General features: G+C 36.9%; 9 protein-coding genes across 9 annotated transcripts in view; 3 read left to right on the plus strand and 6 right to left on the minus strand.

Moving 5' to 3' along the window:
* The window catches only part of LOC126804940 (uncharacterized), a 7,029-nt gene extending 6,619 nt beyond the window's left edge, over positions 1 to 410 (minus strand). Inside the window, 1 exon segment of the mRNA XM_050532020.1 lies at positions 1 to 410. This exon segment is cut by the window's left edge and continues 186 nt beyond it. Coding sequence (XP_050387977.1) covers positions 1 to 315 — 315 coding nt within the window. The 5' untranslated portion in view covers positions 316 to 410.
* Positions 411 to 7,313: 6,903 nt separating this feature from the next.
* LOC126794344 (pectinesterase inhibitor 3) lies at positions 7,314 to 8,155 on the minus strand. Its single transcript, XM_050521036.1, has one exon. It carries the CDS (start codon positions 8,038 to 8,040, stop codon positions 7,432 to 7,434), a length of 609 nt encoding a protein of 202 aa, XP_050376993.1. The 5' UTR covers positions 8,041 to 8,155; the 3' UTR covers positions 7,314 to 7,431.
* Positions 8,156 to 15,520: 7,365 nt separating this feature from the next.
* On the minus strand, positions 15,521 to 16,581 carry LOC126795798 (uncharacterized). Its single transcript, XM_050522554.1, has one exon. It carries the CDS (start codon positions 16,251 to 16,253, stop codon positions 15,669 to 15,671), a length of 585 nt encoding a protein of 194 aa, XP_050378511.1. The 5' UTR covers positions 16,254 to 16,581; the 3' UTR covers positions 15,521 to 15,668.
* Positions 16,582 to 22,826: 6,245 nt separating this feature from the next.
* On the plus strand, positions 22,827 to 25,724 carry LOC126795765 (probable flavin-containing monooxygenase 1). The gene is made up of 5 exons (XM_050522532.1): positions 22,827 to 23,264; positions 23,661 to 23,901; positions 24,399 to 24,580; positions 24,695 to 25,047; positions 25,222 to 25,724. Exons 1-5 carry the CDS (start codon positions 22,842 to 22,844, stop codon positions 25,562 to 25,564), a joined length of 1,542 nt encoding a protein of 513 aa, XP_050378489.1. The 5' UTR covers positions 22,827 to 22,841; the 3' UTR covers positions 25,565 to 25,724.
* Positions 25,725 to 26,094: 370 nt separating this feature from the next.
* LOC126795671 (peroxiredoxin Q, chloroplastic) lies at positions 26,095 to 28,654 on the minus strand. The gene is made up of 4 exons (XM_050522463.1): positions 28,446 to 28,654; positions 28,215 to 28,352; positions 26,450 to 26,539; positions 26,095 to 26,355 (listed from the first exon to the last, which is right to left on the minus strand). The coding sequence occupies exons 1-4, from the start codon at positions 28,635 to 28,637 to the stop codon at positions 26,137 to 26,139; spliced, it is 639 nt and encodes a 212-aa protein (XP_050378420.1). The 5' UTR covers positions 28,638 to 28,654; the 3' UTR covers positions 26,095 to 26,136.
* Positions 28,655 to 36,479: 7,825 nt separating this feature from the next.
* LOC126796684 (uncharacterized) lies at positions 36,480 to 37,459 on the plus strand. Its single transcript, XM_050523425.1, has 2 exons — positions 36,480 to 36,742; positions 37,119 to 37,459. The coding sequence occupies exons 1-2, from the start codon at positions 36,570 to 36,572 to the stop codon at positions 37,252 to 37,254; spliced, it is 309 nt and encodes a 102-aa protein (XP_050379382.1). The 5' UTR covers positions 36,480 to 36,569; the 3' UTR covers positions 37,255 to 37,459.
* Positions 37,460 to 37,767: 308 nt separating this feature from the next.
* LOC126782143 (respiratory burst oxidase homolog protein E) lies at positions 37,768 to 42,434 on the minus strand. The gene is made up of 13 exons (XM_050507355.1): positions 41,645 to 42,434; positions 41,350 to 41,509; positions 40,865 to 40,913; positions 40,592 to 40,705; positions 40,085 to 40,507; positions 39,617 to 40,000; positions 39,430 to 39,525; positions 39,228 to 39,343; positions 38,808 to 39,147; positions 38,535 to 38,720; positions 38,308 to 38,436; positions 38,140 to 38,218; positions 37,768 to 38,058 (listed from the first exon to the last, which is right to left on the minus strand). Exons 1-13 carry the CDS (start codon positions 42,228 to 42,230, stop codon positions 37,949 to 37,951), a joined length of 2,772 nt encoding a protein of 923 aa, XP_050363312.1. The 5' UTR covers positions 42,231 to 42,434; the 3' UTR covers positions 37,768 to 37,948.
* Positions 42,435 to 52,460: 10,026 nt separating this feature from the next.
* On the plus strand, positions 52,461 to 54,521 carry LOC126791214 (uncharacterized). The gene is made up of 3 exons (XM_050517638.1): positions 52,461 to 52,952; positions 53,459 to 54,106; positions 54,205 to 54,521. The coding sequence occupies exons 2-3, from the start codon at positions 53,521 to 53,523 to the stop codon at positions 54,228 to 54,230; spliced, it is 612 nt and encodes a 203-aa protein (XP_050373595.1). The 5' UTR covers positions 52,461 to 52,952; positions 53,459 to 53,520; the 3' UTR covers positions 54,231 to 54,521.
* A 2,004-nt stretch (positions 54,522 to 56,525) lies between these two features.
* On the minus strand, positions 56,526 to 58,665 carry LOC126797252 (putative pectinesterase 63). The gene is made up of 4 exons (XM_050523912.1): positions 58,138 to 58,665; positions 57,289 to 57,495; positions 56,788 to 57,023; positions 56,526 to 56,685 (listed from the first exon to the last, which is right to left on the minus strand). The coding sequence occupies exons 1-4, from the start codon at positions 58,663 to 58,665 to the stop codon at positions 56,526 to 56,528; spliced, it is 1,131 nt and encodes a 376-aa protein (XP_050379869.1).
* Positions 58,666 to 60,948: the final 2,283 nt, after the last annotated feature.

The raw sequence follows: 60,948 nt of genomic DNA on the forward strand, positions 1-60,948 counted from the left end.
ACCGCTCTTCTTCACGAGAATCTCCGGCGAGACTTTCCGGACGGCAAGGGAGAGAATTGTGAGGAGAGCGTCGATCATGTAACCGGAGGGCTCCGGCTCCGAAAGGATTCGGTCCAGAGACGAGCACGCGGCGCCGAAGTAGGCGACGGGAGAGGAAGGGAGGCTCTGGTCCTTGAAGCCCTGGGCCATGCCGCCGATGACGGCGCAGAGGTGCTGGTGGTCCTCGCGCGTGAGGATTGAGGTGCAGATGTCGTCGTCGAAGGCGGAGGGGCTGGAGGGGGTTAGCAGCGGCTCTTCCATTTCAATGGCTTCCATGTTTGGAGGAATTGGAAGTTGCAGAAAAACCCTAGCTGCTTAACGGCAAGGGTTTATTGCCAAAAGAGACTGAAAGAGTGGAGCCAGGTGTGGTTTTGTACCCGGTAGGGGTGGAATTCGGTTCGGTAATATAAGCTTCTAAGTTCCAAGTTAAATTACATTCGAAGTTAAAAATGGTAGCACAATCAGGAATTCGGGAATACTAATAGGCCATTAGGGGCTGCTTTTCTCTTCAATTTCTTCATTATAAAAGTTGTTTTCCTCTTCAAAGTAGTGTCGGAATGCTATGTTAGAACGCTCTGATTTTTTTCATGTAAAAATCACAGTAGCATTTTAATTACTCAGCGATTAGCACTCTAATCATAGTAGCAAAAACCAATTCAGCAAACTAACAACTTGTCATGTACATATACGTGTTAATCACATAATTATTTTATTACAGTAGCATTACCAGAATAGCAAACTCGATAATACAAGAAAGCAAACTGGGGTATATAGTTAGTCTAACAGATGTAAAAATATGAGGCTCTCCACTATAATCTACAATAAGTAGCACACTATCGACCTGGGGTATGCATGGCACTAATGTTATATAAATTAAGCTAGCGAAGTAGCGATTATACCTAGCACAATTGATAATGGGTTACAGATGATACCCTATTTATATTTCATTTTCTATATCAGTAAACGTATAGCAAGCTACATAGCATTACCTAATACCTACAGCTTAATAGTGAGATAGTATCAATACAATAGCAAAGGGTCTTTCTTTGTTTAATTTTTGAAGGGGAAGCAGAGGGTATTTCTAAAACCATTAATTTTTACTCCTTGTTTTGCAAACCACACTCCCCTTATACGGCTTTTACCAAATAACCCCTCTATTATCACCGAACCCCACAGTGGCAGTCTCCCCAAAGCCTCCACAAACAGAAACTTTGTTTCCCTGCTCTAGGCTCAATCCTAAGGTATAGTACCGACCCAATGACAAAAAATCCTTCTTGAATCCTGCAAGCAATGGTCCAAGGTCTAAAATCATCACTCTGTCTTCTCTGACTCAAATCTTCTTCAATGTGTTCTACCATAGATGCCGAAAATTTGATTACTTCCAGAGCCAGCTGCCCCTCTCTGACGCCAACCTCGAATTCTTAGCCCGTATATATATCCCAGACTTGAAGTCATTAACCTGCGAGAGCTTTCACTCTGATACTTCACCGAAAATGCAGGCGAGATTAATTTAAAGCCAACCTTTGCTTGGACCATAGCATGAATCCCCCTGTTCCCATTTATTTTTTTACCATCTCTTTGTATTAAAGAACTTCATTATTCTCTCCATCAAACACACTCACAAATTCTAACTAATCGTATCTGAATTTCTGGCATTTGTGACTGATTCAAAATTTCTAATTCCAATCTCCAGATAGGGATTCTCTGAGACCATTTTCTCCTCTCAGTATAAAATCAAATTGGTATTTCATACAAATCAGTTTGTCAGAGAAAACCTTTTTACAGAGTTGGAGTCAAAAGATTCTTTGTAATTTGATTCAGCCCATCTTATTTCCTCATTCTATTCAAGTCTGGAATTTTATTTGTCTCGAGAAAAAAAAGTATGGGAATCATGTGAGAGAAAGAACACATTTTGGTTAGTCTGAGGGAAACCTAAGTGAGGGTAATTGTGGAAGACAAATAAGAGTGTAAAAAATCATAATAATAATAATAATAATAACAATTAAAATGGAGTGCAAATTTCACCTCCCTTAATATATAGTTCCCAGAAAAACGAAAGCCTCCCAATTACAGTTAAAGGAATAAGGAAAGAGTCTGAGAATCAAATCAGAGAAGCCAAAACTGAAAGCAATGAAATGAGGGAAAACAAGACATACCATGACATGAAATATCTCACAATAATTATCCTCTTTGAGAGAGATTTAAAAAAAAAGTAAATCGTACAAGGGAAGTTTTTCAGAACAACTAATAACTCCAAACAGATTAAACAAAATAGTGAGAATAGTGGAGTTTAAAACAACTGCAGTGGACATAACCAGTCTAAATAACATGATATCTAACAAATGGAAAGACAAAAAGGTTCAAAACTAAAGTAGTTAAGTTGATATCAAGTTATCAGCAGTAGCTCATATATATGACTTATAACAGGTACGTTTTACACCAATCATTATATCAACATTTCATATCATAAATTATAATCAGAACCGTGGCTTTCATAAAAAGAATGGACAGATAAATAACAAGAACAATCTATGAAACAAAATTGATATATAATGTAAAAGAGCAAGATTGATATAGAATCAATCTATGAAACAAATCAAACCGAACATCTCATCCAAAACAAAAGGCCAAAAATATACCCTTCATGTTTGTTCCCTATCGGCCTTCCAAGAATGACTTGCCGAATCACCCAATTGGGTCTTTTCAAAGTTTGAAATTCAAACAAGCTTCTTTCAAATTGGCTCATGAAAAAACAAGATCAAGACATCTTAATTCCATTCTATGCAAACACATCGAAATTGAAATCACATTAAAACAAATCAATGAAGGGAAATTGATGGGTTACAAACCCGAGATTGAGTGAGAGAGACTGAGAGAGCACCCAAACCACACTTCGGGGTTGAAACTAAGGCCTAGTTTGGTACATCTTCACATATAACAAAAACAGTTTATATGTCGACTTTTAAAATTCATAGTGTTTGGTAATTTCATAAAAAATCAGTTTTTTTTTATAGAATTTATAGGTCACTCACAGTAACTATTAAAAGCAACCCGAATGTTATTTTTACAAAATCATGTCTTTTTTTGTTGTTGACTATATCTACAACAGTTCTTTAAAAATTTACTAAACAATTTATTTATCGACAACACTTATAAAAATAATATCTACCAAATACAAACTTTTTTTAGTTCAAAATTGATTTTTTATGCAGTATAGTAGAAGTAAATTTTTTTTTAAGTCACAGTAATATCAAACTAGTCCAGATGAAGAGAGTGTTCTGGAGGGAGTGATCAGTGATGGCAGCGAGGACGCCGACGAGAGGTTGACTGGATGAGGTGAGGTGAGGTGAGCTCTCAAGTATGGAATGACGGAAGAGAGATGGACTGAATTAGGGTTCTTTGTGTTGTATATTTATACTTCCTATATACTAAAGTTGGTGCATTTGAGGGTATAGACGTAAGATAGGTACAAGCGTACAATTAATGACAATTTACTGACATTGGGACTGACCTGAACTAAGCTTCATAATTTAGCAACAGAAAGTTAACAATGATGTATGATTTATCTAGCTCAGGTTCTACATGTGTTGAACTGAAAGCCAAAAACTTCCCCATGTTGCTAAGCTGTAGTCACACTAGGACTAGACTGTATCTAATTTTGATAATTATATATTTATATGATTATACAAAATCATATAATTACACTGGGACAAGACTTTCAATAATGTTAATGATCGTGACAGTCTTAAGCCGCAGTCAGCTTTTGTTCACAAGACTTTTTTATCAAGGTATAATTTCTTGAGAGGTTGAACCTTTTGCCTTGATACATTTTTATTTGTCAGATGTTACCTTTGAATCTGTAGTATTGCATTAGTGATTAGAAACAGTAGTTAAATTTACAGAAAATTGGATACATGTGATTTGATTTTCAATTTTCTTTCTACTTGGTTTGTTCTGTACTACCACTATATTTTTAGTTGCGAGCAAGTAGCAATTATTTCTGCAGATTGATCAGTCCTTCCAAAAAAATTGTAGTTGTGGAGGCATGCCCAAGGATGAGAAGGTATCGTTTGATTCTTTTACTTGGGGAACAACACTGAATTCACCAACTGTTTCCACTTAGTGCATGGGGTCTTTATTATCACTATCTACATCAAGTGTGTGACCAAATATTGAAATGATTATTCATTAGCTGTTCTCATATGCAACATATATTATTTTGAACATATGTCTGTTTATGAGACAAGTTCCTGTCAATTCCCAATTCATCTTGAAAACATGTAACCTATGTATTCACCTATTGTCTCGAATTTTATGCAGAAAAACTACCTCCCTTGAAGTCTGAATCGATCAAGTCAGAGAGAGGCACTAGCAGTACAAGACTGATATTAGAATGGAGCGTGAAGACGAAAATGTAACGAGGGGTATAATCAAAATTTAGCAAGTGGAAACAGTTACGTTAGATAGTACATTTGGTAATGGTAATGATTTAATTAGATGTGCAATTCTATATGTAATTTTGACATCTGGCTATAGCGCTAGATATTGGATTCCTATACGGATGTAGAAAATTAATCATTGTTTGTATTTATACAAATTATACTCATTATAGCATGTCAATTCATTTATGTGTGTATTTAAATGTGTCCCTATGGTAACAACCTCTTCTATTGTTGATATATATGCAGACCATGTTGCTAATAGTGTGAGGGAAGAAAGCAGCGACGCCAGCGAGGCTTGGAGTTTTACCAACTATTAAACTTAATTGGCAATATTTTGTACTTGAATCATGTATATATATTGATGCATACGCAATGCAGCTTTCACAACCAATTTGAGATAAGCACTAATGTCACAATGTAGCCGCTATTGTTCGGCAATTCGGATAATGTTGGTTCACTTTCTTATGCGTATGCTCAATTTATTTTCAGCATAGTAATTTCTGAGGAGCAGGTCGTACTCATCACAGTTTTTAAGCGAAATAACAAAAAAAAAATTTGTTGCACCGCAGCAACACGCGGGCTATATTTTCCTCGTTTATACCTAGTAGAAATGACGTTGTTAAGGTTTAAAGTTCAGTTCGGTTCGGCCTATACGGTTCAGTTTGAGCCTACAACCGAAACTGAACTGCAGACATTTTAGTTTTCTTGATTTTATTTTTTTGGTTCGGTTTTTTTGTCAGTTCAATTTTTTTTTCATTTTCGGCTCGATTTTTGCAGTCGGTTCTCGGTTTTTTCTTGTTCGGAAGTGCCACCCCTAGTACCCTGGTCGATATTTTGAACCGGCTCGGAGCCACACCCATCTTTTATTGGGTTTGGTCATTGTCGTTTTGAATTTTCACCCCAATTTTTTGGCCCAAAAGATCATTTTACCCTCTCTTTTTTGGGCAGAGGGTAGTATACGGTGGGACTAACGGACGAGAGCCTATTCTATACACGGGCCGTGTATGTACGTGGCTAATCCTAGCTGTTGATTTCAATAGGTGGAGTGAAATTTTGATCATTTGAGATCAAACTCCATTTCAGCATAAGGGTGGCGAGTGAGGTTGTCATTCAGATTCAAAGATTCATTCCTCAGCCACAGCAAGTTCTCATCAAACCTCAAACTGAGATTAATCATATTTCTGGTAGCCCATTTATCCTTAAAAAAAACAATTCAATCATATACGGTATTGATAGGGGTGGCGGCAGCTAACAGGATAGTATGGAACTTTGGACTGCGTCGGTATCAAATTTTTCAAACAGCCACCGACCATAGTTGTCGGTATGACCGATTTTTTGGCTTGGTACACTTCGGTTTAGATTAGCAGCCGAACGATTTTGATCCAGAAATTTGATGACTTTTTTAGCCTAATCTTCTTCCTCTCCGATCGAAGATTCAGATCTGAATCATCAAATTTTGAAGATGGGGTGCTCTAATGATATTGACTTACTAATTGAATATCTGATAATTAGATGAGGATGATTTGTTATGCATCTGATGATAATAATTTGAATTGAAGAAATTTGAAAGATAGGATAAAGGATGAGATGATGTTGATTTGGACTGAATCTCAGAAAGAGTATAATGAAAACGGATGAGAAGAAACAAAATTTTTTTTTTCTGAACAGATGAAGAAGTTGCTAACTGCAGATTGCAGAAAAGAAACGAAGAAGAAGACGAAAGAGTGAACGAAACAAAAGGAAAGACATATTGACGCATGGTTGCAATACACAAATAATTTGAAACAACCTTAGTTGCAATACTGGTGCGTGGTTGAAAAAATAAGCCGTTTATATACATGGCCCGTGTATAGAATAAGTTTCGCTACCGGACTAATGACACTAATCAATCAGTGAACTTTCACCAACTCAACATCGTATATCAGCCATGAGTTTGGTGGTACGTCTTTGCCACCTTTACTCCCATAACTGCAAAAAATGTTAGAACAGGAAGAAAGCAATGACAAGTTAAATGCTCATGTGAAGATGTTAAATGATCATGAGTTTTGGTGGTATTTTTGAAGAAGTTAAATGCTCATGTGATGTGTATTTTTTCCTTTAAAAAATTCCATAATTCTCATGAACCTTCTATAGGATTTAGTATCAGAGATGTCATCTACGAGCCAATCATACTTACCGTCTCAACCTCTGACCAAACATGCACTCCTCTAACTTAGCTACTCTAGTCGCAAATTCTGACTTGCATGAACAACACCACTAGCACAACTTGGGAGTGAGTATTATCGTGAACTCCAAGAGGGCAAGAGATCCCAACAACGGACGTACGTACTTTTCCAAATGACACCTTCCCAGGCAAACGCATGACACTCCTCACTCCCATTCACTAGCCCTTACTACCTTTCAATGACGGAAAGCTCACATAAGTACAACAAAATAAAAGTAGCAAAAATGCAGGTAAGGAAAATCAACAAGGGTGAGAAGATTATACTCATTATAGTATTTCAAGATTAAAATTAAGTTAAGACGAGTGTTCGTCTGCATTTTGCCGCTAAATGACACAGTAGAATTTCCACTTTATTGCATTGTACATGGTATTCTGATTTTGCACCGTAAAGCAAAATTCGAAGTCTTCCTTCTTATAGAATAGTAACTCAAAAGTTTCGTCGCACCGTAAAGCATAATTTCCACTTATAGCTGAAAATTGGTTTTGTACTCTGATATACCCCTGCGATGATATAAGTACAAAATGACTATCTTCAAATGAAGAAAAATATATCATTTATATGTCTTGATGATAAGATCCCGTCTCATAATAGTATTGCTTAGATAATATACAACTTGAAGAAACACTAACAGTAAATAGTAAATACTACAGTTACTTGAACAAGCACATTACAGACACCAACGGCTATAGGTATCAAAGTAAATCAACCACCAACGTCGACATGCATCAAGGCTTAGATCTAGGCCGTCCACGGCTCTCGTCGAGCCGGTTAATCATGTAGAGCGCGTTACTGGTAACTCTAGCAGCATCGGTGATCTTCCTCTTGACGTCAGCCTTTACTTTCCCGTCGACATCCTGGAACCCGTCGAGACACGTGTCCTCATTAGTAAGGGCGGCGCTGACCCACGTCTGGGCGTCGCTCATCTGCCACCGGAACGTCTCCTCGTGGAGGTGGTGGAGCTCCTCTAGAGTGCGGCTGAGCTCGTCGACGGAGTCCGAGACTTGCTCCACGCAGTCGCTGATGGACACGCGCTGCCTCTTGGGGGAGGAGGAAGAGGTGGAGCGGGAGAGCTGGGAGAGAAAAGCGGAGACTTTACGGGTGCGTGAGAGGGAGACGCTGACGGCGGCCTGGGCGAGGTCGCGGGGGGTCTGGGCAGGGGAGGTGGAGAGGGTGTGGAGGCAGAGGCTGGGGTAGCTGGCGTGCTGGCATGATGTGCGGACGAGGTGGGAAGAGGAGGTGGTGGCGTTGTGGGACGTTTTACGTGCGGCGGTGGAGTGTGAGAAGGTGAGGAGGAGGAAGGGGAGGCGGAGGAGGAGGAGGAGAGTGGAAGGCATAGTTTTGGGGTGGTGGAGATCTGAAGTGAGTGAGTGAGTGAAGAGATCGAGTGAGTGAGTTAGATACTTCTGGGAATTAGATATAGAAGTAAACGAGGGAGGTGAGGGAGAGGTGGTGGGTTTTGGTTTTATAGGGGAGTGTGATGTGGGGAGGAGGCAAACGACTGGCTGCGTAGGTGTAAAAATGTGGAGTCGATATTGATGATAAAAAATTATTATATACAACCGTCACATATTTCAAATAACGTAATTTTTAATATTATGTTTTTATTTTTTATTGTGATTGTTTTTTATTAATTCTTATATATAAATAAATTTTTATCATTTTCACCGCGTGTATGTTAATTATATCATGATGTAATATGATTGGTTATGTATCACATGATAATGTCACGTGGTGTGTCGAATACACGGAATAATTACTCGTTGATTGATACGGCAAAAATTTCCTCATAATACTTCGTTTAACCAAAAATATATATATTCAATCAATTAAATTTTTAATTTCTAAATTATAAATTTCATAGCAATTTAAATTCGTAACTCCTTTAAAAAAAAATCGTAACTAATGTCTTACGGTTTACAAGTGCAAAACTAACAAATAGCTTCAGGCAAAGCTAACAAATAATCGTTTACTGCATCAAACTAATGGATTGTTGACCATTAGTTGTTAACTCTTGTTATGATGTCTTAATTATTGTTTGATGCAATCGAATGAGTAGTGGTTATGTTTCACGTGAATTGATTTTTGTGTGTAAGTGATTAGATTGTTGAACGTATACGACTATAAGAGCGCTCTGAGTCCAAATTGATATTGATCATGTGATGCAAGTTTTTTCCACTAGTATTGAACCAACAACCAATAATTGCATTTTGTATATATACACACATAAATGTTCAACACACTGTTGATGCTGATTGGAGAAATTATCGAAACAAAAACCAATTATTGCACTTTGTGAGGAACGATAATTTGAAACACATTATGATGGTTTCCAAAAATGCAACGTATTCAAATTCATTTTAATCGTTAATTAGAAAGCCGTGATGAAATTAGAACGGAGGCAGATCCTTGTGACGGCAAACCGAGTGGCCGCTGGGCAAAGAATATATGGGAATATCTGAGAATTAAGTCATCTGTTGGGCAAATTTTATTTGGGTATGGCTGGTAAACAACATGGTTGGCGACAAATATATGCAGATGAAGACCAATTATTTCTAAACTTATCTTTTTAAACGGCACCGTTTTGAAATAAATAATTATATTTACTCTAGCACGTAAAAACAACAAAACTCTTGTATGAAAAGTCATGTGAACACTTTCTTCTTCTTTTTCATTATAAAACAAAAAAAAAACAAAATGTCATGTGAAACCTCCAAGGCTCCAACCTTCAAACTTATCTTTATCACTCAGCTAATCCATTAATCTTTATCATCTATCAAATAGACTTGTCAATATTATATTGATATTTCATTGGTTAACTAATTACCACCTGCATTTGCTTCGACTGATATATTAACAAAGCTCTTTGACATGCAAAGTAAATGTGATTTAATTCATATTTATACTATTATATATTATACAACTAAATACCAAAAAACTGAGTCTAGTACTAGTTCTTGGACGTTAGGCGGTAGCGCCCAACACTTTTTGTTGGCTTAATTTGTCAAAATTGAAACCATCCAACTTACAACTATTAAAAATGAAAATTAACACTTCAAGATGTCAATTGATGTTCTACCGTTGATGTCAAGTAGCTCTTTTAATTTGAAATTTTGATTTCTCTTATGAATTCTTAATGCAATAGTTTTAATTATTCTTGAAAAAAAAAGTTCGCTCACCTAACTATTAGACTCTAAATCCGCCACTAAATTAGAAGTGCTAGATACATAATATCCCAATCATCTGAAAACGTAGACAACTTGATCTCCATGCGGTATTTCTGTTTTGCATTTATGCGCCCCCGTAGGTGGATATATAAGCAAAGTGTTCATGTTTCTGATTGAAGAGCTGAAATCACGGCAAATTGTTGAAAACAATAGTGAAGGTCCCAAAATAAATACACCACAAGGTTCAAGCAACATCTCATCCCACAATATGTCCCCATGTTCTCACCAGAGATCAATCACCCATTTAATATCCGATAACGAAACTCTCCAAAAACAATGCCGACTATTGACCATTTACTCATATTAGACGAGATAAATATAGTTTATGTTAAACAACAAATGTCACTAAATAACAGTCATTAAACCCGAGCTAATTCATCATAGGCATTGCATCGAAACTCACAAAAAAACAATGCCGACTACCGACTATTCATTCATATCGGTCACATATTAGACGAGATAAATATAGTTTATGTTAAATAGCAACAAACGCCACTAAATAACAGTCATTAAGCTCGAGCTAATTCGCCATAGGCTAATATCTTAGGTTAGCTTGGAAGTTGGTGGCCTGAGATTATTGCGTTCCAACAACTGAGCTGGTTATAGGTCGGAAGAGAAGAAATCTAAAGGCATGCCGGCCTCTGCATGAGGTTTATGGCTGGAATATGAATTGGGATTTTGATTGGCGAACACGGGGTCCCCTACAACGATAAGAGTAGCATTTTCATCGAGCCCACGCCAAGCTCTGAAACAAGGCATGTGAAACGAACAGTCTGGAATGTCCTACAATTAATCATCTATGCATGTATAAACCCCACGCTCCACAGAGGTACTAAGTTCATATGTGTTTTCAAAATGTGGGAATCTTCGTGGGTTTGAAACTATTGCTGAATGGAACCCAACCGTGAAGTTGGCGAAGTGATTTGACGGCAGTAGGCTACAGCATTACCGATGGATTTAAAATTCCAGAATTGCTTATAATGTGTTTATGAAATGTCGCAAAGATACCGTATTGAGTATATGCCAGTTGTGTCGTAAGGGGTCTACGTGCCTGCCCATGTGATGGTATGTGGGTGGAACTGACCCAATTGGGAAAGGTATAGCCGGTGCAGGGCAAAAGGCTTCACAAGAAGAAGTAGAAACTGGAGCCCCAGATTTTAATGCTTGATGCATCATCTGATTCATCTCTCTGCTTTCATGGAAGCTCAATTATTTGTAACACCATGGCAAAACAAAAGCACATTAATACGTTCTTGAGAGAATTCTCCATAGCTCATTTTCACAAGGAGAAACATATTTTTGAACGTTAAACCGTGGTTAAAGAGATTTAAGGGTTTGCTAACTTTCAATTTTCAAGAATGAGAATAATGGAACGAGAAAATCGAGAACAACAGAAACCTCTGCAGGCTCTGCTCATAAGACTGCATTTGCTACTTAGAGACTCAGAGGTATGATGAGAGAGTTGAGAAGAAGCTGATGTATCAGGACTCGACAACGTACGTACTGTATGTACTATGTAGACTTCAGTGACCCCTATACGGCTATATGTTTAGGCGTTTAGCTAAAAGTCACATACGAAAAGACATAGTACCCGATCATGAATTTGTGTTTTCTTATTGAAAGGTCCTGGCATGTGGTTTGAGAACGATCCAGCATGGGAACTAGATAATCGTACCAATGTTTATGTCAGTGTTTATGTGTGGTACTATTCATCAGACGTCAGTATCGCATTTTGTGAGAAAAAATGGTATCAATCCCATTACACATCAGATAACAGTAACTGACCAATAACCTTTGCAAATACAATTGGCGCATTCCATTATCTAAATCAAGGTAAAGAACTAACAAATGATGGTTGACATCATAAACCTAACTACTAGAAAGTTTTGATTATATTACCTTTTAGAGATGTATTTTGAGAAGTTAGTTTTATGATATTGCTAACCTTGGGTATTCCCATTTATATTGGAATGAATAATGATTGGGTGACTCGTGAGACTTCGAGTGCCTAGTTGTTTGACATTGTACATGTTGGTTGTCCTACAGGTGTAAATTTTTTCTTCTTTTCAAAAAATAAACTCTATGATGGTCAGAGGCTGAAAGAAACACAAACGCCATCTCAGTCATGTTGGGCCGACGACGAGCATGTACAATTTTCCTTCATCTCTTCTACTCCTTTGGGCTAATAGTTAATTGCTTTGATTAGTGCTGGCAGCTGGCCTATCAGTTTACACCCTTGCTAGTTTCTATGAATAAGGTTTAGTACGTGTTTTCCTATAATCTATTCATTTATGAATTCTGATCACTCTCCGTTTGATTGGGCACTCATAAATCTTTACTATTATAAAATCAGCATCAAAATATTACTAAAATATAAATTTCTGAAAATATAATTTTCATATCTCACACAAACAAACAGATAAATATGGGTATTACGATTAAAATATAAAATACTTTCATAAATAAATCACATACTTCTTCACATTAATAACCACCAATTTTTCCACTGTGCAGTTTCTGGATAGATAATAGTTTCGAACCGGATTCAGCCCTACATGTATTAGACACATTATTTATTCTAATACACTAAGATTAGTTGATAATCGATACTCATGCATGGCTTACGATCATCTCTACTATCTAGTTATTATATTCTAAATTAAATTTAAGAATGATGAGTCGTTATACAACAAGAATGAACATGTTATAACACCATGACAAGGGGCAAAGCGATCGAAGGGTCTGGGATGTTAATGGAGAGCTAATAGCATTTACGCAGAGCCTCAAAATAATTGAATTACAAGTTTACAAGTAGAAACAACTTATAACTTATAAGAGGCCACATTGAGTGGCAAAGCCATGTATCCACGGATTTCAAATCTAAAACCTGCATTGGTGTACCTACTTGTATATATGTATATGTGATTATGTGGTGATTATACACCGACATACGTGTCATGGATCCATGCTGTCTTTCTTGTCAAGTTGTCATATATTGCATTCGTGCAAATTGTTAGTTATATATGAACGAGGCTCTTCTTGCCTGATTCGTCTTTGATAACCAATCAGTTTTTGGTTTTAATGAATACAATATCAGAGATAATGAAAATATAGGTACAAAACACTAAAAAAATGATACTATATGAATTTTTTTTTTCGGTAAATGTTCCCTCTGGCAGGAAATGAAAATTTCATCAATATTATTTAAATTATGAGAAAGTTGATGCTATTTTATGCCAAACATATATTGGGTTCGTTTGTTGAGTATTGATTGTGTTGATGCCACTTTTTCCACGAGCTCAAAACTAAGGCTTGTTATGCAAATATTTATGTCAAAGGTCTTAAAGTCATGGACTCATGTCAAGCTTAATATCATGTCAAGCTTAGAGTAAGCACGTCATGCAATTCTCGTAGACCCAAGCTACGATTTGGGACCTACACGAGGGTCATGGTTTGTAAGGTAACGGATCTTGCGAGGTTCATAGTTGAAATAGAGTACGTAAACAAATTTTGGGCTTGGGAACCAAATTCATACATTACATGACTTTAATTTTGACATTGGGTTAGTAGAGAAAGAGATTTTCAACCCAATAAAGCCAATGCCCATTTTCTGGCCAAAAACCTATCATATAACCCATATCAATTTCTCATTTTAGTTGCTTCATCCTCATTTGGCAAACAAGTTCTACCACTTTTGTTGCTGAGATTGGTGCTTGGCTAGTTTCGACAGCACTAGAAAGTCAGGGAGAGAAAATCATGCATGAATCCTCCAAAGATCTCTTCGATTTCTTACCCTTGCAATCCCTTAGAGCGTGATTTAAGGGTTCTAAAAACCAAGCTTGAGCAAACGCCGTCCTATTTCCTCTATCATCACTGCCCCTATACACTCTTTGACACGATGAAGAAGAATCACAAGAACCAGCAGTTCTTGAGGTTCCCCTTCCCTCCTCGGCTCTACTATAAAGAGAGAGAGAGGGAGTTGTTGTTTAAGAGGGGATCCAATCTCATCCCAACCCATAAGAGAAAACCTAGTAACTTCAAGCAAGAGAGCATGCCTTATCTCTCATACCCAAACCATCACCCACCTTGCCTTAATTCTCACCCAAATCATGCAATCTCATCTCTACTGAACTTATAAGCATCCAGCTCCCTCACCACGCCCCTTTTGTAAGCTTCATTACTCTTGTTAAGCATATAAAATAGTTGTTGTTACAGTCAAGCAAATCTATGCTGTTACAAATAAATCGCTACTGTTACAAGTGAATCGCTGCTGTTACCATCAAACTTGTCACAACGAAGTCATTTTTAAAAACATTGTTTGATTGATTTCGGGCGTAGTCGCACCGCAAAGACACCCTATTAAAGATCGATTGCTGCTTAATTAAAAATGATAGTATATATAGGCTTAACTAGTAGCATAAGGAATCACAATAAGATATACTTGTTATGCATCCGTAAGCTAGTATGCATGCATACCTTACCAACCGCAACTCCATTATATCATTAGCGTATATAATATAATAATAGACTACTGTGTGTTTGAAACTTATATCATGATTACGGATTTATTAATACGTAAATAATTACCGACCATGAGGAGAGAAGTTGATGCTTCGTATTTTAGTCTTCTAGATAAGCTTTTATGAGTTTTATCTCACCGGTGCAAGAATAAATAACTAAAAGAATCACAAGCTAATCCAACATGTCCCCTGCTTTTTTCTTGATATGAAGTTTGTTCATGTATATGAAGTGAATCAAGTTATTATCCCTGAAAAAATCAATCATTGATTCTATATAGTTAGTTTATACTTTTCCTTATATCAAATGCACATTAGTTTTCATAGTACTCGAAAAGATGATGCCAGATAAAATGAGTGTTTGACACTAATTATTCCTCTTTCATCATAAAAAAAATTAATTATTCATTTGTTCGTTAGTGCATACATCATTTTCTCCGACCAAAACCTGATCATGTATAAAAACAATTCCACTAAGTATCCTATACAATTGTTAAGATTAGGGGTCATGCATTGTTGCAACTTCAAGTCTTCAACAATTGCCGGTAACTAGCGTATTAAACAAACACATTATGCGATAGAATAATTACGTACTATGTATGTATCATCAAAATATTATACAGGAAAATTGAACCCCGGCCAGTAACTCTTCAAACGTATAATTGTGATCAAATACTCGGTACGTGTTTTGTTTGATTTGTTTCTCATCACTCGAACCTTCAGCTAATCTTGAAGACATTATTTATGAGCAGTATACCAGCTAGTGCAAATCCTAGATAATATATATCTCGTTTGTTTAATGAAATTAAAAATTATACATGTGTACGTTAGTACGTAGTTGCACATCTAGTGCTCAGAGAAGTAATACAAAAATGAGTCAGAATTGTTAATAATGTTTGTTGCACCAGAAAGCAATTCCAGGAGAAGACACGTAAACTAAGCTTCAGATCGAGTTAATAATCACATAAGGCAGGGTCCATATATACCATATATCCTGCAATTGTAAATTAAACACATTAATCATGAAAACGAATGGCGATTGTCAGGAAGAAGGAGAAGAAGACTAAGAAAAACGTAACAGTGATTAGCTAACATTGCATTGGTTCAGTGAAGGATATTGAACCCAATAAAAATGTATATACAATTCGACCTTCTTCGAACCTTAAATCCCCAAGCCCTTATTACAGCAAATCTAATAAGCTTAAGCCTATTAATACACCACTAATCCCAGCGTTTAACTCTGCAACCATGAGTATTATCCCATAATCTAACGACGTTGCCGTTAAACACCGTCAAATCCTGGTACCTATACCAGCTCTTCTCCTCCGTCCTCATTTTCAGACCAGTCTCCCACCAATTCTCACTGCCACTCTCTTCCGTCTCCTCCGCCGTCAAGTCACCTTCACCGTAGACGTCTCCGTTTGTATCCTCGTCATCAAAATACAATGTAAACTTGACGCCTTTCTTCAACCCTCCATCATCTTCAAATATACCTGACGATGAAGGCACGGGTACAGGAGCTCGAGATGGAGCTGAAACCGGGCTCGGCGACTCCTCCCGCTCCGCCGTGGCTGGTGGCGGTATTTCAGAAAATGAAGAACACCCATTTGAGGTCCTGACGACATCGTCAGAGGACGGTGAGTGAAACTTCAAGCCCTCGACGGCTCTAGGTCTGAGCCTCCAGAAGCTAACGGCGGCGGTGACGACGGCGAGCCATGTCCAGAGACTGTTAACAACGGTGATCAAACCGAAGCTAACGTAGTCGAAAGCGAGAGCCTCGAGAGGAGAATCCAACACGCTGCTCATGTCTGATGCTTCAAACAGATGAAATCTGATGGTGTTTCAGAGAACCTTTTAAGGTTGTGGGTTTGAGGAGAGGACGGTGAAGCTTACGAGGTGTAAGTTGTTGTGTTGCAGGTCTATCTGGTCAGTGGTGATGAATATATTGCGAAGGGGTGAAGCAATGTGAGCCCTACGATTGTGTGATGGTCCAAGTTTGGATTATTGGATCTGGTATAAGAGATGCCGAGAATCGAGACTAAAGATCCGATTTGATAATGGTAGATCCTTTGGTTTTATACCCAAGTAGTTTTTCACTAAGCCATGAACATTCCGTGACAGGTGGAGGTGCGGGAACAAACTAGTGTTGTCTATTTCCTATCGTAGCCTCCAGAGAGTCTGAGAGTCCCCCTCACGGCTCTGCTGACCACAAAATATTATGGTCTGTATTAAAAGTAGAAAGTAGAATCTAGAAACCGAATGAAACAAAATCATACAGTAATTTTTGTACAGTAAAATTTGAAAATATATATCGAGTTACATTAGAAGATCAATACATGCATTCAATATCAACGCCCAAAAAATTATATGACGAGTTATTTGTATTGCGTATGACGATGCAGTTTGATTTTATGTGATTCTCGATCATGTTCATATTATAAAATGTTACTATCGAATGATACATAATTAAGACTTAGAAATGACGTAGTTAAACAAGACAACAAATGGGGTTATTAGCAACTTGACTTGTGGTCAAATAGCGTCGTTATTTGCGTGACTCGTCTGTTTAAATCCAATTTATTAGCGTAAATGTAAATACAATTAAATGCAAATGCAAGAAGAACTAAAGCAACAATAAATAGGTAGCGTGCCACACGAATCTCCTTGTCTAATGAATGTAATAAATAGCGCCCGAGTGCGAAAGAAAACGTGAAATATGAAACGGGAATGGTGAGAAAGGGTTGACGCTAGTGATGCTAGGGCAAAACACGTATGGGCGGTGTGGTTCTGTACCAAATCTTACGTTCTCCACGTTTGTCTTGCTTCGCGTCTTTTTTACCCGACTTGTTAGTTGTTACTCAAAGGGTTAAAATTCCGACTGCGACGTTATCTTATCATGGTTAATTAGCCTACGCCGCTCCCTCGTCCTAGCTAGTCGAAGTTATCTGTTTTGCAATTGTGATCCTTTTCCTACGCAACCGGCCGGCCATGTACGCTCCTAGCTTAATTCAACACTGCATATATATATATAGATATATATATATATATATATATATATATATATATATGATTCTTTGTAAAAGTCCGTTCTGTATCGCGATGAAGCTTTGGCCGAAAGGATGAACTGTGAGTAACGATTCGATGTAAAATTCCTCTGTAATTAATTAAGGTTATATATATATGTATATTTTTTTTTTTGAGGTGGTCTTAGTTTGACGTATGCAGGATCGATACCTACATGAAATATAAGTTTACTTGTTTACCTGTAGCTGAAGCTGTGAAACTGTGAAAGGAGGTTTGGAAGATAGGTAGTATTAGGTTAGAGGGTGAACAAAGCTCTACGTAGTACGTATATTGATAAATTGAGATCGGTCTCGAACAGAAACATTGATGATCTCCCATAGAAGTCTGGCCCTTTTGCATTTATTGGATCAAGCATATATAAGGCCCCATTCATACAAATAATAGAGGGTTGTAAACACGCTTGCACCTAGCACATATCATTGATATCATTATCATGTTCCAGTTTTCTTTTACGTGAGTTGAAGAAACTTTGATGCCTTAGTCTAGATCTAAACTAAAGACATCATAGCGCTTCGTGCGCGTGACCGTTATGTGAACGAATCAGGGGTGGCCATGTGTCAAAAAATACCTCAAGGCGAAAAAAAATTAAAGGCCTCTAAGGTGCAATTCTCTTATTTGTCTTTTTTAGCCATAGATTTGAAACTATGGAATCACGAGGTGCCCGTGGTGAATGTGCAGTGGAGACGGCATAGCCGTAATGAGGCCACTTATGCGGGAGGCATATCCGCACCTCTTATGACACTCAATTAATTTTGAGAACGAAATTTCTTTACTTGGGTAGAGTGTGAGCCACTGTAATTTTTTCTTTTCTTTTTGGCATGTTGTCACATTAACCAACATTTTTTCGAGATGTTAAATTTTTTATTTATCATTTTTGTGTTAAACTACGTGTCGTCGCGAGCGTGGAAGTATTCACGGAATATTTTTTTGACACTCGGTTATTTTTCTACATATTTACGAAATTTACGATTGCTTAAGTTGCATTTTTAGATATTACACTTTTTACATTTTTAAATCTCAGCCCTTGATCTCCGCTGTTGAATTTAAAGTAAAATGAGAGTCTATGGTAGGCTATCCCACACACAAACCTCTCTCACATTTTCTTTCTTCTTCTCTTTTCCTCACACGTCCCTCTCTCTCTGTTCTCTCTGTTTGAAACAGAGAAACTCAGAGACTTCGATCTTTGACCGGCCGCGATGCCTCAATCCGGGAACATTAGGGATTGCCACCACCGCCATTCTCTCCCCCTCGACGAGCTCTACACAACCCGGTCATAACATGTGATATTTGAGCCGATCTATGTCCCTTTGAAATTAGAGGCCCTTATTTTTGGAGGCCCCAGGCGCAGACCTGCTTCGCCTTGTTCCAGGGAACGAATGCATTTTGATGGAAAAATTAAGGACATTCCATCAGGTTTTTTGCTTTGAAACAACCAAAGTTTTGGGCTTCAGGACACTTTTCAAGACTATATAATTTGCTTATGTATAGCTTTTGCTTTGAAACAACCAAAGTTTTGGGCTTGAGGAAACTTTTATAAGACTATATAATTTGCTTATGTATAGCTAATTTAAAGTTTTAAGTAAGGACTACCGTGTTCCTGTTGAAAATTCTGAATTCTGTAAGAGTTCAAAAATGATTGAATTATATTCCATTAATCTAAAATCTGTTAATTGTAAATTCTATTGTTCGGATGTTGTTAGTTATAATAGTATGATTTGAACTTTCTTGATATTTGCAAAATAAGATTCCTCTCCTGTTTTCTACTTAACCTTATTCCCCGACGGCGTCTTAAACTGTCTAAGCTTGAGTTTGTTGCAGGCATATATATAGTATGATCACTACCAGATAGTAGCCAGCTATAGGTGTATATGCGGGCTTCTTACTCTTTGATTAATTAACTTTTTATTTTTTGATGTGAAAGAGAAAATTACAAGGAAAAACCTCTTGGAAAAACCTCATGCATTTTTCAATTCGTATTTAGTGAATGTGATCACTTTAAGTCCTATTCGATTGAAAGGTCTACATGCAACTGTGTCACTTTCGAAAACGAGAATATATAAAACAAAATTTCAATAGAAAATACTTGTGTCCAAATCATTACAGTCACATGCAGCTGTTGAAATAAACTTACTATCAGATTTCTCCTATCATATCCATCAGAGTGCCGAATTTTTAGTCACATAACTTCTGAGCGTATTAGTTGGCTAGCCAGTAGTGTAGTGCATATATAAATAAGATGGAGTTGGAAATTCGTGTGGTTGATCACCTAGTTTTACCAAATAAATGGAAGATTTCACCGCGCGTTTTATTCAATTTATTTGGTCGATGAAACAATCCCCGATTTGGTTAATTTTTTTGTAGAGATCGATCAATAGTGTGTAAAAGTGATTTACTATTACAGTAGCTGCTATTTGGAATTCGAAAAAAGAGTTAGAAAAGTGTGTTCGAACTTCCAACTGCTGTCGTTTCATGAATACTTGTTGTCGGGAGAATAGTATATATGGAATATAAGGTCCACCTATGTAGAATTCCACAGGTGCATGCAATGCAGGTCCTCCATGCAGCCGGGTATCCATCGATGTGGCCTTGGCTCTGTAGAAGATATATATGTTGATATGTGGATTAATTGTGTTAAAATCGACTTGGGGATCAAGGAGTTAGTTAGCCAATAGCCAACGCATTCCTACTAGGAAAACACACCTAAATTATAGAGCAAGAAGTTAAAGTTTGAAAAGTCTGGTCTCGATTATATATTCTGGAAGCTAGTGTCACAATTGAATTCGTATCTCCAGCTATCACTGTGTACTTACTGGAACTGGTCTCTCCATGAAGCATATATATCAAAAAGCTCAAGTGGAAGCCCCCATATCATGACCACCAACTAGTTCGATCTGATCTACAACCATCTAATTAGTCTCTTCCAAGTTTCCAAGCAATTGCATTAGAACCAAACCAAATGGGTCATCTGCAATATTGATCACTGCATGCATGTACTTAATGGGAGTCAAGTTCTAAACCAAAAAACCAACTAGCTTGCAGTTGTTTGAGGCAACCCTAATATGTCTTGTCCTGTTTTGTTACTTTTTTCCTTGTATTGATTCAGCTTGATGATGCGATTAAGATAGCTACGTTGATCAATCTTTAGAATTTGGTTGTACAGTATCTTGTTTTGTATGTTCACACATTGCGCTATATATATATATATATATACGGAATGGAATGACATTGATTAATTAGATTAACTAGTTTAGGGTAGTTGATTATTGCTGCATATATGATTACTAAGTTTAGGGTATTGGCCTAACCGCCTAACCGCCTAACGCAATCAAACAATTCGCAGAAACAAAACCATAACTAATCAACATGCGTACGTGGTAAGAAACCCTAACCCGAAACTTCATACACTAATACATAGTTGGTGCAAATCCGGAATTGAAGTTCGTTTCCATCGAATTGGAAAGATAGTACGTATAACACTATATATTATCCTCATTAATCAAAGTTAACAGAAACTAATAAGAAGTTGATCGAGTACAATCATATCCTAGATCGATGTTTATTCATCGGGTCAAATTCAGCTTTGAAATTGCATGTGCAATTTCATTCTTTAGTTTGAACCAAATTGTCAACTAATATTCCACGTACGTGTCTATCTGACTGGTTGTTTTTGAAACAAAAGTCTATTACAATTCGTTTAATTTTTCCCTTTGACAAATATTCTAGCTATTTCATGGCTGACATGACGGAGAAATTTCTGATGGCCAAAAAGAATGGCCAGACACATGTGTACGCTTTTACGAAATGAATGCCAAAAAGAACATGTGTACGCTTTTACGAAATATTGAAAAATCAAACCAAAAATGGCCAGACACAGCTGCACATATAAATCATTTGAATATGCTTGGAAATCAGTACTGACTACTGACCCAAATCTGTACCAGAAAACCATGCATGAAATCAATCAAAACCAGTGACTGATCTATATACAAGACCTGGAATGAAATCATGCATGAATAATACTTTGACTCTACTGAAATGTGAATAAGTAGTTATGAGTAAAACCAGCTTTGATCAAGATACACACACACACACATATAGTAGTGCTTTCACATTCTGTCTCCTAATAAAAATTTTAAATATAGGTTGTAGTCTCCACAATGATGACCTGATTTCCTTTAATCTTCCATTTAAATTCTTAGCTGCTTCCTAATGTTAAAATATTATCATGTATGCATACATGAGTGTTCTAATAAATTAGAGTAATGGAGTAAGGAATAAGCTACATTTGCATTTCGTTATACATACATGCATTAGGTACGTACTAATTATTTATATATTTCAATTATGAAACAGTCTTCACTATATATGTAATACAATAATGTACGTACACTCAAACTCCAAAGTATACTATGCCGATCAAATATTGATCTTGAAATTCAAACTTTTTTGTATGTGTTATAGACTTTGAAATCTTGAAAATTTGCTCAAAATAAATAGAATAAACAAATAATGGTGATCCATAATGCCTATATTAATTACCCATTTCATTTATTTCAGATTGTGAGAAATAGTTAGGGTTCATGATCGATTTGCTTATCGGTCTTGATCGATGACTAAGAAATATAAATATAAAAAATATATATAATTGATCTAATTGAAATAAATTTAGTTGCATCAAAATAATGTTGGGTGAAATCTAACTCCAGAGTAAAACAGTAGTCACACGACCAACCTAATCAACTTTATAGATCTTTATTAAGGCCTTAATATATAGGGTTCGATCAATAGGCATGAAGAGATCGATATAGTCTAAATTCAAAAGATTCTTATATATATTCAACATTTTCTCTGAATTTTTTTAATGCAAGGTATCCTACAATTAAGTGTTAGAAGTGCACAACGAAATTCAACTAAAATGTACTAGTACCAATACGCAAAAGAATGAAAAGTCACCACGAAGTGAAGAAAAGGTCTCTACTAGCTTCATTTCCACCAAGTGATCGAGAAATGTTCATGCAAGCCGGACGATGACTTCTTTATTACTTTTACCCTAGCTAAGGTACGTAAAGAAACCAATCCAAGCGAAAATCAAAGTTAATCAATTATTTGATCTAAGAATTCCATGGCCACTCGGTCACATGTAGCTTCATGCATAGGTTCAAGACTTACCACCATTACATTATATGGCTCCCCTCCTATAAATACCTCAGCTGTCTCTTCATTTTAGCAGACCAAAATCGGCCATATACCACCTTTTCTCCCAAAACCATTTCATATTTCTATTCCAAGCTTTGAAACAGAGAAATCAAGATGGTTCCAGTTGTCTCAAAAGTAGGGATTATTGGTGCCGGAGTGAGCGGCATAGCGGCTGCGAAACACCTATCCCATCATAACCCTATTGTCCTCGAGGCATCTGACTCCATTGGCGGGGTCTGGAGGCATTGCTCTTACAACTCCACAAAGCTTCAGTCCCATCGACGGGATTATGAGTTCTCCGACTTCCCTTGGAATCATAGGAACAGTCCGGAATACCCTTCCCACCTTGAAATATTGGATTATTTGAACTCTTACGCTGAGCACTTTGATGTGCTCAAGTTTGTGAGGTTCAACTCCAAGGTCGTCGAGGTTCGCTTTGTTGGTGACCGGGAAACCATTGATGCTGGTTTTAAACCACCGGCGGGTCAGCCTGCTTGGGAAGTTGTTGTGCAGGCCAGTGGTGAAGATACCATTCAGGTTGTTAATCCATAATTTCATTTTTCGGGGTTGCGGACGTCCGCTTCTGAACCTCTCTTTTTATATATAAATATATAATTTGCATGCTTAAAAACCTACTATTTTCTGAATCAGTTGTCTAAAATTTGTTGCACTAATCATGTGCATGCTTGTGTTAAAAAAGCATAGTTTTGCCAAAGAAGCTTTATAACATTACCAGATACCAAGATACCAGTCATACCATATCATGTATCTCACTACTTGTAAAGTTATAAGATTAACTCATTCATGCCTGGTAGTATTGTAGACTTGTACTATGTTATCACCGACTTTCTGTCTGTTGTATGACTCTTCTATTGTTATTATACTTCCTCACCTTTTCAGCAATGCTAATTCTGTGTGCTTCTTTCGTTATAGTGCTACGCCTTCGAGTTCCTTGTGGTCTGTATCGGTAAATATGGTGACATACCCAGAATTCCAGAGTTTCCACACACCAAAGGCCCTCAAGCGTTTCAAGGTCACGTTATGCATACTCTTGATTACTGCAAACTAGACAAGGAAGCTGCTTCTGAGTTACTCAAGGATAAGAAGGTCGTCGTAGTTGGATACAAAAAATCAGCCCTTGATTTAGCTGTGGAGTGCGCCGCGGAAAATCAAGGTAACTCTATAGCTCAAAACCTATACGTGCGTACCTATTGAATTTAAGGGCACAAGGCATCATTAAATATTTTGAAGAACGATTCAGAATAATAAAAGGGATAGTAAATAAATAAAGATAGAGGTATATATGAACGTCTGAAGAAAGCGAGTGAGTTCATAATTTCCACGTTATGGGATTGTAATTTGCATGGTTAGGTTTTCACACAAGTCACAGTGTGTACATCAGAGAAAATTGAAAAGGCCATTCAAACTGTCAAACATCGATCGATCTGAAACATCAATTTAAGCTGGTCTCAACTGCTTGACTTGAACACGTTTCCGTCGATTCTAATTGGGATGGTTTGATTTAACCTAATTGGAGTTTCCCAATCAATGTTTGACTCAAAACATGAAGTAGAATTGTGTTACTATCCAGACTTGAATTAATTGGTATTTGATACTGTGATTTTAGGTATTTCATAACTTGTGTTTTCATTTTTGCATGAATTAATGAAGGACCAAAAGGGCAGCCATGCACAATGGTGGTGAGGACTTTACACTGGACCGTTCCCCATTACTGGGTTTGGGGTTTGCCATTCTTCTTGTTCTATTCAACAAGGGCCTCACAGTTTCTCCATCCAAGACCTAATCAGAGTTTCCTCAGGACCCTCACTTGCCTTCTAGCTTTATCTCCTTTGGTAAACAACTTTACAAAACAAACTTGATTCATATTCATATATAGAAACTAGAAAGTTAACGAACTTAAGGTTAGAAAATAAGTAACCGATTTTGTGATTGTATGTACGTCACAGAGGCGTGCAATTTCAAAGTTCATCGAATCCTATGTTCTGTGGAAGCTTCCATTGGAGAAGTATGGACTTAAACCAGATCACTCTTTCGAGGAAGACTACGCTTCATGTCAGATGGCTATCACACCTGAAAAATTATTCACCGAGGCTGATAAGGGAATGATCGTGTTTAAGAGATCACAAGGAAACTGGTGGTTTAATAAAGATGGAATCGAGTTTGACGACGGCAGTAAGATCGAAGCTGATGTTGTGATCCTTGCAACTGGCTATGATGGTAAGAAGAAGCTGAAAGCCATCTTACCAGATCCCTTCCGAAGCTTGTTGGAATACCCATCTGGTATTATGCCCTTATACAGGTAAAAATATCCTTTAAAGTTCAACTGGTTTTGTTGCGAGGTTGTTGTTCTAATAACTAATTACGCAAAATTTCGTGTTTGATCAGCTTTATTCTAAAATCTGACCGATAAGTCGATAACATAACATATGTCGCATATTAACATATAACATTTTTTCCTGTTTTTTTTCTGTAGGGGTACAATCCATCCTTTGATCCCAAACATGGCTTTTGTGGGTTATCTGGAGAGTGTTTCGAACCTGCATTCCTCTGAGTTGCGCAGCATATGGTTGGCTCGACTTATAAATAATAAGTTTAAGCTCCCAAGTGTGGAGAAAATGCTTGAGCAGACGACTAAAGAGCTGGAAGTGATGAAGGACACCACCAGGTTCTACCAGAGGTTCTGCATTTCAACTTTTAGCATCAACCACAGTGATGAAATTTGCGAGGAGATGGGATGGACATCATGGAGGAAGAAGACCTGGTTGGCAGAGGCATTTAGCCCTTATGGGAGTCAAGACTATTTGCAGAAATACTGAACCTCAACTTCAGTTATAAACTAATCAATTACTACCCTATAAAAATTTATAAATTTGATGTTATTTACACCAGAACTAAAATAATCAATTTACATTGGAATAAGAAAAGCAATGTGAAATATAGTGTATAAGTGATTCATAATTTATTCATCTCAATAAAGAATTTGTCAATTATATCTAGCTACCTTTTGATTTTTCATACATATGTGATGTCACTATATTGCAGAAGGCAGGGAAAAGGGATCTATTAAAACATGGGCTGCTTGTATGTTGCAATAGTCTGAAGGCACTTGATATTCCTCCACACTTTGACTTAAATCTTCTGCACTGAAAATGACCCTCTCACTAAGACTATTCTTGATTATCAATTGAAAACAAATGTCATGCTACAATAGTTTGGCTTCATATATAGGGCAGAAAACAGTTGCCTTTATAATTTTCAAAGGTCCAACAGAGACTAACAGCATTAGAAACCATGATTGGCTCCGAACCATGCAAAACTAAGGACTTGTATAACCCTATGTAGAGATAGACTGAACAGAGTGATGGGGAAAAACTAAACCAGGAGAGGTTTAAAGGCTCTGAAGTAGCTTAAGTGTTTCATCGATGTGCTTCTCAGGTTGGAACTGGTTGTTGTAGACGAGTTGAACCACTCCATTCTTGTCAAGAACATAGGTCTGTCTTCCAGGCAATGTCCCAAACAGATCAGATGGCACCCCCCATTCTTTCCTCACTTTATTACCCTCATCACTTAGCAAGGTGAATGGAAGCTTGTACTTCTTTGCAAAAGCCTATATACATGTCAAATTTGCAATCAAGTCACCAACTTTTCAACTCTTCACGCCTGAGTTGTAAGGATTACTAGTAATTTTTCAACAATATTACCTTGTGTGAAGCTGAGTCATCACCACTAATCCCAACAACCTGTGCTCCAGCTTTTTTGAACTTCTCATAAGAATCTCTGAAAGCACAAGCCTAATAGAGTATCAATTTGTCAGTGTCAGCAGACAGCAGTAATGAAAGGTTCGATCTTTATGTGGCTGATGCCATTTCCAATCTTAATTGCATCTCATAAATCATAAAAAAAGGAAAACAAACAACAATCTGATCATATATGGAGCTTTTCCTAAGAGTTCTCACTCTGTAGTAGAAATCACTGGCCTAAACCAAATAAAGTTAAGCAGAAGCAATATAGCACTTTAACCAAGGTTCAAAATATCGGTGTAGATAAATATATCTTTTTTTTTAAAAAAAAATAGAGATATCGGATATATCAGAGATATATCAGGAATGTTGGAAAAAATATATCGTTTATGTTCTGAAATTATTTATTTATTTATAATTAAATTATTTACTAACATATACAATTATTAACTTTATCTAGTACCAGAAAAAGACTCTAAGTGCTTGAAAAGACATATGTTGGTCAACAAAACTATAATATTCTGGTGTATGCCCAAGACATACGAGTCATATAGTACGAATTGTATAGTTAATATGATAGATATATATCTCTTTTGAGCTGCCGACAGTTTCTCCGAAAATTGGATATTAAGGATAAATTCAACTTGATGATTGATCATATACATCTACAAACTGACCATAATCATAAATAAGATGACCAAATTGATAGTTTGACTTCATGTGATTCATTTGACGTCTCACTATGCTCTATCAATATAGAATCAAAACTTAAGGCAACTAAAGTAACATCTAATGAAATATTTTAATCATCAATGACTCCTCTTGTCCTCCTCCCGCACCTATTCTGCTGTTGCGCACCATGACTACCTGCTCTAGATCCATGATCCTCATCTTGGATAGCATGATCAAAATTACTTTCACAAGTAAACTGTTCAAATCCTCCACTTACATAAGATTGTCTATATTCAAACCTTTTATCTCCACCACCTTGTCGACTTCCACCACTACCATCATCATCATCTGAACTATCTAGAGTTACTACGCTGCCCCACACACTAGTATTATTAGAATCATTTTATGGGTCTCCAACTTCATCAAATAATACATTGTTTACATAAATTCCAAAATTAGTTGCCTTTTCTACGACGTGTGGAGGAGCGTTGCCATTTTCATTATTGAGGTCAAAAAGAGCACTTATCACTGATATAGTTCGACTCTTAAGAGTTAAGACTTGAACCTTCACTTCTCATCCAGATTCTTTAACGAAAAATTAAAAATTAGCCGATTGAGTGACTAATTACTTTTCTAGTCTTTTTTTTATATCTCTCGAAACTCTAGGTGATTAATTAATAAAAAACTCTTCTTTAAGAGTTAGAAATCCTCAAGTTCAGAGAAAAAAAAACTAAATAATTTTTTTCAGATATTTCTCCAAAATATCGAAAATATATCGAATATATCGTAAATATCAAAGATATTTTATGTTATCGGAGAAATATCACAGATATGAAAAAAAAAAATTTACCCATATAATTTATTTATTTTTAATGGAGATATCAGATGATATATTAGAAATGTCAAGCATATTTTGAACCTAATTTTGACCGATTAAGATAAACAAGCCCTCAATATAAGAAGTGAACAGTTTCAGATGACTAGCCCAAACAAATGCAATAATTTCATAATATTTTGTTTGCAAGAGAAAAGAAGAAAAAGGAAAAGGACATACCTGTTTGGTGCACCCTGGGGTCTCATCAGCAGGGTAAAAATAAACAACCACAGGCTTTCCTTTAAATTTGGAGAGGCTGACAGATTTACCATCCTGATCTTTTAAGTTAAAATTTGGAGGAACTTTGCCTTTATCAACCTGCCAAACACCACAGAAAGCCATAACCAATCAATACACCATCAACAACCCATAAGCCACACAACACATCAGAACATGTGAGAAGCAATGTACCTTGCCACAAATGATATTCATCCCAGAAGAGGAAGATGGGAATGGCAAAGAGGTGGCATTGGAGAGCTTGAGGCCATAGAATTTGGAATTTGATGATTTAGAGACTATTTGAGAAGATGGGTAGTAGTGTTTAGGAGTTTGAGTTGGGAGTAGAGAGGTAAAGGTGTGCTTGGGAAGAGAGAGAGAAGCCATTGTAGGTGAGGAATGAAGTGTGTGGTACTGTGATGTAATGTTGAGTTGTAAGTTGAAGAAGTGCTTTTGTTGGGTGATTACATTTGTTGGGTGGAAGATAAGGAGTGTTAGGGAGCACATTGGCTGTTGGGATAGAATTGGCTTTGAGCGTGGACAATTGCTGACCCCAATCTTCTGTGTTACAATTTGCACTGTAAATAAATAAATTAATGTAGAAACTTTGAGCGTGGACAATTGCTGACCCCAATCTTCGGTTAATAAAACCCTCACTGCTTCGCCATGTAAAATCCCCCTTCTTCCTCTGCTTCTTCATTTGGAGCTCCTCGTTTTAATGAAGGTCTCTCTACTGTTTTGGAGATCAGTCTCGTGTTATAGTCGCCAGCCCTGTTAGGTACATACTCATCCATCTCTACCATTTTCAAAGTTTACAACTTTCCGATTGTATGTTTGTATATGCGAAACTGTGAATTCGGTTACTTTTGTGTGAAATTTGTGGCTGTCAGGAACTTGGATTTGTGAAAATTTTGATCCATTTTTTAATTTAACGATAATGGGTTGTTGTAAGTAGCAAAATATGCTACCAAAGTTTGGTTCTTTAATTGATTTTTTTTTTTTGCAAATTGATTCTGGGTTTGCTAATTGAGCTTCTCAAGCTTGTTTTGGGTTGTGTTTAAGTAGATTTCTTCATGTATTGGTCAGGCATGTTATTAGTACATGAATTCGTGTTATAGTTGAGTGAACTTCATTAGTTGGATTGAAACTGGAACTACAACTACTGCAGGTGGATTTTGGTGGGGCTTGTTTTCCAAACTAGCAGAGTTGCAGACTGTCTACGTTGATGAATATTGGTAATTGGACTGATTTGGTATAATTTTCATGTTTACTTGCAGATGAGTGGTATCACTGTGGACATGCTCAAAGTTCTGTGTTGCTGTGATCATTGTTACTATACTCTGAAGCAGCGTGTTAAACGCTGAGCTAACAAGCTTCTCAAGAAGACCGAGATGATTGATTGCACTGCAAGATTCTCTGCCTGTTCCCATTTAATTAATAGATTGTCGTCAGCAGATAAGTGTCGACTCTTTAACAACAGTTGGGCAAAGTGCATTTTTTAGGAGTTTTTAGCTTCTGTATTTCACCTTATCAACATATATTACGATCCTTTTGAAGCTATTAGGCCACGTCTGGTAGAAAGTAGGACATGTTGCATTTCCTTGAAGAAATTGGTTCCAAAATGAAAGGAAAATTGGGTGGAAAACGTTTCCCTCCCTACCCCCATGGATATATATTCCTTCCTTGGTTGATTTCAATTCCTTTAATTTCCGGTTACCAAACGTGGCCTTGTAGTAAAGTCAATCTTAACTCCTAAGATAGTTGTGAGGCTGAATCTGTGGTTGTTTTCCGGCTTAATTTTATTCATGTGGTTATGATTCCGTGCATCTAGGGTTATATGTGATTGTGATTGTGATTGTAGTCTTACTGTTAACACTAAGCTTAATGCTGCCTATTTTGTTTGTATTGAAGGATGAAGGAATTGTGAAACCACTCTTGATGTATATGTGGTTTGGGTTCTATCTTTGTCAATCGACATAATACTTTATCTGTGAAGTTTGGAAATAATTAGCAGGAGATTATATATTTTTCTCATTTCAATATATGGTAAACAATTGCATTTACATATCTTTGAGCTGCTTACAAATATGATTGTTGATAGAAGCATTTTATGCTACGATTATATTGTCTGATTCCTCATATTTTCTTTCTATGTTATTCTCTTAAACATTATCAATTAGACTTACTTTTATTATTTGAAGTGTTTTTGGAAGCTAAGGAGATGATTATGGAGAAAAAATGCATTTAAAGCCAAATCAAAAAATCTACCTGTGCAAAATAGTCAATTTCGCCGGATCATAGCGGGCAGCTCAGTCGGTGGAAAATTATGAATCATATATCGATGAAAAGCCTTTTAAGTCTACTTTTCAGAGCCATTGCAATCACAACAATATCATTTTCCTACATAAAATTATGCACGATTTAGCGAGTAAATATCTGTCTGATCGAGAATTACGTTGTAGATCGAAAGTTATATTTCAAGGCCCGGACCAATCCAAGGAGCCTATGGACGAATTTTGAAGTATGATTCTGACATATGGAAGATTATGGAATCAATTTATGATGCAAGTAAGAGAAATCCTATAAGAAGACAACCCTAGTTTGAGAAGGAAGTTTGTAACTCTATAAAAAATGGGTTTTCTTCCTCTTCTTCTCTTTGCCTCTCTTTTTCTCCTCTCTGCCCTACTAGACAGTAGCAACTATGTTTTTGTATAACTAAATTATTCTTGTTATGGGCTAGGTTAGAAGCCTTGAATATGTGATAAACATAGTTTGATTTTTGGTTTCGTTGTTATTATGTTTTTGAAGATGTTTATTTGGTTTTGTTTTATGGAAAACTCTTACTTGTTTATGTTCATATTTGTGTATCATAAAATATTATGAACTTGTGAGTGAGGCTATAATTAAGTTGACTAATCTCCTAGACGGTTATAATACATTTTTCAAAATAATAAAACTTATAGAATAATAGGTGAAACCAAATAAAGAGGATTGCATGCTAGGTATCATTTCCACACTAATTTTGCATACTTGTTTCGATCAAATTTCAATTGGGTTTATTGTTTAGGGTAATTCATTGAAGGGACAAAGTCTATACTTGGATCGGTTATTCTAAAGGCTAAGTAACGGTAAGTCATCTTACTTTAGTAACTGTGGGAAGTAATAAGAACTTATGAAGTGCGTTCACAGTTTGTTCTTGATTGGAACTGATTATTGACTTTATAATTAGAACATCGGATTTTACACATATTTTGAAGTGTATTTGGTGGTGGACAACTGAATCCCTAATCTCATCTTCATTTAATCTTTATCAAGTCTATTTGAATTGTTTATTATTGTTTCTTATTTTCTTTTCATTTTAATTATAAACCTCTAATTCATTGATCTACTTAGTTTAGTTTAATTACTTTTGTTTTCTTTTTATTTAGCGTAAATTATAAAAGTACCCACAATTTCTAGTATTAAACTATCTTCACTTATTTTATTATACGATTAACAATCTTTTACCTGGTTAATTGAAAAGACTATTTTGACCCTATCAATTGTATTCTTGTATGGATAATCAATATTTGTCATCTTAAGTACCAAGTTTTAAGAGAACTCCTTGTTCATTACCTGCCGATGTCTCGTGAATGAGCTCCAGTGACAGCATCTTCAGCTCTTTCGCTAACATTGGCATTCCACAGTAGTATACCCCTGGAATATAACAGCTTCTTAGATCCATTTATTTTCTCTAGTTCTCGATTTGACCGTGTATTTGTCTGGTAGATCATCATTACCTACTCATGAAAATGGATGCTTAATGGAAGCTATATTGGTGAACAGTACTTCTGTTCGATTAGGTCATGCAATGTTGAAAGGTAATTAGGAAGTTTACTGATTTGGGGGTACTGGTAAGTGATCGTACACTGGTGCGAGGGTTTATACTCAATGCCCTGGTAGAGAAACTAGAGATTGTCAATTGAGTATAACGAGATTCAATTGACAGTTTGGACGAATGTGGAAACTTTAGTACTGAAACCTGAAGATTGTTTAATAGCAGGAGATCATCAATTTTGGTTTTTGTTTTTCTAAGGAATGACAATGCAAGGACCATATGATGTACCAGTGTTTAATAAAGGAAATAAAACGAGTCATTATTCAGCTTCTCCTGAAGATTCAGAGTCATCAACATCCCCAGAAAACTACTTGAATAACTGCATGTGGTGTCATCCAATTCAAAGAGTCCGTCAAGGTAGAAATACTGCCCATTGTTTTCGGGCAATTGGAACGTCTAACGCTGACCCGAAGAAGCTTGAGATTCAGTAACGGTGGCGTGAATGTCTTCTTGAAATGTTCTAGAAATGTGAGAGCCCCAGCAACGGCATCATGACAAAAAGATATCACAACCTGATTGCAGCAACCAAAGTGTTGAAGAAATCTCTCCAAGTAGGAAAATGTGTCATTGGAGGGAGGGAATTGGGTTGCAAAACATCAAGTCTGAGGAGTGCAGCCACTGGCTTTCGAGCTTTCACATAGATTACATCATTCGGCAGCAAATAATCATGGTACCTACAAACTGAGAGATTTGGAATATCAATAATGGCCTTCAAATCATGGCGACATTTTCCGGGTATTTTGAAGCTAGGAAGCTAAGCAGAGACGCCGATGTGTTTCAATTTGACGCATTCACTGTCCAAGCTGACTGACTTTTGTCGAGAAAAGTGGCAGAACCAGACACTTAAATAGCCGAATCATATATTATGTTATGTTTAAATTAGGTATGTTAATATCTGTCATTAGAATAATTTTTTTTGTAAATTAATCTCTACATAGCTCTATTTTGATATTTCATTATGTATAAGATGAGATGATATATGTATGTTCATTTATAAAATCTCTTAATTTATTTATCTCCTAAATGCAAATATATCTAATAAACAAATAATTAATCTAAAAACTAAATTAGTAAACACAATAACATAGGAATCTAATATATATATATATAACTAAATTAATTTATTTATCTCCTAACTGCAAATATATCTAATAAACAAATCATGAATTTAAAAACTAAATTAGTAAACACAATAACATAGGAATCTAATATATATATATATATATACAGTCCATATCTAGAGTGAAACTTCACTCTGAAATTTCAGAGTGAAGTTCCAATTTTGACACATTTTTCGGTCAAATTTTTTCACCATAAGCGATTCAATATTTAGATATGCTATTCAAGATCATCTCTACAAAGTTTCATCCAATTCAGACATCGTTAAGGTATTAAAATTAGATTAAATCAATGAATGAATTAAAACTGTTCAACATGAACCGTTCGTGTAAATATCAATTTTGAAAGCTCAAACCATTGTCAAATTGGATGAAATTTTGTAGAGATGATCTTGAATAGCATACCTAAATATTGAATCGCTTATGGTGAAAAAATTTGACCGAAAAGTGTGTCAAAATTGGAACTTCACTCTGAAATTCCAGAGTGAAGCTTCATTCTGGATAGAGACCGTATATATATATATATAACTATAAGATTTTAGACTTTTTTATGTAATGAACTATCTATTCTTAGGTGAGAAAGTTAGAAAAGATTTAGATTTTTAGATTATAAGAAAAAAGAAAAAAAAGTTTAAGATATCAGTGGGGGCAGTGGCCCCACTTGCCCCTTATCGTTCTGCCTTTGGTTGAGAATATGTTGGAGTGATGAGTACGAAGTATTCCAGATTTTCAGCTTGAACGCTAATGTACATGCACTTGCAATTTATAACGTGCAAGAATATGAGACTAGAATTATTGACAACAATCTGCGACCACCCCAATACACCAGCTTTTAGCTTTTAGCTTTTAGCTTGAGGAGATGCATCATAATCACATGATGTAAATACATTAGCACGCCTCTCCTAATTAGTTTCCTAAAACTTGTGCTGTGGCAGTTTTATTTATAAATATATCAAATTGTCACTAAAATCTATAATGAATGAAACTTGTGAAAAAAAAAATTATTTGTGTCCATACTCTCTCTTATTTCTATAAATTTGATAGTGTAAATATAAAATTTTAACAGTTCAAAAGTTTGTTAATCAATAAAAATTATCTCTGTAAAATATGTATTGAAACAAATTAACGATATTTATGAAAGTTAGTAGTCTCATAATCAACCGTATTTTTGTTTAATACAATCGGCTAAATAAATGCTATTTGTTTACATTGATTTTTTAGAAAACTAATCTTTATTGATTTACAAATTTTTTTTGTATCCACAATTCCACACTACTAAATGTATAGGAATAAGAGGAGTTTAGATGTACACATCCATACTGTTATAGACACAAATATTTTCAAAAAAAAATTGTTAAAATTTGTTTGAACAGTAAAATAGTCGTGGCTTTAGAGAAAATTTTGAACCTCAATAAAACCCTCACAAACCGCCAAAGCTTCGCTAATTTAATGTTGAAACTTGAAAGGTCAGTTTGGAACATAATGTACATGTTTACTGATTGCTCGGGGAACTAGTAAGTGAATATTGTACCATGCGAAAAAATAAATTGTTTCTTCAAGAAGTAATGAGGAAGAATAAATTATCAATTTGGGATCCTAACTTGTACATAAGAGGTCGTGAGATAATGTGATTGTAACTCAATTATTGATGTACATAGACGAGTACGTAGACGGAGAGATGCATCATAATCATATGATGTAAATACATTAGCATGCATCTCCAACAGTTTTGTCAAAATTTCTCTAAAATTGAGAAGCAAATACCAAAATTTCTAAAAAAATTATGTTCAAATTCTAACAGTTTTAGCATTTTGCATATTTTGACATTTTATTTTAAGTGAATAAAATATTATATAATCGTACTTATATAACCATAAAATTATTTTATGTATTTAATTTACTAGTTTAAAATAAATGATTGATTTTTTATTGTTTTGATTGGTTGATGTTAAAGTTTGAGTTATTGGAGAAAGTGTATCATTTAATGTTATTGCTTTTGCAAAATTTTACAGATTACTGCAAATTTAGAGAATTTTTCATTCTCTCTATTTTAGAGAATGGTATGCATAATCTGTTGAAGTGAAAAAACCTAATATTGTCTAAAATTTCTATTTTTCTCCAAACTACCAAAGATGTTGGAGATGTTCAATTAGTTTCTTAAAACTTATGGTTAAGGCCATTTCATATATAAAAATATGAGATTGTCATAAAATCACATCTTAGAAAAACTATAAAAACAATTAAAAGAAAAATAATAAAAATAGTTTTAGTAACAGGTCCCAAGCCCCAAGCCTAGGCCTTGGCCCAATAGCAAACCCAATCCAAGTGAAGAGATTGATGCAGCAGCACCATTTCGCAGCCACCCTCACCGTCGCCCCACTACCATGGCGCGAGATCACTAATCGTCCCTCCATCCCACCACCATCTCCCATCTGTCTCCCACCGAAAATCTGTTCCAATCTGTCCAAACCCAATCGGAAACCTCCGATTTGATCTGCACACATTAGAATTGAAAGCCTTCTTCTCCATCTTGTCACCACCCAATAACCATTGCACCCGTCGTCCGCGATCTGATTGAGGGAGGTAAGACACCAGCCCCACCCTCATCCCCTCCAACCTTTGTTGCCCATCCCCGACAAGGTCGCCACAATTAAGATGAGAAACCACATCGCCGCCTCCACTTTGATTGGATCGCCATACACCAGGCATATGCTCACTCTTTCGAAGACCATAACCGCCGCTCTAGGGTTTAGAGAGAAAGTTAGAGACAAATTTCCGACTAACGAGTATTTAGATCGAAATGCATTTGTACATTTGTTAAGTGAGGTGTTAAGTCTCTCAGGGCATCTCCAACGGTCCACACCCATACCCATAATAGGTTGTCTTTTGCCTAAACGATATCTCTAACAACAAAACTCATTTTAGGTTTTCACTCAGCGCCTATAATACTGCCCAAAATAGGTCGAATGCTAAGGAGGAAAAACCATAACTGTAGTTAAGACATGCGGAGCAAACACAAACTAATGGCTGTATCTAACGGTCATCACTTATCATAGCATCTTTTAATTGATTAAAATATAAAATTGGGTATGAGTTTGAGTCACCTTTGTTTGTTGGGGATAAACAACCAAAGTACTCAAAATGGGTTTGAGTGTCTCAAAATTTGAGTTTGGGTATGAGTTTTGGATAGATTGATGGAGATGCCCTTAGAATTAGTTACTATGCGTTATAAACTTGAACCGGCTTAGTGAAACCCTCACAAAACCCCAAAGGTCGCAGTAGTGACTCTGCCTTTCTGAATCATTGAGACCCATCATCAGAGCCATGGAGAAATTCCAAAATTGGATCGGCAAAATCTCAAACGATGTCAAAGCTGCCTCTGAGAAAGCTTCATCCTCTTCTTCTGCTTCTTCTTCCTTTGAAGCTTCTCGTGCTAATGAAGGTCTCACTGCAGCTTTGTCCGACCAGTCTCGTGTCATAGTCGCCAGACCCGTTAGGTACAAACCCATCTACGGATCTACCTCTACCCTTTTCAATGTTCAGAAATATATGACGGTGTGAGTGAACTGGGTTCTTCTGCTGTGAAATTTGTCTCTATAAAAACATTAGATTTGTGATCAATTTCACCAATTTATGCAATAGGACGATAATGGGTTGTTGTAATTAGCAATTATGATAGCAAGTTTGGTTCTTTATTCGCTTTTTGGCAGATTGATTCTGGGTTTTGCTTTTGAACTTTGTCTTGGACTGTTGGGTTGTGTAACTTGTGTTTTAGGCAGGCATGAATTACTGAATTAGTATGTATGTACTTGTGGTTAAAAGTCAAGTGCAGTTCAATAGTTGAATTGGTAAAGTTTTGATTTTTATTTGCAGAGGGGTGGTGTCACTCTGGACATGCTCGAAGTTCTGTGCCGTTGCCTTTGTTGCTGGGATTATCGTTGGCTATACTCTGAAGCGGCGCGTGAAACGCTGGGCCAACAAGGTTCTCAAGAAGATCAGAGATGATTGATTGCACCTAGGTTGAGTTATGTTATCCCATTCAATTGATCATGGGAAATACAGGAGTGTAGTGATTATCTGACATTAGTTGCGGAAAGAGTGCATTTTTTTAGGAGTTTTCAGCTTCTGTCGTGACAACTGCATCTCAGCTTATCAACAGATATTGTCATCCTTTTGAACTATTATGGTAAAGTTTGGAGTTACTTGTGGTTGAATATCTAGTTGGTTTCCGACTAAATTTTATTTCTGTCGTTAACTGCTTATGAACCCGTTCTCCTGCTGTTGTATGTGATATAACTTATAAGTCGGAGTAAAACTATAATCAGAATGCTGCCTATTTTGCTTGTGTATTGATGAGATGAGGTTGTGTAAAAATCCGCTCTTGCAGAAAGCCTGAAATTTTGTAGATCTTGATGATTACATGATTTGGATACTATCTTTGTCAATCAACATAATACTTCATCTATGGATAATCTGGAAATGTATAGCAGGAGATCATCAATTTTAATCTTGTTTTTTTCTCATGCTTTATTGATACTCTATATGAAATTGGACTATATTTCAGTATATATGTCGTAAACAAGTACATGTACATCTTTCTGAGCTACTATCATTATACATATATGATTTTTTTTCTTTCATCTATGGATAATCAGAATGATTACAAATGAATAGCTGTGTCATATATGTGTAAGTTCCTAGTTTTAAAAGTACTCCTTGTGGAATTCAAACCGTGTCGACGTCTTCTGACTGAGCTCAAGTGATATCATCTTCAGCTCTTTTGCTAACATAGGCATCCCACAGTAGAATACCCCTGCAAAATCAACGATTTTTAGATCCATTTGTTTTTTGAAGTCTCAATTTGATGGATATGGTTCTGGTAGATTATCTTTACCTACTGTCGAAAATGGATGCTTGGAAGCTACCTTGGTAAACACTTCTTTCCAGTTAGGTCTTGCAAAGTGAGTCATTACCTGCAAAGCACCAGTGTTAGGTCAATTATTGCATGTGAACATTACTACCCATTTACAGTGTTGAGGGAAATGGTAATGAGAGATCATACACTGGTGCCAGATAAGATGTCAACACCATTTTTGGCATGGTTGAGAGCTTGGACCATGGTGATTAGAGTCGACCTTGCATCACCCTCTTCATAGACACTTGTAAGGTAGTTATGGAGTTCAATCTGCCCCTGTTCAGAGAAAAGGATAAGTGAGTCGGGAAGCTCATCTCTTATGTGAATATGTGATATATCTGTCTTCTAAAAAGATTAGACATGCATTGCTTTACCTTGTGATCCATTTCTGCCACTTCATCCATGACTCCTTTAAACCACTCAAAAGAGCCAGGTTCTCTGGTAACCCAATAGAAATGAGCATTTGTAGTCCTCTGTGGTTTCTTCTTTTCATTCGGTGTCAAACATGATGATGTAAAACTACTTAGGCTGTCTGATAGACTAGTTTCTGTGTTTGAAGCCTATGTCACAAATGCATGATCTTTGTCACTAAATGATAATACTAGATATTGAATAACATTAATCTACTTAAATAATATGAATTTTACCGTCTGTTCATCTGCTGTTCTTGTGCTGTTGAGAAGATCTTTAAGGATGCTTATAAAAGGGGTAGCTCCAATGGCAAGACCTACCAGGAGAAGAACATCATAGTTGCGGTAGTCCTGTGCTGGTGCCCCATACGGACCATCAAGAAACAATTTGGGTTGGCTGAATAGTCTTCTTTGGTCCGTATCATGTGGCTGAGCAACAATAGCTTGATGAATTCCAGATAATGAATTATCTCCTTCAGATATGGCTCGCTTCAATTCTTTCGTCCAGTCTCCAACTGTCCGGATATGCACACTGAGATGCTCATCACCAGGTGCTGAGGTGATGGAAAATGGGTGCCTGAAAACGATCTCATTCATGAAATGAAGAAAAGGGTGGTAATGGAAGGGGGAGTACATTTTATCTGGCATCACACTTACCATTCAAATGGGGAGATTGTTGGGCATTGTAGAAATATGTATTGCCCACTTCTGTACTTAAATCCAGGTGGCTTGGACAATATCAGGCTGATAACATTTCCGGGCATGATTGAAGCCTGTTAATGGATCAGAAACCACCTTAGTATCGACTAACATCTCAAGTACTCTCAACTAGACTTAGATATTAGTGAAGTTCGGTCACCTTTAGTATCTTAACTGAATAATGTTTTGATCTAAATGTTCGGATACTGCGCTCTATTACATACAGTAGAAATGGAACAGAGATGTACATCCATGTCTGCAAGATTTAGGAAGTCATAGATGAGATTACTGGTACCATCTCATAAAAGCCACAATTGTTAGTTACTATTGATAATCAAACTTCTTACCGTTTTCTGATACCACTTGTGGACAAAGTACAAACAGCTTCCATGGATGATTAGCAAAACGTAGACCAGACCGAGCAGATGATGAGAATACCAGAATGCATTAAACCCGGTCAGTTTGTTGAAGGGGGCAGGAAGCCTCACCATGTTCCTCCGGAAGTGACCCGCTGCTAGTGTGAATGAGATGCTCATAAAAACCACCATCAGAATTCCAGTTAAGCCCTCTGGTCCAGTGAATAAAAATTCGTAGGTTGGTTTTTTGCCATGGAAATAAGAGGATATTGGCGCAAATTCTTCCGGAGATGAGTTTACTAGACGAGGAAAGTCGCATGCCACATGGTTCCCAGCATGAACAATTACTCCAATTGCTATAGCAAATGCAATCATCTGTAGCAAAACATCAAACACTTGTTCAACAATGACAGAACAAACACTGGAACATGTGTGACTGACTACTTAATAGCCCTTTACCTTGTGGAAATTAATGTTGTCATCAAAGGGAATGAAGGACCTAGCTCGTGTTGATCGAAGCCATGTCAGTGTGTTACGACAAACAGGCAAAAGAATGAGTGCCATGTTAAACTTCAAAGTTTCTGCGGCTCCTTTGGCAACCGGCAAGCAATAGCCAATCACTTCAAATGCTGCTTTGTTTTTGTACTGGTAGAATTTCCAGGCAAAAAGTGAAGACATTGCAACAATCCACAGTAATATAATCCAACCGCGTTGCCAATTGTCTAGTATGAGACAGTGAAGTGAACGATTTAGTCTCCGAAGCAGATTCTTGGGCCTGAAGGAACTCAGGTTCTGACTCCAACCTACACTTATTGTGCTCAGTGGTCTGCTATAATCTACATATAAGTCTCTTTGTAAAAGCAGTGCTTCCAGTTGCCATAACTGCTTACAGGGTAAGTGAACATGAGAGGCAACGTTTGAATCATTAACATGAACATCAATACTTCGAAGGTTCTCATTTATTACCTCAATATAACCAAAGTTTTCGGGGTCTAGTTCTTCCATTATCAATGAAGCATATTCTTCAGCTTGTTCTTTCAGCTTTGATAGCTTGTTTGCAGAAGCACTCAGCATTATAAGCTATATTCAAACAGACATTCATTGTAAATTCATTTTTATGCCATCATAATTATACTGAAGAAACTAGTAAAGCATTACATGTTTACTAAAAGGATAGTTGCTACGGAATTGACCGATAAAAAACAATAACCAATCACTGAACAGTTTTTTTTTTTTTACCTCTTGCACTCCCTCCCTTGTGATTCTTCCATCCTCATTGCTATCTGCCCTGGAAATAATTCAAACCAAAAATTTGACAAGAATGACATGAACTTTTTACCAACTAATCTTATCTAGTTGTGTCATAAGACTAGTGGACTTCATAGGTAAGGAAGACATGAACTTTTTATTGGGTAAGATAGTCATGAACTACTTTCCTAATCTGCAAAATTCACACCCACAGAAAAGGCAAAAAGATTGCACATAGTTCATATTTCACAACCATTCACCCTAAAATTTTCAAAGGTCTGGAATCTTGATCGTGGGTTCATCTATTCAAAGTAGATAGAACACACAAAAGACGCAACAAAACGCAAAAAATGGAAGTAAAAACAAATTAGTGCACTAATCTGGCGGGTAATTCGACCATAATCTGGGCCGTCCATTTTGTTAGAAACCGGGCCAACTCTCAAAGGTAAACTTAATCAACGGAAGAAAGCACATACATGTCGAAGAAGATTTGAAGGCGCGCATCAAAGCTCTGGTCCGAAATTTGTAACCAAAAATCACGTAGTTCTTCTTTGCTGACCTTTGTAATCTTCTTCCGCCGCCTCCTCGCCAATGTGTCAAATATCCCCACCGCAAACTCCTCCGAGTCCTCCATCCCTTCACACAGTCATCGGACCATTTTCAGATTCCGATTATCCAAAGAAAATTCTATAGTACATCAAATGCATCGGTATATGCTTATATTATCTCTAAACGCCCCAAACTATGACTTCATAGAAGTTCTTTTCTTACCTATGCATTGACCAAAGTCTGCTCTGGCGAGCAATCCGTTGACGGCCAGTGACTCGAACCTTGCCTCCACTAGCTTCCACAGCTCCTCGGCGTCGCAAGGTCCGGTGGTCTTGCTGATGAACCTCAGGCCATTAAGAGCTCTTTGCGCGCTCGATCTCGTCCTTTGAAGCTTCGCCTTCAGCCTCCTCGCCTCGCGTGGCGGGAGCGTGAGCTCGCCGGAGTTGGACGACGCAGCGGTCCTCGAAGACGCTGATCTGAGCAGCCACCCAAACGTGCGGCGAATGCTCCTTGACGTGGCGGAGAGGCTCCTTCCCAGCACTCCTGCCCCCGACTCCTCCTCCACTTCCGCCTCCGACGTACCGCTCCCCACCGGCGCGACGCTGCACACAACAATGTCATCGTCGTCGTTGTTGATCTCTAGTGTGACCTCAACTAGGTCTTGGTTGTTGTGATTAAGGTCGTTGAGAAACATAGGCAGCATTGCACCGCAGACCAAGCCCTGGCGGTGGTTTTGGTGATCATGATCAGATAAACTATAGTTTGATCGTGTGGAACCAAACGAGGCCCTCGCCGGCGACGTCGTCATTATAAATATATATTTCAGGCTGGCTAGACTTAAATGTGTTGGAGTGAGTAGAAACGATGAAGTGGTGGGAGGTTTAATTGGGTCACACGTCGTTTAGACTCGAATTGAAATGGTTCTATGGAAACAAGACAAACACCACCCAACGATCACTCCTACACGATTTCAATGCTTTTGTGCTCGATCTCTAGAATTGTAGTAGTTGAGATTTTGCTCATGAGGCCAAATATCTACGAGACCATTATTCCACTTGGAGAAGCTTATATATAAAGACTTGGCTCCCAAAGACAAAATAATACTACTACTTTTTTTAAAAAAAAATCTTCTGAGATGAAGTGTGTGAAACTAAGAAACATAAAATGAAAAACAGCTTACATTTCTTGCAATGTTTTTTTCTTCCTTTTTGTTGAAACAAATCAATCTTAATTGGAATGGTAACTTGGATCGGAGTAGAGAAAAAAAGGAGATACAAAGGAGATGCCAGCTAGACAGGAAATGGTAATGTTACCATGCTGCAATTAGGAGGAAGTGACTGCATTTACTCTCACTAATTAAGTAGCCTCGACGAGTTGCAAAAAATTTAGGATCGGTTGTTCAAGAAATTATAGATTAATATGTGACATTATATCGATGTATCCACTATACTAAATTACTAATTATCCAACTACTACCATCGTGAACAAACTGCGCAATTCATATATATATATATATATAAGGTGTTTCACATAAGGAGGTCTTTATCTTAGCTTAAGGTACGGATTTTCATTTTTGACCAACTTTTCGATCGAGTTTTCACATCTACACCATCCAATATCTAGCTTATAACTTATAGATCATCTCCACAAAATTTCAGCCGATTTCATGATCGTTAAGGTATCGAACTAATCAAAACCAATGGACGTATTGAATTTGCCGAACCTGAACCGTTCATATTTTGAGTAGAAATCGAAGTTATGAGTACCTTAACGGTTATAGAATCGGCTGAAATTTTGTGGAGATGATCTATACGTTATTACTTATTACCTAGATATTTGACGGTGGAGATGTGAAAACTCGATCCAAAAGTTGGTCAAAAATGAAAATCTGTACCGTAAGCTAAGATAAGGACCTCCTTACCTGAAAGCCCCGTGATATATATATATATATATATATATATACATACGAAAACGATCGAGAGAAGATGTCCGCACCCTCTAAAAGTGCGGATGTTCATGCTTTCAACAGAATCCAGTGTCAGCAACAAGTCTTCTCATTCCAAACAAAGCCCGGGCCATGATTTGGAGCTTCTGCTTGTCAGTCTAGTCACCTGTTGTTGATTTGCAGTCGGCATTGATCAGATATGAATTTTCCGGTGAATTAGCTCCTCAGATGTTCGAGTTCAATCTCTTTGGCCCTCATCATCTTCTTGGTGACGTCGTTGGTCCGAGGCTTGGTTCGGCAAGAGAAAAGTCGTCAGGGTGGTCGGATTTTGGTGAAAGCGCTGACGTCTGCACTTTTAGTGCACTACAAACGTCTGCTCTTGATTCGGCCTCTATATATATATATATATATATATATATATATATATATATATATATAATTTTCTTACGTACACTTGAAAAAATATATTGATTTATCATTTTTCAGTTGAATTACTAATACAAAGGCAAGTGTGAATAGATCGATCGAAAAGGATGTTCGCTCAGTAAATAAAAGAAAGAGAAACATGTCTTGTCAGTTGCACGGGTTGCTTCATTGCCTAAGACAGAGAGCAAGGTCAGGTAGTCGTCTTTAGATTTTCAGACGATTCTAGCTGAAGTCATACATGGAATTTAGCAGATCATTATAACAGCTAGTAATTGTAGATTTGTAGTTTAGAGTTTAGGAATTAAAACTATATAAAATGGTTGAGCCGTCTGCGTCAGAACTCTATTGAGTATTGACATGATCCACCTTCATTTTTTGCCTCATGCCCTCAGTTTTTCCTTGTATTTGTAACTTCAATTGATATTCGACAAGTCTTGGCTAGTTTAGTTGATTAATCATAAATTCTTTTAATTAACAAGTCTTATCTTCACACTAATGTCTGAATGTCTGAACCTTCAAAGTAGTCTGTTTTGTTTAATTCGTGCCTATATACCTTTTCTTAAGATAACTTAATTCTCAGTAGTCACATAGTAAACTCACCCGTGTGTCGCTAGGGAAAAAAAGCTCTCCCTTCAGTGAAAAACCAAGATCTCGTGCCTTTCCCTGTCCGGCGGCGAGCTCTCCCGCCGTCGTCGGACGGGCCTAGTTGCCTTGGTGTGAGGTTGGACGTTGGGCTCCTTCGTGGCGTGGAGGAGTCTCAAAAGTGATAGTGGTATGTGAGGAGAGGAGAGGGGGAGACCACGGTGGCTTCCGAGGTTCACGTCGCTTCCTTCGTGGCTTGGAGGACGATAGATCAATGGTTAGGCGATCTCGGATTGGGGTTTTCTCCGGTCGGTGGAGGCTTTGGTCATGGATCTGTGCGGTTTCCGGCCTAATGGCCATGTGACGGGTTTTGATATGGTTTTAGATCTCATTCTCTTTGGCCTGGATCGAATCGGCGGGCGAGCTTGGTGGCAGAGGTTTTGCGGTGGTGGCTTGGCTAGTGCGATAGTGCGGGGCGGCGAACGTTGGGGCTCGGCTAGCAGTGGTGTCTCCCTTCTCATGAGCGTTTACTTGGGCTTGGGCCGTCTTATTGGGCCGGGCATGGGGTAAGAAAAATAGCCCATTTAGGGGTTTTATATTTACTGTTTTAATTTACTTTATGTTGGTAGATGTTAATTGTTTGTTCTTCTTAATAAGCAGTGGGCTATGTCCCGGTAGTTGCACCATGTGTGTCATGTCTGCTTTAATGAGACAGTGAGTTCTTTGTTTTATCAAATGGTCGCAGTCTCCTAGTGGTAAGATGAAACTTAATGTCACTGGAAATTTCCAGTGGCAGCATAGTGGGAAAGCTGATAGACATCGAATTTTATGGCTCAGTTTGAGCATTTTCTTTCCAGTATGTTGCCAAAATTGTAAAGCAAATGGGGTTGTCAATGTTGCACTCTTTACTAAATTGTGCGTGTTAGAATGGATATGTTGTATTGTGTCTCATAATATTATTTTGGAATGTTTCTATAATATGAGGTTCAGATTTTATGTCTCTACTTTGTATTGTGCGGTTTCATTAATGACAACGGTGTGAGGGTTGTCGATCTAGTCCTTTCTTAAAAAAAAAAGATAGCTTAATTATCTTGAGTCTCAAGCTTTAGTTATTTAACTATATAATTGCTAGGATCACTGATCACAACATCTCACTTGCTTCTGGATATTATTATACACATGCAACCCCTGGAGATATATATATATATATATATATATATGAAATTAGTTCCAGCTGCTTTGGGATTTCCAATTGAATATTTTATGTGAATATGATTTGAAACTCAATTGCATTAGGAAAAATTATAGTTGCAATTGAGCCATCTGTGTCGTTTATGTAATGAGGATGATTGCATAATGATATCCAGTTGCTATGATTAATAGTAAATAATGCATTGACTTTGTTAATTAGGTCCTTTTTCTATTACCAGAATCATATGCCTGCAAGCTGCAGCTACTCCAGAGAGGCTCCAAGTATCCTACTTCAATATATGACCATTTCAACGTCTAGTAATAAATAAAAGAAAACAAGGGTTGTTGGATCAGAATTAATAATCGACACTTCGTGAAACCCCAAAAATTGATCTCAAGATTTAAAAGTATTTTAACATATATATATATATATAATACTAGGAAACAAATTTGTCACTCACACTTATCATACTCACCTTATGGCCACCATTCTAAGTAAATGTCAAGTGTATTTTTTTTCTTAACAAAATTATAATTATAGTATTATAAAAAACACTTGATATTTATTTAGAGTGGTGGACATGATATGGGTGGACGACAAATTTATTTTCGGAACATTATATATACCTATATATGAGGAAATAAATTTGTCGACCACCCTTCATTTGCCCACCTTGTGCCCACTATTATAAACTTATGTTATGTGTATTTTCTGAACTCATAATTAAATAATAATTGAGCAATTAGACACATGACATGAATTTTAAAAAATAAACACAATATAAATAAATAAAAATTGATCAGCAAATTAATTACTTGTGCGTAATATATATGTGATGAAATGAATTGGTGGCATGTTAATCGATATAGCGCGCGCCAATATCAAAGGAAGTGGCGAAGAAGAAATCGATCAGTTCCAAACCTTAAGGCTTTTTCAGTTAATTAATGAAGAGAAACATCTAATTAAGTAGATAAAGGAACAAAAATCAATCAAGTCCCCGTTAGGGATTCCTCAATATCACATCTAGTCCATGCAATATATCTTGCATAATCATTTACCTAGCTAGTAGCTAGATCAGTCAAACGACAATATAATCTGGCTTAATTAATTTATTGCTTTGTTTTATATTTTAAAGAGGACAATCACAAGAATTTTGTGAGCATTTTTTTTCGAAGACGTAGTTAAATAATGTTGGAAACAAACAGTTTTAGTTTTGGATGCTTAATTCTGAAAAGTTCTTTTCTAATGGAAATTATATATGATTCGGCTAAATTTGGTGTAGCTAGCTCGATTATTAAGTTACTTGATTAAAGTTCGTGTCTCCCACTCCTACCTAGACTCCACGAACGTACTTGAAGACACAGACTGGTGATTCGGTGGTGGCCTATCGACCTCTCTTTACACGTATTAAACATCAAATGTTCATGGTCTATATATCGATCTATGAAGCTAACTTTCAGTTTCCAATATGTAACTAAATAATATGCCAAAATCTTTCCAAGTGAGATTGTACTTGTCTGTTATTAGTTTATGTGAGCAAGTCCAGAATTCAAAATGAATTTCACATCCAATTCATACACTTTTGCCATAAATATTCTCTTTAGAATAAAATAAGATGCCAATTAAAGACTGAGAAGTAGCAGCCTAGCAAGCATGGAATTATGATCCATTGATCTTCTTATAGATAAATTAGAAATGTTACCACTTAACAGATAATGATCGAGGCTGCCCAACTCAGCTATCTCTATATATATGCATGGTGTTGTTATCCTTCGGCTTTCACTTTGGCCGGTAGTTATATATATTAGCTGGTGTGTGATAGAGCGTTAATTAAAATGTCTATAATAAATTATGTAAAACATCATCGTTAGTATAGAATAAGCAGGGATCGTTCAGTCCGGGAAATTGAAAGTAACTCTAAACTTTTAGTGTTAACAAATAATTGGGAGTTTGAGATTGAATATTAACTACTAAAATAAAACTTAAATTACTATTTACATGATCGACTTCTCTTTAACAAACTTAAACCAAATTTACCATTACACCACATAATTACAAGTTTGAACCTATCATGCATTCTAATTCGACAAATTACATATTTTTTAGACACCAATACAATTAGAGCCTTAGGGGAACATCTAATCATGTAAGATTTCATTTAACATTTAGATTGACTTAGGGCCTAATCTAATTTTGCATGCAATCGAATTCAATAACACTTAGAGTAGAAATTAAACAAGATTACATTTAAGCACTAAATCTTTGTTTGAGACATGTTTCATGTGTGGCGTCACCCACCATGGTTTCACATGAAAATTTTCAGAATTTTGACCACTTTTAATCAACACAAACCGAACCTACTTAGGACATGATTTAATCTGTGTCAATATGATTGATGAATCTAATACTCAAACACAATCCTAGGGACTGCATCCAAGCACTAAATTCATATGCACATATCTAAAAATTATCTAAAAGTATGAGAAAGATAATTAGAACACAACAATAGAAATACAAATTTCAATAATTATAAGAACATAGATTCGGCATAGTCTCAAAAACATATCAAATACAATCTGAAAATTTTAAAACAAATACAAAACAAAAATTTCCACATAAACAACAACTTACAATCTTCATAGACAAAGAATTGTAGACTAACAAAAATAAACAAAGCCATATAGATGAGTTGCGAGAATCACACGTTGTATGAACCTTAGAGGTACGGCTGCAATAAGTGAAACTCGGTGGAGATGATGATGGTTTTGGAGTGGACGGCTTGGCTAATTTGTGAGGGAAGTTTATGGTGGTGTTTTGGTAGAGTTTTGGCTCTTGAATGCTAATGAGAAGTGATGGTTTTTCTTTGTGAATAATGTGTTATTTATAGAAGAGTTTTGACTCCTTGAATATTATAGCTTTGATTTTTTCTCCTCAATTTCTGTCACTTTTTTTTATTGGTGGGTGCAATCTCCTTTGATAAATTCATTTTTTTTCTCCTTTTTAGGTGTCTCATTCTTTCTCTCTTGCATTATCTCTTTTTATTTTCTTCATTTTTCTTTCTCCTCAATTTCTTTCACTTATTTTGTCATTGGTGGGTGCAATCTCCTTTGATAAATTATTTTTCTCTTTTTTAGGTGTCTCATTCTTTCTCTATTGCATTATCTTTTTTTATTCTCTTCCTTTTTCTTTCTCTCTTTTTCTTTCACTTATTTTTGTGATTGGTGGGTGCAATCTCCTTGGATAAATTCATTCTTTTTCTTCTTGTTAGGTGTCTCTTTCTTTCTTTATTTTCCTCATTTGCTTCTTTTTCTCTATTTTTTTCTTCATTCTAGCTACATAATCTCATCTTTAAAATCTGAAAATAATAAAAAACAAAAATAAAGACAAGTAAGTTATGGAGTATGAAAGTACGATTAGGAAAGTTACAGAAGAAGAGTTTCAGTTCAAGTAGGATTTTCTAAAATTATACATTTCCTAGTCTAAAAAAGGATTTCTAATGCAAGTAGGATTCTCAATATATCACAAATGTTATAGAAATGCCGATTAATGAAGACTCCTAATTTAACTAGGTTTTCTAGTTACACAAGGAATCCTACTCTAAATAGGACTCTCGACAATTTATGTGTGTTTTCAACCTATTTTAGCACCAAAATGCAAACAACGTCACCATAGACTCCTAACTTGATTAAATGACTCAATACCACAACAATAAGAGCTGAACAAAATACAACTTGAGGTAAAAATATGTTAAGAACGTCGCACAAAGTGCTTCTATCAGTGTGCTACTTAGTCATCAGTAAATTGACTTTCTAACTAGCCTGCAGTGTTATCTTGATTTCTTCTGAGAAAATACATACGATTTTTTTATACATGAGACTTAGAGGTTTAAGTACGTAGTTGGTGAACTGGTGTTTGTAATACTTATAGGATAATAGAGTTGAAATAAAATTCAAGATATTGATTGATCTGGCGGGCAATGAAGCATCTTATAACCTCAGACAGCCTATATATATAATCTAGGCAACATTCAGATGATGTTTCTTTGCTTAGGTTGAACTTCATTAACTTGTTACAATTAATGAATTGGTTAGAATTAAACTTGCTGCTTAATTCAAAAAGTGGTGTCTTTTCTGAAAGGCATAGCTTACGAGTTCTTTCATTTTCAGTCTATCTGATTCATATGCATATACAAATAGTACCACTATGAACGTACCGAAGATCAGCTTATAGAAATAAACTGATCAACCAACTCATTGACTTTTGTTGTCTTTAAACTTTCAAATGCAGTTTCTTGTCATCCTAGCCCGGGTAAGTACTAATTCAAAAATACAAGAGATCGAGCTTCATGTACTACTTCAAATTGCTATAGGAAACAGAGTACTTTTTCCAGACTACTATTGTACTCCCTCCCACCCACATAATATGTACCAAACAGCAAAAGGCAGCAGCAGGCTGGCTAGGGTGTTTGGCCAATTAGGTGAAACCTGCTAATCAACCAGAAGGGAAATTAAAGAAAAACGAAAATGTGTTGGTCCAGATATACGCAGTTCATTGTTTTGGTAGTGATGACAATCATGATACTACTAGAATCAAAGCATAGATCGACGGTTTAATCAAAGATAGTGATAGAGAATCTATAGCTATGGCTTTAGCTACAATGATCGAGTGTATTATCGTACGTCTCCATTTTGGGCTCACTTGGTTAAACCTTGGAAACGAAGCAATTAACTGAGAACCGCCAGTGTTGGGTCATTTCCCTCTCGTTCCATTCGATGTGTCGTGTTCCATGTTTCTCAAAGTTGCCGGAAAACTAAGCAAACAAAACAGCATGCAATGCAATGATCGATAAAAGTAAAATGACCAGGAAATAACCCCCCATGCCGATTTGGTAATACTTACTGGCTGTATTCCAAGTTAAATATATTGCACGCATGAGAGGTCCTCGGTCTCATCTTGATTAAGTGAATGACTGGGGAATCTATCTGTTATGTATGAAGTTCGGGTTCTCTAGCTACCAGTTATAAGATCGATCGAACTATATGTACTGCATGCATGTTGGACAATCACTACAAAAAATCTTAGCAATAGGCACATTCAAATGTGGCTCCTTTGTGGGTGTTAACCATGTGGCCAACCCCCAAAATCTATTAACACTCACAAAGGAGCCACATTTGAATGTGCATATTGCTAAGATTTTTTGTAGTGAGTTGGAATGTTGGATCTACTTATTTTACCATTTTCTTTGAGTTAACCAGAGAATTTTCTATTATTTCAGATAAGCAAGCATGGCTGTTAATCTAGCTAGAATGGTCTTGGTGAAAATCTGAAAATTCAGCAAGATGAGAGAAAATGTGGCTCCTGACGTAACTGATATTGAACTCAAACGTCAAATTATAATCCTCAGCTGAGCTCCCAAATGAGAAAAAAAATTCTAATTCTTTAGCCCAATTGCAATATGCCAATATCAGCTCAGAGGCCCTAAGTCTTCTTCTATTTCAGCTCTGATCATTTCTGATGTCTTACATCATTCACGTTTTGAGAATAGTAGATCGACCTAACATGCACAACTACACACCACCGCAGTTTACATTATTTGTCGGGCAGGGCAACTGCCAAGTGATTCTTCACATTCACACTGCAAGCTAGTGTGAATTCAGAATAAGATTAAGTATTGTGTACCCAAAAAGACATATAAACAAATTAGTCTGACCATATTTAATAAATCTATATGAAACATTTTCTACAGTATAACTGCATGTTTACACTTTACAATTTACAGATTTCATCTCACTAAACAAAATTCGAAAGTGAAATAAACCATAGCAGATGGCCTTGTCGAGGTCTTCCTAGTCAAAGCGGGACTACTAGCCAGTAAAGATTATGTTGTCGCAAAGTACGTTGCAAATCCATCAGTGGTTATACTATCGTTTGGCATGGATTTCTACCCTTTCGCTAGGCTTCTTCACCCGTATATATTGAACATAAAAGCATGTGTGTTCTAAAGAAAACTATACGTAAACAGATTCATGATCATATATAAACACACAGAAAATAAGGGTCTAACGTCATTTGAAGCTTAACTTACATTCATACTTATATAAATAGCTTATCCTAAATGTAAAGTTCACACATGAATTGAAATGTGGGGTGGAAATCACATGCACAAAAGGTTTTGGTAAGATAAAGAAAATGAAAGGTTTTAGAAGTAATGTTTTTAAATTTGTCCAACCCCATTCTTAATATCAATCCTATCAACCAACAACCTACACCTTTACAGTCGTAACAATTCAGACATTTATTTTTAGACTCTACTAATTCTGTGGGTATCAAGTTGCTTAAAGTACTTGCGGTATGATAATGGTTTACCTGTAAACTCAAGGTACATTATTTTATTTAATACTCACCTTCCATTGTAACTTGAAAAACTGGTTTTTGGGTCCCTGCTCCTGAGCATGCATGTAACATCAACACCCGCTTATAATACGCAATCCTTGTAAAAGTTTTTTTAGTAGAGAACTCATGTAACATTCGTATGCACCTTACTTAGAAAATACACATACATTGGAAGCCGATAATAGAAACAAAGATCAAGAAAACAAGACCCTGAATTCATAATATGAAAACAGAGAAAAGCAGCTTTGATGTCTCTTTATACAAAATTTTATGCTATTTTTGCTCGATTGTTTTCCTATCGTTGCAACTAGCAACAATGAAACGAAAAAAAGAAGAAGAAGAAATATATGACTTGGCAAAGGTCGTGGGCTGTGGAGATTCCTGTAAAGCACGTGGACCGAAGCGAACAAAGTAAACCCATGACGCGTAAATTCACACTATTTTTACAAATTTAAAATCCAAAAGGATTTAATTAGCTATAAAAATCCCTCTCTATGAAATACTCTGTATCTTCGTCTTCACCAAAGCACATTCATTCTCCACCTCACCAACATAAACATTTTTCCATATTTTCATACTTACATTTGTTTCTGATTCGTCGTATAATGCATTTCGGGGGTCTCTCACAGAATCATTAATCTTTGATTTGATTTACTTGAGGCCGTTGGTTTTGTTTGGCTGCCAGAGACAACCGAAAAAACAGAGTGCCTCCGAAACCGGAGGTAAGAAGAGACTCCGAAAGTTTATGAGAGAATTACAAACAGTCATACACAACATCCATCTAATCTCCAATTTCAGCTCTTGATCATATTCTTATTTTTATTATTTTAGCAAATTTATTTTAGAATTCTCTGAAAGAAAAACAAAACAAAACAAAATCTCTGTTTTTCTCTGAAAGGTGAGCTCTCTCGCTCTGAATTTCCCTTCCGAAGCTCCATGGCCTTCCTTCATCGGGTTTGCTGCTGATGTCCTCCTTCCTTCTCAATCCTCAGGTACCCTATATCATTCTGTATAACATGTTTCGTTTGCGATAATGTTGGTTGAGTTCTGAGATTGGCAATCTTCTAATTTTTTCTGCATGGTCCTTTTTAACAATTTTTGTTATAGATCTTACTCAGTTTAATAATGGCCTTGATTTGATGGTCTGGTAATCCAATTCTATCAACATTTACATAACTAATGCATTTGATAGGGAACTGATATTGGTTTTTATCTAGTCAGAGATTTATGCTAATCTGACTCTTATTCTTTGCCAAAGAAGAATAATTGAGCTGGAATATGGTTGTATTAAAGAAACATAGAGAACCACAGCAAGTAAATGTTAGATTCAAAAGAAACAAAACATGGTTTGAGAGTAGACAAAGATAACCCATGTTGGTTCTCCTGATCATTTGATCATGAAACAATGAATCATTTTATTGGAGGTTGTAGAACAAGGAGTTGGTTGTGGATTTTTAGATTTGGTACGGTTAATGATGTGATTATAAAATTTGTGTAGTGGAAGAAGATCTGATGAGACCTTGCTTGGGATTGTTATAAAAGATTGTGATAAATCTAACAATGGATGAGCATCAAGGTAGCAGCAAGTTGACTGGAATTAGGCAGATTGTTAAGTTCAAAGAAATCCTGCAGAAATGGCAATCTGTGACGCTTCGCTCGAAGGGGAATAATAGCCCCCGAAGAGGGGGCAGTCCCCATTCTCACCCTGATCGATTGGTGGTGAGGTGCAACAGCCCTCAAAACCATTCTGGTCGAAGGGTGACAGCAGGTTGTGCTAGTCCTAGACCCCTTTCTGGGGGAAGCAGTCCCTTATCTGGTCGAGGAACACTTTCACCGGCAATTAGTAGGAGGCTCACAAGTGTAATTTCTTGTGATTCGGATGAGGAATCATGCGCAAGCCCCGAGCCGCCATCTGATGTCCCCAAAGGGTATTTGGCGGTTTATGTTGGACCAGAGCTTCGGAGGTTCATCATTCCCACAAGCTACCTTAGTCACAACCTCTTCAAAGTGTTGTTGGAGAAGGCTGAAGAGGAGTTTGGATTTGATCATAGCGGGGGGCTCACAATTCCTTGCGAGACGGAGACCTTCAAGTACCTCTTGAAGTGCATGGAGAACCATCAGAAAGCTCACCCTGATGACACCCCAGGTAACTTGCTCGACATAATAACATAGCATCATAACATCGATTTCACATTGCGCGCCGTAGTTCTAATCACATTGCCATTTTTTGTGGTGGTTTTGCAGCTGGAGCATGGAAACTCGTTGAGTGAGGAAGCAGAAGAGTAAGTAATTATGCTGATGTTGGTTTTTAGTGATCCAGATTTTAGGGCTGGTTTTCTGGTGTAAAGCAGGGTATCTCCTTGTGTGCAGACATCTTTCTGTTCTCTCTTTTTGTTTTCTTCGATTTTTCGTCATTAACAAACAATTAGCAACAACTTTTAGTTAGAGAGGATTCAGGTGTATGTGTTTCTGTAATTCTGTTGCCTACAATTTGGCTGTACAGAGTGGTGTTATGCATAAACTACATCTGATGTTTGATCAAGTATTAAACACATTTGTCCCTCCAGAACTATATATGCCATTTTATTAATCTACGGTCTCTGACCAAAAGAGATTTATTAGCTTATGTTTCCAAGTGCTGTTATCAACAACCTTGATGAGGCCACAATCGAATTCACAGCGGAATGAGATCTTCAACATCATGCATTAGATTCTTTCTACGTTTTTTTTTTTTAAACTTTGGCACATGCTTAAGCTTGAAGTTCCATAGATAATGGCCTTCATGTACCAAGTGTTGTTCCACATGGTTCTAGGATCACAATCACTAAACTCAGAAATAATGGTGGTTCTTTCGGTTGGTATTATTCAATATCATATATCAACTGGTAGTTTTATACTATGTATATGATCATTCGAAAGAGACCAAATCTAAAAACAGACATTTTTGTTTATTTCAAATTCGATTCCCTTAACTTGACAGTATTCCAGTAATCCTAATTAATGAGTTTGCTGACTTGCTCTGTGAAATTTTGTATTCCAAATACTTGAACTCCCTCCAATAGAAATTTACAGTAGTACGTTAAGTAAAATTATAGGCCTATAAATCCTAGGCCTTTTTTCTTCTTTGAGAAATACATAGAGCCTAGACTCAGATGAATTTATTTCGTAACTCAAATGCACACTTCTCTTGCTTTAAGATAAAATCTAGGGGAGTGTGGATTTCACAAACTTGGTGTAGACTAGTAAAATGAGGGATAAGATTGAAATTGACGAACTGGGTTACCAAGTCTTGCTATCAGATAGTTGAAAGTAATTGATGGATTTGGATTACATTCTGCATTCAGCTGGTGGTTATTCAAGTCCTTTAATGGATGACATCATTGAACTATTATAAGTTTTAATGATGTGTATTGCATATTTGCATTTAGGCATTTAGCACATGTAACTAAATTGTTACTGCATCATTTGAAGTAGTGAAAATTTTAGTAACAGTACACCGATTATGGGTTACTGAGAGTTTGAAAAGTATAAATACACTAGGTTACGATACTTGTGCGCTACCGCAGGTTGCACTATTTTTTTACAATAATTTATTAGTTTAGGGCTTGATTGAAAGCAAATTAGAGTTTTTAGAACTTGTTTAAATTATGAGAATAGCGAGATGCAGAGAGTGCACTGCCGCGTGTTGCACTATTTCTTGACAATAGTCTATTAGTTTAGGGTCTAATTATAAGATTGAATAAAAACTCATCTATACGTTGAACCTCAATTTCCACATATTTATTAGCTAAATGGCAATACGGCATATGACTTAACATTTTTTCTGTTATTTCGAAAGTAGCTGCTTGAGCTTTAATTAGAGTTTTTAAAACTAAATTACGATACCCGCGTGCTACCGCGTGTTGCATTATTTCTTAATAGTAGTCTATTAGTTTATGGCTTAATTGTAAGTGAATTAGAGTTTTTAATACTAGTTTAAATGGAGATAATAGCAAATAGAGAGAGAGAGAGCAATCGAAAGAGAAAAAGAGAGAATGAAGGAAAAATTTTATCCCCAGTGGTAGTCGAGTAAATAAGCGAAAAAATATAATATAAGCCGAGCCGCTAGAGTCGACACTGTTTATAAGCCGATGACCAGTGCATTACCAAATAATAAGTAGTAAATGTCATAACCATTCTAGAATAACGAATTATGACACAATGCATCGAAAAATGATAATAGCAAAAGAAAAACATATGTCGGACAAAAAAATGGAAAAAACTTTACTTGCTACTTTTGAGACTGCTATGCAAGTAGGGAATTTGCTTATTGATAGTCTATATATTGTAGCTAGGGATATAACATAATATCTAAAGAACATGTTATAATAGATGGAGGATAAAAAATGTAACAGAACTATCCTACTCAAGGTACTCCTAAAATCCTAATACATTCAATCGAAGAACAATGCTAGCGCAAAGAAACTTAGTTTCCTTCTTACACGGCTAGCATTGCCGTATCGTTCATGGGCTCGTGTAACGTGTTATTTCGATATGTTGGCCGGCCAGGGAGGAGTAGTACTTCACTAGAGGTTGGGAGGGGGAAGAACCCATTTCGTTCCTCGAATGAAAGTCAAGCTTAGAAAGGGTTTTGCTTCTGCATCAGTCAGCATCCTTGCAAACTTGACTCGCTGGGTGGCGCTTGAACCCGGTCCAGAACACTTGTATTCTCCATAATACACGGTGCTGCTCACATAAACACACATAAACATTATGGTGATTAATCATTTCATTGGACATACTTATATCTATTATGGTATAAAACTCAAGATTTAGAAATTAACATACTTGGCTCGCGATCTGTCGTCGTAGTCCGACCAGCCTTTTCTGCTGACAACGTCCCCCATGTATGTGTACGAAAACACTACTCTTGCTCTTCCCCTCCAAGCACGTCCAAGCAAAGTCTTACCTGTACCTTTTATGTCGCAATACACGAATGAAAATCCACTGTCATCCTGCACCTCTGTTCTACCGTGTGCCGTGATCACCCCAGAACCATTTGAAACTGAGTTTAACGTACTATTCTGCTTATAAATTATATATGAACAAGTTAATTAACATCATATCATATCTTTCAATACAGTATCTAGTTTTTTAAAGCCTAATATATAGATGGCTTATTAAGAATTTCTTCCCGTCTGGCCAATCCTTCAAACGATCGAGTACTGATATTAGTGTTCTTCATTGATTCAGAAATCCCATCCACATTAGGAAATCCCTAAACCGTATGTTTTCTCTTAGATGTTTTTTTTTTAGTTAGTGTGCAATATATATAGGTAAAGTGTGTACCAGGTAGAGGGATTTTCCATTTCCAAATATGAAATCAACTGTGCCTTGGATAAAGCAATCCTTGAAGAAATGCCTTCCCTTATCGTCACATAAGGTGTCTTGATATCCGATGAACCTGCAGTTGTGGAAGGCCGCCTTATCCCCTGATATTCTCAATGCCACTGCCTGTGCACCCTTCCTTTTGCCGTCCGGCATAGGAGCTGAATTCTACACAAAACAAGAATCGAAACAAATTAAGGTTATGATGTCTCTCAAAATTTTGGCAAGTAATATAGAACCAAGCGCACGACCAGCAAACGAACATTAGGAAAGGAAATATGTACTAAGAAAATCAAGGGTTGATGGAGACAATTACGACATGAAAATTTGATGGGAATGGGATTGATTGAACTGATAGATTCAAGTTCCATCCGGTATGACGATATAGAGATCCAGTGGTGTAAATTTATATAATTGAAGGTCAGTGCAGTGATGAATGCATTAACTTGTGCTTAATTGTAAATGGAAATGAATCAAATAATTAACGCCAACAGCTTCCCAAAGACTCCCAGCCCATCATATAGGTGAGTTTCCATCTTTCCTAGGGATCTCCCATTCCCTGATGAGGCCATCCCTAACCCTCTAAACCACACAAAATGGCATGCATTACCTTTTGTTTTCATATATTTCTCACTCTCAGCGCTCTGGTTTTGATCTTAAAGAAATATAGCTAGCAAATTAGCAAAGCATAGAGAATATGAAATGAGATAACGCACATGCAGAATATATGCAAATTAGAAAATAAAACGACATCAAAGTTAAGGAGAATTATGGACAAAACCGTAATGCACATAACGCCTCACTACTCACCACGAACGCTATATTCACGGCCATGAAATAGTCGGCCTCCACCGCCACCGTGGCACTGTTCCACGTCCCGAACACCTCCGCCGTGCCGTCAAACGTGATCGTCGGCATGTCATTCTTGTCCCCGTAAAACGTCACGTACGGCCTCGTCACGTCGACCAGAACCTTCTCTCTGTACTCTCCTCCGCCAATCCACACCACCACACGTTGCTTGTTCCCGGTGGGAATGCTCCTCAAGGCGTCCGTCACCGTCTTAAAGTCTCCGGTGCCGTCCTGCTTCACCCGGATGACTCTACTCGAGTCCTCGGCGCTGGCCAGACTTTTGTCGTCGTGAGTGCCAGGGACGTCGTTTCTCTCCCTGAGCTCGGCCTTCCGGTCGGTATACTCCCTCATGTTTTGGACGATCCAATCATCAAGATCGGACTCGTTTTCCGGAATGAGGTTGGGTTTACCGGACACGAACAAAACCAAAAAATGGAAAGCGAGAAATGCCGCCACGGCCAGAAGAGCCGGTGTCGGTTTCAAAGCCATTAGTGAAGAATTATGTCCTGACGGTGAAGAAGAATTTAAAGAGGACCGTGTGTTATAAAACGCAACGAAGAAACGAGAAAAACAACCAGAATGAGGATAGTAGGGTTTGTTCCTGAAAATCGTTGCGGGGGTTGTTATGATTGGGGAGGCTTGCTGGAGAAGATGTAACTGTTGAGAATGGGAAGGGTTCGATATATGAAGGGGTTTTGAGGAGAGAGAAACAAAGTGACCATGGCGTGGACTGAGAAGGGAGGAGAGGTTAGTGGAGCAGTTTAGGGGAAGAGACGCCTCATGGCTCAATATGGTAAACTAGTAACTAGTCAACTACCTTGAAGCGAAACAGCGTTTGTTTCGTTGGACTCGATTTGGTAATTACCGTCGGTATGGGCTTTTATAACTGTTTCCAGAGAAATTTTGGATACGGAAGTAGAATTGAGGCCCAATATTTATTTTTTGGAAATATATTTTGATCCGATTATATTGCTCCAACAACTCCATTTGGGGATTACAATTACTTTGTAAAACGATGGGAATTATCTCCACAGGTGTCAATCGCATAAGTAGGATAGATCGTAGGAATCATGAGTCTAATCACATTCATGATCGCACTCTATTATTTTTTCTCCTATCTAATGAGGAATTAGCTCTCCATCAGCTTTGTCATCAAAGTGCATACTGTGTTAGCGACTTTGCCAATTGATCTCCCACTAATTTTGGAGTAAAAGACTTGTCATGTAGTCATGTACATGATCGAATTGAAATGCAACTTACCGTTTTTTTTTTGCTGAAATTTTTCTTCCTTACCTTAGAGCTCATACTCCTCTAAAACTCAAATGATCTTTATTATAGAAGAAAAACATTAATTTTTAACTTCAACAATTCTTATAAATCATCTTCTATAATAGAGAGAGTGAGAAGATAAAGAAACAAAATATCTAGATTTGTAGAATTTTCAAAATCTGTATCATTTTGAAAATAATCTCTAAACTTTATTTTTACAAAAACAAATTCACTTTCCATCCTAAAAAACAACAAATACATGATTTATCACTCATTTTCTGGTCTTGGTATAAATTATGACATTATGATATTCAATTTAATTTTTATTTAATTATACACATTTACATTTAATTTTATACAATAAAATAGAGGAATTGTTGGAGTTGGGGTCTTTTTTTTAGAGATTTGATGTTTCCATTCTCTATAATAGAGAATTTTAAGAGGAGATGTTGCATATGCTCTTAAGATATACTTCTATCCAGTAATTGGGGCGGCAATCATTGTAATCATGATTTTGTATTAGTTTTAGTTGAACTTGAAACCCTAACTGACCTCACTACGTACCAGGTCTAAGTGTTTATGTACCATGTTTGTTGTAGCCTTGTTGAATTAATTACTTGCTCAACTTGTACTAGTCAGCTATTATATAAAGAGTGAGTTTTGACTGTCTAAGATCTTCTTCTTTTTTTGACACCCTCCGAGGTATTCCCTCAGATTGTCGGCAGGGTTTCCCACAGGCTTTTGGCCGAAGGACTAATCCTTATCGGGACCCGTCTCGATTTGGCTGAAGGAGCATTGCAAGTTTGCAACACTTCCCTGGCCACATTTGCGAATTTAGCGAAATCAATGTGTCCCCCAGCGTTCGAATTCTAACCTAGTGGTAAGCCAAGACAGAGATACCCGTGGTGGGACTAAACTGTCTGAGATCTCTCTGATTACAAAAGAAGTTAGGGTTGTTGTTCATCTTCTTGACTTTGAATTTGCTCGTCGATATCCCTCGATCAATCCCCTCATCACGATAAGGATTTAAAGGGAATGCATTTCGTCCCAACGTTGAGATACGTTGATTGGGCCAGCGGGATAGGCCTGTGGCCACGGGTCATACACCAAGAAGGTCAAGTCGTCACCGATTCACTACAAGTTGGCTTAACTCGGACTAGAACTGTTCCCTTTCGCATGGACCCGCACATATGCATATGATTGATCGATTCAGCTGGGAACATTCTCCAACTCCGATCCTCATCATTCGACCAAACCAAGATGTCATTATGTTACGTGATATTTGATCGACGAGAGAGAGAGCGACGTAAGGCTACTAGGCCAGGGTTTGTCCAGCTCGAGCAGCCCCCATTTTTAACCTTTGAATTAGTCAAAGCCGAAAATATTAAAAATAGAAGGTAATTTACTTGCTTAAGTATCAGTGCTTGCGCTACGTACTGCTACGAGTGTATGTCTGATTTGATATATCCCTTATCCAGTCTATTACTTATTGCAGGCTTGCAT

Source organism: Argentina anserina, chromosome 1 (genome assembly GCF_933775445.1).
Source record: "Argentina anserina chromosome 1, drPotAnse1.1, whole genome shotgun sequence".
Taxonomy (NCBI): domain Eukaryota; kingdom Viridiplantae; phylum Streptophyta; class Magnoliopsida; order Rosales; family Rosaceae; genus Argentina; species Argentina anserina.

Coding starts and splice junctions, on each gene's coding strand:
- LOC126795798 (XM_050522554.1), bottom strand. CDS start 16,253: ATGAGCAGCGTGTTGGATTCTCCTCTCGAGGCTCTCGCTTTCGACTAC.
- LOC126797252 (XM_050523912.1), bottom strand. CDS start 58,665: ATGGCTTTGAAACCGACACCGGCTCTTCTGGCCGTGGCGGCATTTCTC. Junction 57,496..58,137: donor CCGTGAATATAGCGTTCGTG/GTGAGTAGTGAG, acceptor TGTTTTGTGTAG/AATTCAGCTCCTATGCCGGA. Junction 57,024..57,288: donor ATGGAAAATCCCTCTACCTG/GTACACACTTTA, acceptor ATTTATAAGCAG/AATAGTACGTTAAACTCAGT.
- LOC126796684 (XM_050523425.1), top strand. CDS start 36,570: ATGGAGAAATTCCAAAATTGGATCGGCAAAATCTCAAACGATGTCAAA. Junction 36,743..37,118: donor ATAGTCGCCAGACCCGTTAG/GTACAAACCCAT, acceptor TTTTATTTGCAG/AGGGGTGGTGTCACTCTGGA.
- LOC126782143 (XM_050507355.1), bottom strand. CDS start 42,230: ATGACGACGTCGCCGGCGAGGGCCTCGTTTGGTTCCACACGATCAAAC. Junction 41,510..41,644: donor AGACTTTGGTCAATGCATAG/GTAAGAAAAGAA, acceptor GACTGTGTGAAG/GGATGGAGGACTCGGAGGAG. Junction 39,148..39,227: donor ACAATCTCCCCATTTGAATG/GTAAGTGTGATG, acceptor GATCGTTTTCAG/GCACCCATTTTCCATCACCT.
- LOC126795765 (XM_050522532.1), top strand. CDS start 22,842: ATGGTTCCAGTTGTCTCAAAAGTAGGGATTATTGGTGCCGGAGTGAGC. Junction 24,581..24,694: donor TTCTAGCTTTATCTCCTTTG/GTAAACAACTTT, acceptor TGTACGTCACAG/AGGCGTGCAATTTCAAAGTT. Junction 25,048..25,221: donor GGTATTATGCCCTTATACAG/GTAAAAATATCC, acceptor TTTTTTCTGTAG/GGGTACAATCCATCCTTTGA.
- LOC126794344 (XM_050521036.1), bottom strand. CDS start 8,040: ATGCCTTCCACTCTCCTCCTCCTCCTCCGCCTCCCCTTCCTCCTCCTC.
- LOC126795671 (XM_050522463.1), bottom strand. CDS start 28,637: ATGGCTTCTCTCTCTCTTCCCAAGCACACCTTTACCTCTCTACTCCCA. Junction 28,353..28,445: donor TGAATATCATTTGTGGCAAG/GTACATTGCTTC, acceptor GGTGTTTGGCAG/GTTGATAAAGGCAAAGTTCC. Junction 26,356..26,449: donor ATGACTCAGCTTCACACAAG/GTAATATTGTTG, acceptor ACATGTATATAG/GCTTTTGCAAAGAAGTACAA.
- LOC126791214 (XM_050517638.1), top strand. CDS start 53,521: ATGGATGAGCATCAAGGTAGCAGCAAGTTGACTGGAATTAGGCAGATT. Junction 54,107..54,204: donor TCACCCTGATGACACCCCAG/GTAACTTGCTCG, acceptor GTGGTTTTGCAG/CTGGAGCATGGAAACTCGTT.